The sequence below is a fragment of the Haliotis asinina genome, chromosome 14, assembly GCF_037392515.1.
Source record: "Haliotis asinina isolate JCU_RB_2024 chromosome 14, JCU_Hal_asi_v2, whole genome shotgun sequence".
NCBI lineage: Eukaryota > Metazoa > Mollusca > Gastropoda > Lepetellida > Haliotidae > Haliotis > Haliotis asinina.
The window spans coordinates 23,405,508-23,466,455 of record NC_090293.1 but is presented as its reverse complement, the minus strand read 5'-3'; the positions used below and the strand labels follow the sequence as shown (position 1 = coordinate 23,466,455).

The 60,948-nt window shown below is 40.1% G+C and overlaps 2 protein-coding genes across 3 annotated transcripts in view; both read left to right on the top strand.

Annotated features, from left to right (window-relative positions):
* The first annotated feature begins 3,028 nt into the window (after positions 1 to 3,028).
* LOC137262262 (A disintegrin and metalloproteinase with thrombospondin motifs 20-like) lies at positions 3,029 to 38,738 on the top strand. Of its 2 annotated transcripts, XM_067800068.1 has the most exons (6): positions 3,249 to 3,552; positions 10,863 to 11,012; positions 26,543 to 26,817; positions 31,054 to 31,224; positions 37,094 to 37,238; positions 38,311 to 38,375. In XM_067800068.1, the coding sequence occupies exons 1-6, from the start codon at positions 3,249 to 3,251 to the stop codon at positions 38,373 to 38,375; spliced, it is 1,110 nt and encodes a 369-aa protein (XP_067656169.1). The 2 variants fall into 2 exon arrangements, with proteins under 2 accessions (XP_067656170.1, XP_067656169.1); XM_067800069.1 differs by lacking the exon at positions 31,054 to 31,224 and having other exon boundaries at positions 3,029 to 3,552; positions 38,311 to 38,738.
* An 8,426-nt stretch (positions 38,739 to 47,164) lies between these two features.
* Positions 47,165 to 60,948, top strand: part of LOC137260610 (uncharacterized) — a 16,318-nt gene continuing 2,534 nt past the window's right edge. Inside the window, exons 1-4 of the mRNA XM_067798203.1 lie at positions 47,165 to 47,471; positions 50,816 to 50,989; positions 52,855 to 53,120; positions 53,508 to 53,678. Coding sequence (XP_067654304.1) covers positions 47,165 to 47,471; positions 50,816 to 50,989; positions 52,855 to 53,120; positions 53,508 to 53,678 — 918 coding nt within the window. The remainder of the gene's footprint in view (positions 47,472 to 50,815; positions 50,990 to 52,854; positions 53,121 to 53,507; positions 53,679 to 60,948) is intronic.

The following is a 60,948-nucleotide window of genomic DNA, read 5'->3' as shown; positions in this document are numbered from 1 at the left end:
TAATCAATAACTGTCCACCGTCCCTTTGAGTACAGATCCTTATGGCGTTGACAGTCTTGTTTGACGATGTTATGAAGGTCTACTTTTTTGTGTGTCTGTAAATGTCGAGTTTGGTCGTGGTCAACCAAGTCAGCATGCCTGGCTACCCGATCTCACTTTGCAACAACCACTTACGAAAACCATGTGTTGCTGAAGATCAATTATGACCCGCATCTTCATAGGGTATAATGATCTGTACCTAAAAGCCGAATCATAATTCAGAAGAAAAGATATCGTGACGTTACTGTTCTACGATTCGATTCAACTTTCCTTGTCAGCAATGGTAACATGTGTGCGAACTCATTTGGCTAACCATAACTACGGATAAGTATCCAAATGAAGTCGACCATAGTGATACATACAAACAAAAATATGCTGTTTTTCTGTCAACAAAGGCGTTGTTATTTACATATCGCATTTACTGTACTACCACGAAAAACATGGAAACGTACGCATGTCCAAAGGTATTTCAGTATTGTCTGTTTTCATCGATACATTACTTGATCATTTCTTTATTATGGGTATTACACTACAATTCTACCGTTGTTACGTGAAATGCTCGACCTCAGTAAAAAAAATCAGACGATATCAATTCTGGATTGAAAAACCGTGGCATTTCACGGCGTTTCATTGCGCACGTATAAACATGCCGCAGTACTTCAGACCACCGACATGACTAACATCAACAAAATAGACGTGATGGAAATGCTTAACATTTATTAAAAGTCGAAAAATACAATTACATAGTTTGCTTCATCCACAATTATTAGGGACCCCCACTATCATATTGGTGAGTGAGTTTAATTTACGCCGCACTCAGCAACATTCCAGCTATATGGTGGCGGTCTGAAAGTAATCGAGTCAGACAGTACGGTGATCAACAACATGAGCATCGATCTGTGCAATTGGGAACCGGTGACATGTGTCAACCAAGTCACCTGGCCACCCGATCCCGTTAGTCGCCTTTTATGGCAAGCATGGGTTGCTGAAGGCCTATTCTCCCCCGGTACCTTCACGGGTCCACTATCATATTACCCCCCATTGCAATTAAAAATACACAGTCCCAAACTTAAACAAAGAATATCTAACTCACAAATCATAACGCCTTGTAAGAATGCATCCCCAACTATACGAAAAGTGCAGCAAAACGTTAGTAAACATTTACCTACCTGATAAATGGTATATTTGTTCCAAGATATCGGTCAGGCGAGACACATATTTACGCTATTCATGCCACAGCATGTCCCATTGATCGAAAAGGACGTGTAAAAAACTGCACCACCAGAATTCTGCTCTCGGCCGGCTTCCCAGCACGGTTGTCACTGCTGTGTTCGAACACTTTCGACAAAATCTTGGCCCCAATCAAGTCCCAAATGATGACAACAGCTATTGCAAGCAATCTCAAGTTATTCGCGTGTTCAATGCATATCACTGTCACACTTCCGTCGCATGCTGGGGAGAGACACGTACATGAAATCATGAGCAACGCTCAATGATAAAAATCTACAGGCTTTGAGTTACAGGTCGTAAGTTGATCGGAAAAGGGTCTCCTCCTCGGTTCTGCAGGGTTCTGAGTTGACTGTCGGTAAAGAATTTTTCCACTGTCACTTCAAATTTCAACCGTTTGCAAAATGTAAACACTGGCTCGTACACCAGTTCAACCTTTTGCGTAACTTCCAAGAAAATAAGTAAGTCAAACAATGTCATATTAGTGTGGCGGGGAGGGTACAGGGACACACAAAGCAATGGGCTGGGTTCGGTCGTCTGGAGTCGGGATGATTAAAAAACGTTCTTAGGTGTTACATCATTGCTTTAAATACACAGTAGCTTGTTTCCTGTGGATTATTTTTGTGTTGAAAAATGTAATGGAAATAAACATAATGTGTTTTGAAATCAAATGAGTGTTACTATATAAATCATTAAAAACCTTACTCTACGCGTTTGGCTTCAGATGAAATTTACGACTATCAATTCGGTCTAATACTCACCTAATTTCCGCACATAGTTCGTTTATCTCCTAAGTGAAGTCATTCTTCCATAGCATCATCGGACCATTGCTACTGATATTCTTAAACAATATTTCCTTCTTATAATTAATCGCTGTGAAAACCAATCCCTTTGTTTACATATACATCGTATCGGTCTGAAGAGGGTCCTCAGTTTGATTTCATTTTTCGTATTTTGGCCAAACCAACCTACTAAAATGAGTCCAATTATGGTCAGTAAGTTTTAAGAAGCAAGTGGTTATACCGGATGGAGACATGCAGGTGGTAATATTTGTATGATAACGTTATTGCTCACTATGCTTATCGACTGCTGCTTTTACATGGCGAATAATACATAAGCCACTGAATACGAACTGACATGCTTTCATGCACATTGTTTCGATTGCCGTAATGCTACTGTGAAAGGCAACGCTTCAGTGCTAATAATACCTAAACGCGTTCGATTAAAGTGTGAAAAAGACTAAACGATTATATTGTAAACTGCAGCTGTGTTGTATTTATACTGTATTACAATTATTGTACATTCTGCCATCTTGCCTTTATGTTTTGTATGGGTTTAATAATGTTTCTCTTGTACTTGTGTTCTTGACCCGTGAAGGTCCCGGGGTAGAATAGGCCTTCAGCAACCCATGCTTGCCATAAAAGGCGACTATGCTTGTCGTAAGAGGCAACTAACAGGATCGGGTGGTCAGGCTCGCTGACTTGGTTGACACATGTCATCGGTTCCCAATTGCGCGGATCGATGCTCATGTTGTTGATCACTGGATTGTCTGGTCCAGACTCGATTATTCACAGACCGCCGCCATATAGCTGGAATACTGCTGAGTGCGGCGTAAAACTAAACTCACTCACTCACTTGTGTTCTTTTTTTGGAGTAAAACAGTTTGAGTTTGGTGCGTGTTACACTTTTGCGAAACTGACAGGAAACAAATAAGTCGAGTCGATGGACGTTCCTGCGTGTAGCATGTCGTGAACACGAGATCAATAGATGCTTGACTCTCAGTGATGTCTAGCTTTCCTCTAGCAATGCGCCATCAGTTATTAATGCCATGGGTGCACTAGCGTTTTCAAAGAATTGATTTTAACACTGTTGTTGCCGAAGAAGATTGACCACTGAAGTCACACCATTGGTATGTGGAATAACACTAAGGTGTGAATGAATGAAGTGCTAAACGTTTACGGAATACCACTGTTTGTCCAGCTATGATCTCGTTTATTCACCGTTTGATCGTGGTTATCACATTCGTCAGTGTTCACTGTGAAGGTAACGTTCGTATGTTATCGTTCACTGAAGTTGTAGAAGTTAGAGAGAAAATACAAACGGTCTCTGCATCTCAGACGGTGGGACAAGTTTCAAGAACACAGTGTTCTTCATTGTGCATTTCTAGCAACACGTGCGTGTCGTTTTTCTACGTTGGAGAAACTAAAACGTGTCATTTGCATGATGTTGTATTTCCTGTTGCCGCGGTGTCTACTTCAAGTCCGTCGACACGATATTACATACCAAGTAAGCTTATTTGTCACACAACTTTACACAGGAATGAATATCGCATATTGGTTTTCATTACTTTTTTCTAAGGTTTTTTCAGTTTTCATTTTATGCATGATGTCTGTAAGCATGATTATCTGGATCTCTGTTGAGCGTTATACAGTGTACTATTTCTCCAGATCATATAACCTTATTTCAACTTCTAAGTGTACACCATAGAATATACTTAAGGTCAGGGTAGAATGGTTATATATAATTAAAGGTACAACTAAATGTTTGTACGCTGTTCTGATGTTGTGGTAGTGATGAGTACACAAACCACACATCAGAAGAGTTGAAATCACTTATTAGATGTACATAAGAATCATATCAGAAGTGGATAAATCACAGATGAGAGTGAGTGAGTGAGTTAATAATTAACGTCACATCGGCAATATTTCAGCCATATCGTGACGAGGACATTTAACAATGAAAAGACTGTAAGTATATTGTAGAACCTATCGACGAAGGACAGTAAAACAACTAGAATATCACAATTTGAATTAAAACTATCATGCAAAGTTAAACTAATATCACTATTCGGACAATACAGTATAAAAACAGGCTATATAGATTGCCAACAACTGAAGGTAGATCACCATATTAGGGACCATGGGGACTTACAGTACCTTTGCTTCCTGCATGGACCCTAACTGGTTTTACACCATCCCTTCAGATGTTAGCAATTTACTCACATCTAGCCACAACTTAATAATACACATATACTACGATTAAAAACAGTGGGAAGTCTAAACGTACATGAAATGTTTTGGGACATACGTACCCTCTCAGCAGGACACTAATGTTACAGTGCTTCAACCCCCTTTGAGGACCAAATATGCCCCCAGATCCACACGGGAGTGTTGGCGAGCTCTTAGCGTTACCCAGCACCAACCACGAGGAGGTGGCTCGCCAGGGGTGCCTCAAAGAAGAGAACATACTCATACATTAGAACATAAATAACACATTAGAGAAACATTAGAGTACACATCAGAATATACTCTTACAAAAATAGGGGATCTTCGTTTTTCTTTATTAACCATTCAAAATATTTAGGAGATTTTATCGGAGTCAGTCAATGTTGAAATGATATTATTGAATGTTTGGAGAGTGCATCACCATTTGCACTTCCTTACGACCATAGTTATTTGGAAATGTAGTCGCTTTTATAAGATGACTGGTGTATGGCAGGTAATTTGCATGCATACAATTTTTATTTTAAAACAAACTACTAGAAGCAAACACGCTAACAGATGTATATATCATACATGATGCATGATGAGTGTCAAAATTAATGTTCTAAGTGATTCCTCGACCTTCTTGATAAAACGTCAAAACCAAGAATGGGACCCCATGCACGAGTATGGAGCTACTAAGTTGTGCACGTGCATATCGTGCGTTGTGTAAGACTCTACAGTTTGCTCAGTGTGGTAATAAGAAGTCCCAAACTAACGAACCCCAGCCCTTCCGTCGTGACTGAAGAATGTTCAGCGTACGACTGAAAACCATTGTTCGACTGGAGGTTGATGGTGTGATTGGTGAGGCATACTCACCAGACATATGTGTCATAGGTACTGCATACATACTAGACACAAGACAACAGAGGCTTAGGTTGGATATAGATTCAACTGTGAAGATACCCCAACTGTGAAATTTCCCACTTGATCATTAAGAGATTAAATGATACCTACATCACTTTAATCAGAAATGGCAGTCGGGTTTTTAATTCCGAAGCAGAGGCTATGTCAGGGATTATCATCAATGATTTAGATGGAATGTTTGATACATCAAATAAAACGTTATGAAAAAGGTGAGCGAGCTTAATTTAAAGAGATTGGAGGTCAAAGTATTTCCAAATTTGGTATCATGTTGTAGTCAATGTGTCCCAAATCTAATTATGTCATAAAAATAGCAAGTGACCACGACATTTGTTTCATAAGTGGCGCCCCTTTGTGGCACAATCAAAGAAAGTTAAATTGTCATTAAAAGTTGTCTAAAAAGTAAATTGTTTACTTTTATTATCCATAATGTGCTTTTATAAAGTGATTTCAGTATTGATATGAAATAAAACAGGAAATTCAATACAACATGCAGGATTTGACACGTAAGTTACCTCCTAAACAAATTAGAATTTTAAAAGAAATTTTGATTAATCAATGAAGAAAACCAATAATCTTTATTTTTAAGAAATGCATTTCTATTACGTACATTCACAATAGATTAATGCTGAAAAATATCTTATGGAGGGTGGGTATCAACAATAATGAAACTGCATACCAAAATTAAATTGATAAGGAGAGATAACTCTCTCCCAGGTATACCTCAGGTAGTAGTATAGACAATAGTTTTGGCAATTCATAATTTCTGTTTACTAACTTCAGCGCCGTGTATTATCGTTTTCGTGAAGAGCAGTTCACCCAAACTCACCATAATGCTCTCCATGCACGACCACTACATCGTCCTGGAGTTACATGTACTTAGATTTACACGTTACATGTATGTGCACTGTCAAACACAACGGTTAAAAACATTCTTAACATGGTGAGACAGTACTTAACTTTGGCACAGAAATGGGAGGCAATTGGCATGGTTAATGGTGAAAGCTCATTACGACAGGTTCTAACAACTTTTCACAAGTCTGTTAGCGCGATATCCATACTTTGGAATCTCTATAGAGCGACTGGTGACGTCAAAAAGAGGCGTGGTCTTGGACGGAATAAGAAAACCCTCCCACGGGATGACCGGACCCTACACCTTATTGCTCTTCGAGACAGGTTCAAATCCTCCTCCAAAGTCAATACGGAATTCAGGCGAAGAACAAACGGCTGGTCTAAAAGGCCGCCGTCCCTTGGTTGGAATCAACATGACTGAGCAACACAAGCGCTTGAGACTGCAGTGGGCACGGAACCATGGATGAAGAACCAAACGTCAATGGAGAAACACCATGTTTAGTGATGAGAGCAGGTACACACTTGACCATAATGACGGTCGAATTCGAATTTTTTGAGACGCGTTGGGGAACGTCACAGTGCCTGCATTATCAAACGGCATGGTCGTTATGGAGGGGGCTCTGTTATGGTGTGGGGCGGGTTTACCCTTAACCACAAAACAGATCTTGTTCGTGTTGATGGCAGGATAACAGGTGTACGATATCGTGACGAGATCTTGAACCCGATTGTGATCCCCTTTGCGCGTACAACAGGTCGAATGTTCGAGGTCCCCCACATCGCTCATGTTTGTCGGGGCAGACTGAGGGCTGCAGGTGTCCGGGTGTTGCAATGGCCGGCTAAAAGTCCTGACCTTAACCCCATCGAACACCTGTGGGATGTGCTTGGGCGCAATGTTTGGGACAGACCTGTTCAACCCAACAACTTGGATTAACTTTTCGTGGCTCTCCAGGAAGAATGGCGTAGAATTCCGAAATATTAAAATCATCCACAAAATATGATCCATTGATTGAATCATTTAAAACCTTGGATACACTGTTGATCTTGATATTAAATATAGCGCCAGACAAAATACTGCCTTGAGGGACATCCGGATCCAGTTTAGACGGTAGAACCCACTTGGATTTTAAATTTTAAAACTGTGATATGAAAAATGGTAAACGACCTCTGAAACCAAAATCATATAAATCCTTCAAAATTCCATGCTGTCAAGTACTATCATGTGCTTTCTCAAGATAAAGAAAATGCAGCATGTTGTTTATTTACAATAGCATTTTAACAAAGGCCTCTAAACGTACCAAATGGATCAATGGTACTACGAGTTTTCCTAAAACTGCATTGAATATTAGTTTTTAGGTGATTGGTTTCAAGATACCATACTAGTCTATTATTCACCATACATCCATGGCTTTACATACATAGGTAGTGAGAAAGATCGGTCTGCAATTTAACGGATTTGTATGATGCTTGCCAGGTTGAGGTATTGGGGGCTACAGTTTCATTACGCCATGAAGTAGGAAATTGAAAAAAAACTTCATTACAATCATTATTTTTTGAGAGATTAGGATAGAATGCAGCAGAGAGGGTTCGGGTGTTCCTGGCGCAGTCAGCTTGGTAAAGCTTATCATCAACTCAGGGCTCTCGCCCCCTTGACACGCAGCCCGGACAGAGAATGGGACTTCTTCCAGGAAGCACTGCCTAGTTGAACCAACCAAGAACTTTCCCGAGAAATGGAGGCTCCCCTACACTGCAGCCTTCTGCATTACCCACATTATCAGAAGGGCTGTGCTCCCGGTGGAGACCAAGAGATTAGGAGGTACCGAACCACGGGCAACGAGAACAATGGGGAGCCTGACGACAGTGTACTTGGATGCTAACGAGACATTTTAAAGACGAGGTCCGCATGTTTATCATTCTTTTCCTGAATCTTGCCAATCACGTTGTTGTCAAGAGGGACAGAAAAATCAATGATATAAATAATTTCATTGGCTTTATCAAAACCGACCAGGTTTGTTGGCTGGAATTCGCTTAAGGCCTATTCCAGAGAAGGTTAAAAGCATCATTTTTCCAGGACGCCCAGGACGATTGTGATAGCAAAAGTACACACTTTTACACAATTCTATCGTGAAGAGCCGCCACATTAATCAAACCCCGACCTCCAGAATTGATTGGCTTATATAAACGATTAAGAGAGGAACGAGGGTGGTGTGCCCTGTTATCAGACATGATCCTTCTGGTTAGGCGGTCATGACTCTGGATGTCTTGTTTGGTCCAATCAACTACCCCAAAGGAATAGGAAAGGACTGGCACATCATTGGTATTTTATGATTACACGATGCCATTTAGAAAGCGGTCAAATGCAACATATGTCATATTTGGGATTTCACTTTCTTAGTAAAGTACAAATTCTAGTACTTTTGTCGGTTGAGTCCCATCCGGGATTCGAACCCGTACCCTCAGAGTCAGGCACCTAATCGCCAGCACACAAAGTCAGCTGCCTAGCCCGCTCAGCCACCGCGACTTCCACGAAAATGAAAGTCGGACAACTGGTAGTCTAGACTGCGTTCTTTGTGTACCCCTCTGATGAGTGTAAATTGGCACGGCTCCCACGGCCGAAAGCTATGATTACACGATGCCATTTAGAAAGTGGTCAAATGCAACATATGTCATATTTGGGATTTCACTTTCTTAGTAAAGTACAAATTCTAGTACTTTTGTCGGTTGAGTCCCATCCGGGATTCGAACCCGCACCCTCAGAGTCAGGCACCTAATCGCCAGCACACAAAGTCAGCCGCCTAGCCCGCTCAGCCACCGCGACTTCCACGAAAATGAAAGTCGGACAACTGGTAGTCTAGACTGCGTTCTTTGTGTACCCCTCTGATGAGTGTAAATTGGTACTTTTGGTGCAAATTTTAGACTTATCAGTAACTAAATCTGTGAAATGGTGTAGGATGATTTGGAACCTTTGCCTTTAATTCTTTGCACCATGTTCCATGCCTTGGACAGTGGCGTGTGTGAATGAATTTCTCCAAGACTGTCGTTTGCGTTGAGTATTTGGAATTTAAGTTATGGACAGTTGGATGACGGAGCAAATAATGTCCTGCCTTTTTCCTCGCTTTTCTGGCATGTCTACTTTCTGCATTGAACCATGACTTTTGTACATGTTGAGTCGTAGAGAACTTTGGTATACACTGTTCAGTTATTTCATTTAAAACGTCAGCAAACATCTAAATGGAATAAGTTATATCTTTGAAACATTCAGGGCGCAGTTTTGATTTAGAAATAGTTTGAATTGTTTTCGTCACGATATGGCTGAGATATTACCGATGTGACGTAAAATATTCACTCACTCGCCTACAAATGGTTTGATATAAAGATGAGTTAGCCATCTTGTAAACGATGGAGAATCAGATGGAGTAATTTCTGAGAGGATAGTTGGGAAGTGGTCACTGCCACAAAGGTCATTATGAACAGACCGATCAAATTCATCATTCAGGAGGTTAGAATCTGCAAGAGACCGAACATTCGTAGTAAATTTGTATTAAACATTTATGAATGAAAAATATAGGTCAATATTCCAAAGGGGCCATGAAGGTCATGATCGGATAACTGACTAATGCAATTCGGTTGATGGTTTATTGCACGTGCCCAATATATGATTCTTATGTACTCTTTTATCAACATACATTCTGCCATTAATACACAGAGAAAGACAAATAATTTAATGAAATGTGATTTACATACCCTCATCAGTAGCAACTAACTGATATTTTTCACGTGCATCTATTGGGATGTCAACAGACAATTACTGTACTCAATATATATCGTTAAAATGATGTGCACCTCAACTGGAGAGAAGTCATGGTGAACAGTCAAGTATTTGTTACCTTTAGGCAAAAGGACTAGCAGAACAATTATGAGATTCCCTGAGATTTTACGATGTCAGGACGTTTCAATCACTAACAAATTAACAACTAAATTCCATCTTTGAAGTGCAAGGTAAGTTTTCAAACACGGATATATATGTCTTTTCGTTTTTTAGACATAGAAAGGAATTGTTTTGAAGGCATGGCATGTTTTTTACTTACATATTTATTTTACAAATTCTTTGTGGAAGACCGTCACAAACTGCTCATTCAGTGACAAGAGGGTGAGTTACTATTTAACGTCACATCGGCAATATCACAGCCATATCGTGACGAGAACGTTTAACATTATAAATGGAATATATGCATATTGTTAAAATCTATCAACCAAGAACAGAAAAACAATAGAATATCACTCTTTGAATTAAAAATAGTATGGAAAGTTAAAACTAATATCACTATTTAGACAATACAATATAAAACATGAGGTTCACCACACACAGGGACTTACAGTACCTTTTAGAATGACAAGCACAAGACAAGTTAGGCTACTCGGGATTAAATCGTTACATCGTTCTAGGGAATGATGAAACGTAAACCTTAGTCTTTAGTCTTTTGTCCATCGGAAACGCTAATCCTATGGAGGGTGTGACCGAAATGTTAAGAAAAAGAACATCAATAAAATCAAATGAAATGTTATGAAGTGAGTTGCATTTTGGTTTTAGATATATGATGATATATACGTCTCAACTACATCCCTTAGATACATCAAACACGTCTTCACAGTCATTTAGAATCAAGCTTCCGTTCTAATTAATTATATCATCAATGTTAACATGTCTACAGTTTTTCATTTGTTCATATTTGCCATGTAATGATGAAGGTCAAGGTCGTATTTATTTCGGTATGCGTATTTTTCTAAGATGATGGATAATGTACAAGCGTGATTAAATTGCACTGTATTTTTGTGCTCCAGGTTGTGATGAAAGTACGCCGCCGTTTTCGAACATCACCCAACTGTCTCTGAATGGAGAGGAAAATATGCGATATTTTTGTGGTCATCCAGGTGATTTGACTGAATTAGCCTGTGCTTCAAGTGGACATGTTGTGATCTACGCCTGTCGGAGTAAGTGCTGAAGTTATAAATGGCCGTGTCTTAAAGACGTGTGCTTGTGAATATCTGCGATTTAAAATAAATAAGTACTATTGATGTGTTCCCTCAAAGGGGCTTGAAGTATTGTAGAATTATTTTCATGAGAGGTCACGTAAGTCACAACACATTTAAAATATATAAATATAAGTATATAAACTTGCCTATTCTTTATTCGTGGAATATGTGTGCTGTTAATTTATGGATAGGTTTGTCTTCTGTCACTAATGTCCATCATGAAAGTTTAAGACTTTGTCTTCGAACTTCACCTGCTGACAGACTGTACGTCGAGGCTGATGAACCATCTCTTGAACCGCGTCGTATAAAATTGGCTTTACAGTATATAACAAATCTACATTCGAATGAGTCAAACCCTGCATACAACTGTGTCTTCAATCATCTCTATGAGGATTTATATAATAAGAAATCTTCTCTTGTTCCACCTCTTAGTTTAAGAATAAAACCACATATTTCTGCTGCCCGCATTGAGATGGAAAGTATAGCTCCTTCCCCCCTTCTTTCTTTTCCTCCTTGGCAATTGGTTAGGCCACATTTCGATTTAACATTAACTACATTTAAAAGAAACAGACACGAATGAATTATAATGTAAACAATAATATAATCAATTAAAACATAAATATAGCAATTACAAATCCTTATTTACAGATGGATCCTAGGATGGTGGCGCAGTGGCTTGTGCCACTGTCATTGGATCCAGAACAATATCTTCTCGATTACCGGATGACAACTCTAGTCTAACAGAAGAAGCAAACGCCATATTAGCGGCTCTTAAATATATATTCAAAGACATCCTAAACATAAACAGTATAAAATCTGTTCAGACTCTCTTTCTTACCTTCAGCCCAATAAAAATATTTCTTGCAAACATCCTGTAACAAAGTATAAGCAGACGACAACCAAAGGTTTTCGAAGAACGACTTTTATTTACTTCATAACATCAGCCGGCAGGTTGACCAGGGGCATCAGAGGCAGGGCGAGGCAGGCAGAAGCAGGAGGGGGCCCTCTCGGCGAACTGTACTGTACTTGGCGAGCGTCAGTTCATGTCTGCTGGAGTGTGGGGTCTGGCCCCCCTTTTTATCCAGCTCATCCCCTGCTTTGATTGACACAAGGGGAAGGGGCAACTGGCATATGGTTCCACTCAGCTGGCAGGTTGATCCAGGTAGCTGGCAGGTCGATCCACCCAGCTGGCAGGTTGATCCAGGTGGGTGGCAGGTTGGTCCGTGTGACCCCACCACACCAATCTTGTCCCCCATTAGTGTCGGGTTAGACGTTGGTCTCTAATCCCCGATAGGGCAAGTCACGGTCAGCCGGATCGCAAGGCAGCATTCATGTTGCGCCTGGCCTACCCCCCATTGTGTTACATTCGCCCCTTTGTATTCCGAAATTTTTGGGCAGAAAAATTTCATTTCGTTTACATGGTTATATAGTCTTTGCGTTGTGTTTTCGGCCGGATACGTATGCTACAGTCCGTTATCACTGATTACAGTTCACACAAATTCTCATGCATTCCCACACTATAAACACATTTGGGAATAAACCGAACGCTGGTTGTCCATGAGTCCTTCCTTGGACCCCAGTTGGGACACAGCACAGTCTGATTCATGTCACTGTCGTCGTTAGTTGTGGTTAGCCAGTCACATCCAGACTTGGGTAGAGCTACGGTGGCTGTTCCCGTCCTGTCCGTCCTCCCGGGCACGAGTGGTGCAGAGGCTATCCGCTCCCTGTCGGTGGTAACCGCACCTTCCGTTTCAACAGGTACCAACTCAAACTCGGAAGTAGCATGGGTGTGTTTTCCCCTCCTAATTCTTTTGGCTAGCCAGGGTTTGATAATTTTGGAATAGACAGTAACTGACACCATTATCAGTGCAAGTGACAATGCTACCATGACAAAAGACCATAAATAATTCCCCGTCCCCATTTCCTCAACGGTATCCATTGACTCTAATTGCTCAACCAAGTGTCCCATTTGAATCTTATCGAGGTGTCTTAATTTCTTTGGTAATTTAACCCTTGTAAGATCAAACGTCCTTCCTCGTAGGGGTTCCAGCAAAAGCATTTCCGTTATATTCAATGTATTGACCATGTTCAGGAATTTGTCCTCAACATTATATCTGCTCTCATTTTGATAATAGGGCAATAGACTCATATAGTCATTTGATGCAGAACAGGACTTTTTTAACCTTATCACATCCAAGGGAGGTTGCGCCGTTAGGGCATGGGGTCGTCTGACGTCACTTTCGCAAACTATGGTGAAGTCCAACTTAGTACGCGTTGCTATGACCCACTGTCCCGTAGCCAGGTATTCAGCTAGAGGTAGAATAGCCTGAGGCATCACTTCTGTCCTGCAGAATCTCTTTATCTTTTGCTCATTTTTCATAAAGAGGGCAACTATACATAACTGACTGAAGTTTATGGGGTATGCAGGACTTTGAATTTGACAGTAACCAACCATACTGGCAGTACACTCATGCTTTTCTGTTTCTTTCAATAGCTTGTACTTAGTACGCTTAGCGTTCACTGCTATTAGTTCCGCCTCCAACTTGCATTTAGCTATTGAATTTTGGAAACCATTTTCAGTGCTGTGAATTTCATTGGCCAGGATAGGAATAGGTAGGTTATGGGCTCGATATATCTCTACATAATCATCTAGATCTAAGAGAGGTAGAGAGACAACTATAACTATCTTATTGTCAGAAAGCACTGTAGTACACTTAAGGGTCCTATAGAAATTCCATAACTCACTTTCGGGATCACCGGCTAACTTGAACCTTGGGGGGAGATGAATTTTTACCTCTTGTAAGATAGTTAGCAACTGCGTGGGCGTTATTTTTATGCTAGGCGACATATGGCCCAGGGATAGCATGTTTAGTTGTAAATGAAGGTGTTCCAAATAAGTGGCAAAGTTTCCTATCGTTTGTCTTAGTTCCTCTATTACCAATTCTATTTGTAGATAAGTCTTAACAGCCCACTCAAGGCTGTCTATGCGTACTCGGAAATGGTTGGTGACATTCCGGATTGAGCTGTCAACTTGTTGTAAGCTATCTTCTATATTATTTATGGCATGACGATTTTCCCCAATTTGGACTCTGGATACGTTCAGGATGGTTAATCCTTCCTGCACTACATGCGCTAAACGAGCTTGGTTAGTGGCTAACTTATGTACATTCCTTTTGATACTACCCAGGTCCTCATCTGACACTGTTCCGAAAAGGAAACTCAATGCTTTCCCGACAAAGGGTAAAAGCAACCTTTTACGCCTCAACATGTGATATTCCAAAAAGTTTTCCTGAAGATTACTCAATGTGATATTCAAACTATTTATTTCTTGATCCAGTTTTATGAACATGCCTTCTGTTCCAGCTTAAACCATGACTGTTTTGTTTCAGTTCGTAGTCTAACCAACCCAGATAGTAGTTAGACTACGACCGGGACTACTTTTTAAATGTCTGCTTTCATGTTGGAATCTGACAGCTTTACGTCACATCGACGTTTGCCACTTATAGTCATCCAACCAAAAGTAGGCGCAGATTGTTGCAATTGAAAATGTCTTATGAAACAATAGGAAAAAACAGCAGTGCATAATTGTTCCATAAGACATCTTTTTCAACAATCTGCGCCTACTTTTGGTTGGATGGTTGTAACTGGCAAACGCCGATGTAAAGTACAGATGTCAGATTCCAACATGAGAGCAAACATTTAAAACGTAGTACCAGTAGTAGTCTAATATCTGTGCTGAAACAAGACAGTCATGGGTTAATGGAAGTTGAAGCAATGCATACTGCAGAATGTATTTTATTCACCGAACATACACAAACTTTCATGCAGAATCAAACTAAGTTGATGCCCTGATGTATCTCCATTTAGTATCCTTCCATTCCTCGAAATTCGCCAAGATTCAAACAGACGACATGCCCATTCTATAGACTTCTGTGTTTTCTTTGGCACAGTCTTCTTGCTCATTTCCATAACTTCCCGATCAGATAAAGGTTCACTGAAATGTTTATTTGTAAATTTCCTCACATATTGCCTTTCCATCTCTTGTGAAAGTGCATATATCATATCATCATCGCTCGAAGACATGAAAAGAGATTCACTTGTCTGTGTCTTAAACAACTCACTCTCAATCTGTTGGGAAGCTACATACATGGCATCATCCTCACTTGACGGCATGTCACGATGTTTATCAGCAGTCTGCAAATTCTCACCAACGTTGTCGTCGTTGTCGCTAATATCACTGTACAGAGTAGCATAATTTGTCGCAGAAACTGCATAAACACTTGAGCTCAAATACCTTTGTGAGCACGGAAAATCTTCTTCTTCAGACATTCTTAACACATTTGTGGCTGACACTGGCAATGGCGGTGAATGTGAAAGCATGTATCTTGATGAATGTTTACGCATGCGGGAAAATTATTCACGAATACCTCCCGTTCGGGGCAAACAAAAATTCAACCATTCGCCACTAACCCAGAATAACATATCAATTGCTACAATTACTCTGCGCATTCCGGGCCACATTACGTTGTCAAACAGCCCCTATCGTGTTCAGATATATCAGATGGCACGTGCTGTAAGTGACATGTGAAAGCACGTGCAACGCGAAATTTTCAAGGACCTGATGGGTAAGAATAAAACGTGAGAGCGCAGCCAAACATAGTGCATTGAATTTATCATTGTTTTGATAACGTTTAATGTACATGTACACATTTAATTATGTGTCATGGTTTAAGTCGGTTAGACTACTCGGACCTTGGCGTCTAATCGTTGAAGTTGTTAGTTAGATCACTCAGCGCTACGCGTCTCGTGATCTAACAACTTCAACAATTAGACGCCAGGTCCTCGTGATCTAACCTATACATAAGCAGCACTATAGTTCTTGTTGATCACCTTATGAATAACTAATGCCACGTCTGCAATATCCATTTGACATTTGAATAGATACATTTGGTAAGGTTTTAGGTCTATAACAAAGGTGATTAGCCACTTAGATCTGGTGGTTGTCACGTCATTCAACTTTTGAAATATGATATTTTCGAACATCATGGTACCACTGGCTAGACCAATACATACAAAAAGAATTAGGACACCCATAACCATTCTCTGAAAACACAGAGGATAACAGATTGGTCTCGCGAAATACATGAGTTATAATTAACAGCCAGAACGATTCCTTTATATATGTATGTATATATATATACATATTGTAGCTATATATATATATATATATATACATATGGAAATTAATTAAGCAACACCAAATTCAAAGACACATAAAAACTTAACAAAGTCTAACGAAGTAATTTTGATGATTGATTATTCAATTTTGATGTATTGACATACAGCATGAGCTTTTCATGGGTTGATATGACGCGCGTGAAGCTTGCACAGCGCACGTGCATTGCTTTAACCTCAACTTTCGAAAAATGCACTTTTTCCCTGGGGTGTTTACAAGCGCAGGTTGTCGATTGCATTCGGTTTTTCATTCATTTCAATGTCATGGCACGTAGGAAATTATCAGAGGCCACTCGTTGGCAAATAATCGGCATGAGGAATGCTGGTATGTCTCTAAGACAAATCGGGACTCAAATCGGACGACATCATTCCATAATTTCAAAACTTTTGAAAAAAAACCGGGCCACTAATGAAGTTAAAGACCTGCCTAGACCAGGAAGACCCAGGAAGACCACAGTCCGGGAGGACAGAGCTTTACTGAGACTTGTACGGCGCAGGTCCTTCGACTCGAGCTCTCGGTTGAGACAGGAGTGGCTTCCAGGGAGACCCATCTCGAACAGGACTGTTCGGAATCGTCTGAAAGCTGCAGGATACCGGGCAAGGAGGCCAATCAAGCGACCCAGACTGTCTCCAGCCCATAAGGCAGCCCGACTGGCCTGGTGTAATGACCGTTTGCACTGGAACATTGCCTCTTGGAGGAAGGTCCATTTCTCAGATGAGAGCCGGTTCTTGCTGCACATGGTGGACGGTCGTACTCGGGTCTGGAGGCAGAGGAACACAGCAATGGCTCCACGGAACATCCAGGAGACTGTGGCCTTTGGGGGAGGTTCCGTTATGGTATGGGGGTGCATTTCCATGAACTGCAAGTTGGATATCATTACCATCCGTGGCAACCTTAACGGTGTTCGTTACCAACAGGAGGTTCTTGACAGGGCTGTGGTACCTCATTTTGAGAACCATCCTCTGGCAACGAGACCCATATTTATGGACGACAATGCTAGACCTCACAGGGCGCATGCTGTAAATGATTTTTTGCGGCAAAATGCAATTGACAGAATTCCATGGCCTGCCATGAGCCCTGACCTCAACCCCATTGAACAATTGTGGGACTTTATTGGCCGTCGTGTGAGGCAGAGAGACCCACCAGTCCATAATCTCAACGAATTGACGGCTGCCCTGCATGAGGAGTGGAACAGGATCCCCCAGAATCAGATCCGGAGACTCATCCAAGGAATGAGGAGGCGTCTGGAATCGGTGGTGCGTGCGCAGGGAGGACACACTAGATATTGATGAAAGTCGGTGTGCAGACTCTCAGATGACTGTTCTTTCTTTCCATGTGACATTTGTGTTAATACACCTGACAACAACGTCTGTGGATGAATAGTAAATTGTGTCCATTTTTTCATGAATTTAAGACAGTTTTAAGAATTTGGATTTCGTTGCAATAAAGCAAAGTCTTGATACTTTTTCCCTTTAAGTTGTTTGTCAGAGATCGTCTGTTGAATACAAAAGTGTCAAACTATATCAACCCGGCATATTTTGATTGTCAGAACACTTCAAAGTTGCTCCAATAGAAAAAATTGGGGTGTTGCTTGATTAATTTCCAGGTGTATATATATATATATATATATATGCATATGCAGCTTTTGGTCAGTTGTCATAAGAAATCGTCCAGTGAATAAACATATCTATATGGGCATGTATATGTAGCATTACTAATATGCACATTGCAGTCGTAGCTAACCATCTATCGTGAAGCCTTACAATAGTTGGGCTACAGCTTCTAGTAACTTCTTAACGTGGTTACCAGGCTTAGGTTTCTTATCCATTTCACCTTTCATGGTGACAGGGTTGCTATTGACGACGTTCACCACATCTTCCTGATGTGTTTGTGAGCTATCAGTATACTGGTCAGAGTCATAACCCTTGGTTATTTCTAGTTCCCGCTTCTTGCTCCTTAGCCGCTTCACGACTTCAGCTAGGGGGATGTCATCCTCATCATCAGAATCGGATCTCACCTGGCGATATCGTGGCGCGATTCTAGCTAAAGGATCCCCTGTCTTGGCGTCTGAACTTTCTGAACTTGATTCAGAGGAGGGAGGGACAACATAGGCAGTCTTCCTCTTAGGTCGACCACAGGTATCCTTCAGGATATCCCATTCGTGTATATCAGCTATCCTCAGATGCTCTGCATGGGCTTTTGTCGCTGAGTCACCAAGCTGACATCGGATGATATAGGTGACAGGAGTGGTTTGATCTATGACCCTGTAAAATGGCTTCCATTTGTTTTGCAGTTTGCTCTTCCGCCGATGGAGCCTGTAGAAGTCTGGGTCTCCTATCTTTATTTTGTTCGGCTTCCTGTTCCTGTCAGCATACTGTTTCTGTCTGCATTTAGCCTTTTTCATATTTCTATGAACCAGTAAGAAGGATTTGTGTTGTTGTTGTAACCCGATCTTGTGTTCATCCTCTCCAGTGTACTTTCGCCTCGGCTTCAGTAGATTATCAATGGGTAACACAACATCCCGATTATACATCAAGAAAAAGGGCGAGAATTTGGACGACTCACAGATGTTGAACCTTATGGCGGCCAATGTCTGGTTGAGGTACAAATCCCAACTGGTCAGGTTGTCATCCAGCTTCTTAGCGAGTACATCGTGCAAAGTCCGATGGAACCGCTCAACTCGACTGTTGGCCTGTGGGTGATAGTATGTGGTCTTCACATGATTTATCCCCAGCGCCTCCAGAGTTTCCTTAACTATTCGGTTTACATTCTCCATGCCATTGTCTGTGACGATCTGAAGCAGGGCGCCAAAACGTGGAAAATTTTCCTCGATCAGTAAGTGGGCCACGGTTTCTGCTGTTTTGTCTGGGACGGGAAACGCCTCGGGCCAACCACTAAAATGATCCACAAAGCTTATGATGTACTTGTTCCCAGACAATGAAGTAGGGTATGGTCCAGAAAGGTCCATGCTAACCTTGGCAAATGGGTAGGGTGGCATATCAGTGTCTTGTAGCGGCGGCTTCTGTACTTTCATCATACGGACTTGACAAGTGGTGCACCTAGTGATGTAGCTATACAGTTTTTTGTATAGGTTCGGCCAATAATATTTGGTTTTTATTGACTCAAATGTCTTGTCAATTCCCATATGTCCATTCTCGTCATGATACTGTGTCACTACATCTTGCTGCAGCTGTTCAGGCACATATAACCGTGGTACTGGCTCATCGTCTGCATCACTCATAAAATAGAGTAACCCATCTATGATTAGAAATCTTCTCAGTGGTGATTCATCTCCACTACCCTTTTCCAGCTTGGTCTTGATATCCTGAATGTTCTTGTCCTTCAGCTGTTCGGATCTCATGTCAAGACCCTGTTTACAGGTTTTGAGAATCTCATGGGCCTTACTTTGTTTAGGCTCACAGCTAGCAAACTCTTTTGTAGAAAATTTGCCAGAGTCGAAGACATTAATCTCTAGGGCATTGTCAGGACCATCTAGTACTATTTCATCCTCAGGATTGGTATCGACTTCTGGGTGGGTAGGTACTCTTGACAGGAGGTCAGCACAGGTATTGGTCACTCCTGCAATGTACTCAATTTCGCAGTTGTAGCCTGCAATCCCCAGTGCCCAAAGCTGCACTTTCTTATTCTGCATCGGTGACTCCAGAAGGTACTTCAGAGGTTTATGGTCTGTTCGGATGATGAATTTGGCATTATGCAGATAGTGGTCAAGGTTTTCTAAGGCATAATGGATAGCGTACGCTTCTTTTTCAATGGTTGACCACCGCGTCTGGGTATCTGTCAATTTGTGTGAGAGGAAATGGATCGGCTTCTCAACCCCTGCGGATGTACTGTCATCATAATGTACTTGTGCTAGGCAGGCACCCACACAGCTGTCGCTGGTGTCTGTATAGAGCACATATGGCTTTCTAGGGTCTGGATATGTCAGCAAGGGTACCACCGTGAGACTCTTCTTCAAGAACTGAAAGCCCTGTTGACATTCTTTTGTCCAAGTGAATCGAGCATACTTCTTGGTTAGTTTCACAATTGGTTCTGCTATCTTCGAGAAGTTTGGTATAAATCTCCTATAGTAACTGCACATACCAACAAAACTGTGGACTTCTCGAACTGAGGCCAGGGCCTCCATGGATCGGATTGCCTCGACCTTTTTCCCATCGGGTTTGATCCCATCCTGATTGATGACGAACCCCAAATAGTTAGTTTCTTTTTGCATGAATGAACATTTTGACAGCTTTAGTTTCAGTGAATGCTGCCGGATTCTGTCAAAGACCAATTGAATATGTTTCAGGTGTTCTTCCTTGGTTTTAGAAAAGATAAGGACATCGTCAAGATAGGCAATAGCAAAAGCCTCAAGATCCTCTAAAACGATATTCATTAGTTCTGTAAAGATTGACGGGGCATTACATAAGTCAAATGGCATTACGGAAAACTCAAAAAGTCCTCGGTGACAGGCAAATGCAGTTTTCTCATTGTCCTCTTCATCCATCGACACCTGCCAATATCCGGACTTTATATCCAGGGTTGTAAAGTATCTAGAATCTCCTAATTGGGTGAGGATGTCATCGATCAGAGGTAAAGGCGTTGAAATCGGGCGACTAATACGGTTCAGCGATCGGAAGTCGACGCAAAACATTTTGCTGCCATCCTTCTTGTCAACCACTACTATTGGGAAACTCCACGGTGACCTTAATCGTTGTATGATTCTAGCTTCAAGCATTTCATTAATTGCCTTATCAACTACCTGGCGCTTGTTCAACGGTGTTCTATAGGGCTTCATTTTAATTGGGGGATGGTCACCAGTGTCTATTTTCATCGTCACCGTGTCTGTATGTCCTAAGTCCATGTCATTTTTTGCAAAGAGGTCATGGTTACGTTTAACTATGTCACAGACATTATCCCTGTGTTCTGGTGGTACGTTAATGTCAGTGTCCTTGTCATCTAGTATGTCATTGTCTGGCAGGTCTGACATCTTGACCAAGTTCTCCGAAGGAATGCTTTCTAACTTCCCCATAACACACCCTCGTTTAAGCCTATTGGACTTGTTTGCGTTATTGACTAACATGACGGGGATATTCCTGTGTTTATCTACCCTGACAATGGAGTTAGTAACTAGGACACCAGGTTCACTTGCCAAATAACCAGTATCAATAGCGGTCAGTTGATACACATCATCAATCTGCATGCCATCCCTATTCTTCACTTTAGTTCTCAAGACATTTTTACTTTGAGGTTTTATTGTTACATCGGCTGCTAGCCTCGCCACAGAGGAAATGTGAATATCTTCCTCTAAGGGAACGTAAGTCTTGCCAATCCTTAAGCTACCAAGATCAAACTAAAGTCGAACACCAGCCTGGGTCAACCAGTCATGGCCAAGTATCATATTCCAATTCATGTTACCGACAACATAGAACGTATGACTGAGAGTGAAAGTGAGATTGACACTGCCATCTACTTCCACAGCATTTCCATTGACCAGCTGTAGCAAAATCTTTTTCTTATCAAGTTTGCAAAATCCTTTAATTAGCTCAAAGATTCTCCTATGTATTATTGAAACTTCTGCTCCTGAATCTATTAAACACCTAACCTTTCTTTTACCTATCTTTATGCTGCATGAGTTTGGTCTTCCTGCTAGATTAATTGAGTACCTCCTTTCACTCTCTTCCCCAGTGGCTTCCTTGTGGGGAAGAGGTTCTAGTTTAAAGCTCTATCATTGGTGGGGGCAAAGGTCACCCTGCGTCTATTCAGGCATTCCCTCTTAACATGTCCCGGTTGACTGCATAACCAAAACACTATGGGTTTTGGTGAGGGTGGACGCCCTGTCCCTACTACTGCATGAATTCCTCTTCTCGACTGTAACCCACTCTGACTAGCTGGGATCCTACAATCCCTAGCCCTATGCCCTGTTTGGTGGCACTTGAAGCATTTCCTGTGCTTTAAGTGGTCTATGTCCATCGCTTCTTCCCTTCGTTCATTTAGGAACATTCCTTCCCTACTATTTCCCGGGGTCCTGCCTTTATTACCGGTTCTTCCTAACCTCAGTTCAAAACGAGCCCTAATGTTCTGCTCATGGGTAGCTGAGGTGACAGCCATCGCCAGATCTCCTGGTTAGCCATCATGAATGTTGGAGAGTACTAACAAAAACCCTGTCTACTCACTCGTTTCTCGTTGGGCCAGTCTCCACGTAACAACACTGTGTCTTTTCTTGTCGGCAGTCCTTTACTTTGATGAGGATCCGGGTCACGGCACCAGTTGAAGAACCCACTGCATAGCCTATACTTATAACAAAGTATAAGCAGACGACAACCAGAGGTTTTCGAGGAACGACTTTTATTTACTTCATAACATCAGCCGGCAGGTTGACCAGGGGCATCAGAGGCAGGGCGAGGCAGGCAGAAGCAGGAGGGGGCCCTCTCGGCGAACTGTACTGTACTTGGCGAGCGTCAGTTCATGTCTGCTGGAGTGTGGGGTCTGGCCCCCCTTTTTATCCAGCTCATCCCCTGCTTTGATTGACACAAGGGGAAGGGGCAACTGGCATATGGTTCCACTCAGCTGGCAGGTTGATCCAGGTAGCTGGCAGGTCGATCCACCCAGCTGGCAGGTTGATCCAGGTGGGTGGCAGGTTGGTCCGTGTGACCCCACCACACCAATCTTGTCCCCCATTAGTGTCGGGTTAGACGTTGGTCTCTAATCCCCGATAGGGCAAGTCACGGTCAGCCGGATCGCAAGGCAGCATTCATGTCGCGCCTGGCCTACACCCCATTGTGTTACAATCCACTTTTAATTGAAACTACTGAATTGCATAATGATCTTGCTACTGGCTAATACGACATCGTCTTCTGTTGGTTACCAAGCCACGTAGGCATTTCTGGGAACATACTGGCCGATCTTGCTGTCAAGGCAGCACTCTACAAATCTGTGACACCACTTGATATTCCATACACTGATTATAAAGCAACCATTAGATCTTATATCCGTGATCTGATGCAGAAGACGTGGGACACGGAAGTAGGTTTAAATACAATAGATAAAATAAAACCGTATATTGGTTACACTTGGTTGTCAGTCCAGATTTGAAGAGGTTATTTTATGACGATGTCGTATTGGCCACACAAGATACACACATAAATATTTGCTTAAAGGTGAGTAGCCTCCGTTTTGTATCCCTTGTGATGGCCGCCATATTGCTGGAATATTGCTGAGCGCAGCGTAAAACTAAACTTACTCACTCACCTTATGATGAAAGTATCACGGTCAAGCATATCCTGTTTGACTGTGTTGGGTATTCCATCACAAGGGATCAATATTTTAATTCACGAACTATGAAGGATCTTTTTAAATGTTTTATTTTCTAAATAATTAAATATTTTATTATTGGTAGTCTAGCTTAACAACTGAGATTGTTAGTGGCTGTGCCCTCGAGGAGGGTTGAAGTATTGTAAAATTATTGTCCTCCTGTGAGGACTGGTAAGTCCAAAACATTCTATGTAAATTTAGTACGACCAAAATTTTAATCGTAGTATATTTGTTGTTTTTAATAATGGCGAAATTTCAGTATAATCGTCAGTGGCTGAGGGGATGGTGTAAATCCATCTGGGGTCCATGCAGGTAGCAAAGGTACTGTAAGTCCCCATGGTCCCTAATATGGTGATCTACCTTTGGTTGTTGGTGATTAATAGCCAGTTGTTATTTGGTACTGTCTATAGTGATTTCATTTTACGATAGCGTACTAGTTTTAAATTTATATCACTGTGATACTTTAGTATGTTTACTATCCGTCGATGACAGGTTCTTACGTTCTAACTTTATTGATTTTCATATAGATATAAACTAGATTGTTCTCGTCACGATATGGCTGAAATATTGCCGATGTGACGCTAAATAATAAGTCACTCACTCTTGATGTGTTACGTTTCCTTGTAAAGTATTACATGCTTGTCGTAAGAGGCGACTAACGGGATCGGGTGGTCAGGCTCGCTGACTTGGTTAACACATATTATAGATTCCTAATTGTGCAGATCGATGCTCATTGTCTGGCCCATCCTCGATCATTTACAGACCGCCGCCATATAGCTGGAATATTGCTTATTGCCGCGTAAAACTAAACTCACTCACTCGTAAAGTATACTGAGTGAAAAAAGAAACTTCCTATTCTTTCTTCATGGCACTATAAAAGAACAAGAGATGGTTAAATTGTTATTATTTCATTGCTGAGACCTGTGTGATGTACTCGATACACTGATAATGCCACAATCAGTTCCATTAGGCTATGCCTGCCGTCCGCGAATCTGAGGGTAAACCTGGATTCATTGCTAAAGACGACTCGATTCCAGTTTCTCTGGGTCCATCGGAGGTGACGTTAGGCCAACAATAGACGTTGACGTTGATGAAACGGCGGAGTCGAAAGATACGGGTCCCATTTCGGATACATAGATGTATCATCAGAGAAAAAATATTCATTATTTTTAAGAATTACATTTTGTGAAGTTTCTTTTTTGACTCAGTATATACTGTATGATGGCATCTGATTAGGGCATTTTATTAAATAAACACGTAGAGCAAACCTCTCCTAATAATCTGAATATTAGCTTTTACTTTTTAAATGGATATCGTCGGCAATTGTACAAGCCAGAATCCGTGTACTAAATCAAGGCAGTGTTCGAATTTACCCTTTGAACGGTCATAATGTTCATATTTTGTAGCTATTTCATTTTTACCTCCGGCAACTGTTTGTAGAGTATAACTAGAATAAGCAGTATGACTGCACCTCTGTGATATATTCTGTTATCTGTTTATGTAAATATTCTGTGCTTGGGGTATGTACCTCTTTCCGTCGGGACACCTGTGAAAATCTGGGCTAGAATTGGTCTTCAGCAACCCATGCTAGTCGTACGAAGTCGTACAAACCGGATCAGGTTTCCAAGAAAACGAAACGGCTACCTTATGGGTATGCCTTCATTTAGTCGTTTTCGCAAGGAAACATAACTGGATGACCTCCCCTGAGATGTATGATGCGTCTTCCAACTGAACCTCCTTGTCCTACAACCAGACAACACTGCTACCCGTATAGAACTCATTGATCGGACAATGAGTAAGTGTGCAACTGTCAGTGAATTACAGTGAGTGAGTGAGTGAGTTTAGTTTTACGTCGCACTTAGCAATATTCCAGCTATATGGCGACGGTCTGTAAATAATCGAGTCTGGACCAGACAATCCAGTGATCAACAACATGAGCATCGATCTGCGCAATGGGGAACCGATGACATGTGTCAACCAAGTCAGCTAGTCTGACCACTCGATCCCGTTAGTCGCCTCTTACGACAAGCATAGTCACCTTTTATGGCAAGCATGGGTTGCTGAAGGTCTATTCTACCCCGGGACCTTCACGGGTCTAGTGAATTACATGAATTCCTTGATCATTATTTCAGCTAGAAAATTGCAGGATAAGGAGGTTCAGTTGCTAGATGTGTCATACATCTTAGGGAAGGTAATCCTGTTATGTTTCCTTGAGAAAACGTCTAAATGAATTCTGAGTTGGCCAATGATGCTACCCATAAAGCAGGCGTTTCGTCCTCTTGCATACCAAAACGCTGACTCCTGGTCTGTTTCTGGTTTATTACCATCACAGTGCTCGCGTTCACGCATGCCTAGTAGTGGTCTGGAAGCTATCATATTGTACCTGTACAGTCCAGTGATTGTTAGAATTCCTAATATCTGTCAGCTCTTCGCTTCGCTTTGTATTTATTATGAAGATTTTTAACATACGTTCAAGGAGGTGGTATATTACAGACAATGACAGTCGATCAAGTTGATGCATAAATGATTTTCAATGATATCTCGAGCTGCGTATTTCCAAAGATAATTCTTGTTCACGGTCCTTTTCATTTGAATTATATGAATTATATTTCAGATATTTCGTGTTCAGGTGAATGGGACATGTTCATAACCATCCTATTACCACCCTTTTTGAAATTCTGTGAGAAGACTTTAATTTGTTTTTGCTCACCTTCAACACTCCTTCCCATGATTATGATAATAACAGTACATTTAGTACAACTGCTCTACAAAGGTCGAGACTAAGAGTGAGAGGAAACCGGAAATGAGCTTCACACATTGTGCGCATCTGGTGAACCAAGCCCAAGTCTTCTCCTTAGGCTATCCCTCCTCCTCTGAGACTGCTGAATATCATTTGCATTATTCGAAAGTGCAAGTTTATTTCATTTCAATCTGTATACAGAACCGACATCGTGTGCTGATATAAGGAACTTTACATCCAAACCTGTGGACGGTCACTACTGGTTATACCCCCCGGGACTAGGGGGACAGGACCAAGCCCGCATCTACTGCCACAACATGGGAACTACCCCTGAAGAATTCGTCAGTCTACCTGTCCCGAATAGTGGCGTATACCCGGAAGAAGAGTTGGTACCATGTTCTGGCCCTAAGAGGTACAGTGTCATTGGTAACCAGTGGGGATCATGGACGTATAACAAGATCAAGATCGACTTAAAGGTAGAGTATCCATATGCAAAGGTCTTAATTGATGAACATAAAAGTATGTCTGTGTCAAGACCATGTTTATGACTTGACCATGACTGTACTGTTCACTGGATGTATCCAGTACATTGGTCGAGATCTTAAAATCAGTTATTGGCTGTCTATTGCACCTTTTTATATTGTATAGTCGTCTATCGTTAAATTGATTTAGAATTAATTACTAGTTTTAAATATCAGTCTGTGATAATCTAGCTGTTTTACTGTCCTTCGTTGACAGATTTTTTGCCATTCTCTGTTATGTGTAATGATTATTGGTGCTCGTCACGATGTGGCTGCAATATTGTCAATGTGACGTTAAATATTAACTCACTGATTGGACGAGATCTTCATAACACAGTATTAACCACCAGGCCAAAGAGAAAGGAAAATTGTCTTTGACGTCATCAGATCTATGATTCTGTTATCTTAGAGCGATAAAATGATCTTAACTTCCATTTTGACACATTATCCTACAACAGTAGGAGCGCAAGTTCTGCTCTTAAGTGCTATATTCAAAGATATCTTAGCAGTATAACTGCAACAAATTCACCATAATATGTGACCTCTGCCTGTAACTGTCGTTGTGTAGGCCTAAGGACATTTATACCCAAGAATCCTCGAGGGGACTAGCTATTTATTTGGGACTGATATACAGTCCATACTCTCGATGACTGCCATTATCAGGTAAAATATATCTGCCTCAGTCAGCATCATATCTTAGACATATCATGTCAACACTGTTGGGATGTATTTAACTAGTTCATTATAGCAGGATCTACAGTTATTCAAATTAGGTATTTATGAGTCTTTGAATATCACATTCATTGCACCTCTTCACTATCAGATCAATAATGATGGTACATATATTTGTGTATACGTGTGTCATCATGAGATCAATGATCTCTGCTTGAATCAAGATATTTAAGGGTCGGAATGAATTTCGGCTTAAATGAACCAGACCAGAATGGAAATTCTAACGTAGTTATGAAAGGGGGTTCTGATTTCAGAGCAGTAAACTGCTTTCGAGTAACAAGCACTGTGTAATAAGCACTGTGATCTTCTCCAGCAATTAGTTTTCAAAACATTGAATCATACGAAGAACGTGATGCAAGGGGTGGTGTGAATGGTTTGACTCTCTATATTTTTGTACTTTTGTACTTCTGTACTTATCTTTGGATATGCTCATATGACACAATGAGAAATTCATGAATTGAATATGTTTTATATAACTCTTTATGTTTCTACTTTGGTGCAAAACTGACAATGTACAATTGATGCATTACATAAAAAGCATTCAAAAGGAGAAATATAGACACTGACAGATATTATATCTATATTGCATTAAATGAAATTAAACATTATTCCATTGACACATTTTGTAGGAATACCCCGCGCAAGTGTCCAACACAATCAATGTAGGCCGATTAATCCAGTACTTGGTGTCGTTCTTTGACTTGCTGGATATTTACTGTTAACTGTGTAAGAAAACATGTATCTAATCCAGTACTAGCCGACCACTTGAGCATGATTCGACGGATCGGCACTGCTGAATGTTCAAATTAAAGGCTGTAATTATAAATTGCGTTAATAATTTCCAACATTTCAAATGAACGGCGAACATATATACTCGTGCATATACTGGAAGTATCTTCTTCGTGATAGAAAGTAGCTGAGAAGTCCTGTCTGAGACCTACTTCACTTTCGTCGTCAAGTGAGCCAAACTAACGTTTGTACTAACCTGCCTCAGTGTCTGGAGGAAGGTCAGTACAACGTTTGTATAAATCTGCTTCAGTGTTTGCAGGAAGGTCAGTACAACGTGTGTATAAACCTGCTTCAGTCAGTGGAGGAAGGTCAGTACAACGTTTCTGTAGACCTGCTTCAGTGTCTGGAAGAAGGTTAGTATAACTGTATAACCCTGCTTCAGTGTCTGGAGGAAGGTCAGTACAACGTTTGTATAAACCTGCTTCAGTGTCTGGAGGAAGGTCAGTACAATGTTTGTATAGACTTTCTTCAGTCAGTAAAGGAAGGTTAGAACGACGTTTCTATAGATCTGCTTCTGGAGGAAGGTCAGTGCAGGTGAACTGATGATGGGGCTAGAACATGACCTGAAGCTTGAGCTGATGATGGGGCTAGAACAGGCCCCGAAACGTGAACGGATGATGGGTCTGGAACAAACTCCGAAAAGTGAACTGATGATGGAGTAGAGCAAACTCCAAAACTTCGTGAGAAATTAATTACAGAAGTTTTTATTCATAAGATTTATCCTGTATATCTTTACCTTCATCCACACAATCGGTCGCAAATGACATTTTCCAATCGACGACTTGAAGAACGAATATAAGCGCTACAACCAAAATAGGATTCAATGCGATTTCCTTCTAAAGGAAGAATGTGTATCACCTCTGAACGATGCGATTTGTACGATCGGAAATAGACAGAATGCACGAAATGATGTTTAGGCTGCCTATGAAGGTTTCTAGAACTGTATGTATGCTGAGGTTGGAGTTGCTGTTGCACCCAGTAACAAACCGAATGTGTAGTGGGTGTAATGTCAATCGAAATATAAACCTTATTGGTGTGATAGTTTACAGGATAAGTTGAACAGTGTCCATACGGATAAGCGTGAATGGCAAAAATGTAAGTCTCCATTTAGGAATAATAATCTGAAAAGGATTACATTTGCTTATCGTTTGATAAAATCCTAAGGTCGAGGAAACGATCTTAATAGAGACAACATACATTACTTGATAGGTATAAAGACAATGATTCGAGGCGATGCAGGTAAACATTTTCACAACAGTCAACAGTAGACAGTGTCTCTAACAACTCAGGTTTTACCGAAAGTGATGCAGATTCACGTATACTGGATGTTCCTAAAACACGTAGCGAGGTTGTATCGGCAATTAATGAAGCCAAATGTGGCAAAGCAGCAAGCCCAGACTTTTTCGCAGTGAGAAAGTGAAGAACCCACACTGCATTGATATTTTATTATCTCGCTGTTGTCTATTCCTTACTGGCGGAGGAACAAAACGGTTTTCGCAGTAACCGTAGTAAGACTGACCACATTTACACGGTTTTCTCGAATATGAAACACAGAAAGTCTTCAAATCCCTCGACGGTAAATTGTTTTCGGCAGTAAAATCCCTCTATGAAAACAACAGATCTCGTGTATTTGTTACCGGTAAATGCCGGCGTAAAACAGGATTGCGTCTTGTCGCCAACACCATTCTCCCCATTTGTGAATGATCTAGCTTACGAAATAAACGATCTGAATTTTCGTATAAGGATAGATACTAATATGACCACTCCTCTGTATGCAGATGACATTGGATTGGTAGCATTGATGTAGGAAATATCGTAATAAGTCGATGGTACAATCATGTTACAATTTTACATGTGGATTAGTACGTATTGAAGTATCTAATTCTTGTATATATTTGGGTTTTTGGTTATTGGAACACTTAGACTTGAAGTATACTGCTAAACAATCCTAAATCAGTCAGCAGGGATCTGGAAGTTATCATCAGTAATTTGAAATCAGTGGGTGGCACGGATAATGAGATATTTGCAACTCTATATGACAATTTCGTTCAACCCATCCTATTTTACGGGGCCGCTATCTGGGGTAGGTGGAAGTTCAGTTGCATAAATGCTATTCACATTCAAGCATAGTCGCCGTTTATGGCAAGGATGGGTTGCTGAAGGCCTTTTCTAACCCCTACCCTCACGGGTCTATTTTAGGTGTAGGCAGTGAGACCCAAACTTTGGCGGTGAGAGGAAATATCGGGTGGATATGTAGCACAACACCGCATCGAAATTGCCTATTGTTACAAGAAAATATGAAAAAAATCAAAATATATACTGAAGGCTTGACAGTAAGGGACAATAAGAACTGTCTTTTATATAATAAGAATGTATGCTACGGGAAACAGTGAGTGAGTGGGTTAAGATTTAAAGTCACATCGGCAATATTTTAAGGTAACATCATATTAGGGTCCATGGGGATTTACATTACTTTTGCTGCCTGCATGAACCCTAGCTAGATTTACACACCCACGCACTGGACTTTATACAGAGACTTAGAAATACATTAAAATGACAAAAATACTATGATTAAAACACTAGAACACTTAATTTGCATCAGGAAGACTATGAGAAACAACAGACACAAGGCATGTGAACATATAGTAAGTAACCGGTGCCATATTACAGACAATGGCTGTGGATCAAGGTGATCGCGCCTTTGCAACGTGGATTGGAACAGCACAAGACTATGGCGTCGCACAGGACTGCTATCACAACCATGGGGCAACCCGAGGATGTGGCCCAGTTGGAACCTTCACTATTGACACCACTGGAACCGGCTTCCGTGTCAACCCTTCCGTATGTAGTCACTCGTGTCCATGAGAGAGTGAGTTAAAATTTAACGTCACATCGGCAATATTGTAGCCATATAGTGACGAGACCTCTTTTTGTAGATACACAATAAATACAAGTAGTTAAAGAACAAGTCTTCGACAGACTGTAAAATAACTAGAGCAACACACAAAAAAGAGTTCACCCTAGCTGGCATGTATTTTCAAAAACAGAAAACTATGTTACACAATACCATGTGAAAATGGGCTATTGACCACCAACAGCTGAAGGTAGGTCACCATACGAGAGGCCATGGGGACTTAGAGTGCCCTTGCTACGTGCATGGACCCTAGCTGGATTTACACCATCCCCTCAGCTGCTGGCGATTGTATGCAAGTTTAGCAACAACTGAAAATGACAATAATACTAAAAAATGACTTGCGTATGCTTTGAGGAGTACAGTAATGGTACGGTACTTCAACCTCCCTTGAAGATACCGCCATTAGCAATCTGAATTATTAATTTAAACTTGCTATCATAAAATATTTCACTATTTACAAATCGGGCTACAAATATGATTATGTTTTTAAATGCATTAATCAATGAGGACTTACATTACTAAAATTATTCTTCATAGTTTGTGATATAATATACTTATCACTTGTGATGGAATATTCAACAGTCAAGCAATACATAAGAAGGGATGCAGAACCTAGGATCCTCACCTTTCAATAGGTATTCATGAGTGTATTTTGTGTGGCCAAAACGACAACGACATCGTCGCATGATAACCTCTCCAAATCAGGACTGACAACCAAAGTAGGTATAACCTATGCAAGGTTTTATTAGATGTAACCCATTTGGGTGTCACATTTCTTCTGCATTAGGTCTAATGCATATGATCGCTTTAAAATCAGTGTATGGCTGGGTAACCAACAGAAGACTATCTCGTATTAGCCAGTAGCAAGATCATTATGCAATTCAATAATTTCTATTCAAAGTTGATGTTTATATTATAGGTTTTCAATCACATGAACGCAAGAAAAGGAGTCTGAATAGACTATATATAGTTTATATTTATGTTGTCTTTGAACATATTTAAGAGCTGTTAAAATGGCATGAGCTGTTATCTCGTAAACGAGAAAACATTGTTCTGGACAGTGGCACAAACCATCGCGTCACTGTCCTTGGACATATCTGTAAATAAGGATGTATATGCATTATACTTACATTTCAATTGATTATTGTTTTACTTATATTGTAATTCATTAGTTTATGATTAATGTTAGGACAACGTGCGGCCAAACCAAATGCCAAGAAGTTAGACGTCGGGAAGAAGTGACATGTTCTAGGTCAATACGGGCAGCAGAGAGAAATGTATATATTCTGTGCCCTCCAGGCGGAATAATTCCTCATTCCATGGTTTTACAGACAAAGTTCCCAGATGTTCATATTAAGTCAAATATATTATTATCTAAAAGGGTGATCAGACATAGTTCAGGCAAGTGTTTAAGTAGCTGATTATGTATATTATCATCGCCCGCTGCGGTGTCATTAGCTTCCTCGAGAGTTATATGTAGCTAATGTAATGAAAATACTTCACTGTAATTTTCACCGTTATCTTATTCAAATACAATGCCCGGAGACATGGTTCGTCGTTGTTCCTTGTCTTTTATAGACCTTCGCATTTACTATTTTAAATTTATTTAAGTTTTGGACGGTCGGATCATGTGGTAAATAATTTTGTGCTCTTTACCTCGCTTTTGTAGCCTGTTTACACTCTGCATTAAACCACGCGTACGGCTTCAGTACATGTTGTTTTGTAGAGGATTGTGCTGTGCATAATCTCATTTTAAATATCGGAAAAAGCTGCATTTTATCAGATTGATTTTTTCCAATACTTCAACCCCCTTTGAGGGTGACCATGGGGACTTACAGTATCTTTGCTACATGCATGTACCCTATTTCGATTTACACCATTTCTTCAGCTGCCAGCCACAATTAAAATACAGGAAAACTACGTCTAGTGGCAGTACAAGAAATTTACGCGAGGTGACGCGAAAATTCAGAACACTGGTTTTAGACATAAAACACGAACCCATCCATACAGGTTACACCAGTGTCACCCTTCACGTCAAGCAATGACCGAAGCTTTGGGTCTGGGATCCATGCGATAGAGGAAATGCGCCAACATAGCCATCTCCAACCTCGGGCAGACGCGTGGATTGAACGATCCAAACGTTGACGGCGAGCTCTACTCCTTGCAACTGAAAAACATCATTTACAGATGCGTTAAAGTGCCAGCCAGTGGCAGCGGTGGTAACGGCGGCAACACCAAACTAAGCCTTATACTACCTGACGAAAATCACGAACAAAGGAATGCTGCTTGTGGCTTACATGCCATCACATAAACGCATCATAATCATTGTCTCGATGGCGCGAAAAACAGTCCACATGACATTGAACAAACCCTAGACGCAAAATGAGGAGTTGCAAGTGGTGGCGGAATTTGACGGTGTGGACGTCATCCTGGGAGACGTGCCGGCGAATTCCATACTAGTTATCCAAGTCTTCCTCAGCGAACCATCACCGGATGGTGAAAGGGAACAAACTCCAGTGGTCTCAGCAACAACAAGACTGCATTTGCTCTGATACTTGCAGGTGGACGCCTACACTAGTCAGCAGGGAGCTACCATGAACGTGAACGGCACGACATTGATAGCTATGATTTTCTTACCTGACAACATACATTTCATGAGCTTGAAGTGGCGTTTGCTCTCACTGTGAAAATAGAGCTGCTATCTGCTAGTGGAGAAGATGTTGTTCTGGATCCAATGACCGTGGCACAAGGTACTGCGCCACCGTCTGTGGACCCGTCTGTAAATAATGATTTGTAATTGCTATATTTATTTTTAATTGACCAGTGATCGATATAGGTGTAAGAATTGGAAACAACCTTCAACAAATCTAGTACCTTCAGGCATTTAGCTTTCAGGTATTTAATGTGGGGTAATGTTAAATGACGTCACGATATGGTTGAGATATTGCCGATGTGACGTAAAATATTAACTCACTCACTCACTAATGTTAAATGTGAATCGAAAATTAAACCCAAGAACTTGGTCCCCTTCGCCACTTTGATGGGTGTTCCATTTAAAGATAGTTCAGGGTCAGGGTCCTTATGCGGCTTATATTTCCAACAAATATGTATACAATTTGTTTTAGGTATAGAAAATTTAAAGCCGTTTTCAAGACACCATTGTTTGATTTTATTTAAACACCACTGTAATTGCTGTTCAGTAGTACGCGTATTTTTACCACGACAAGAAATATTAAAATCATCCACAAAAAGTGTTCCTTTGATTGAATAAAAAACCTTGGAGAAACTGCTGATCTTGTTACTAAATAAAGTGACGGACAAAATACTACCTTCTTTGAAATTGCCTGTCTTTTAAAAACTGTGATATAAAAAGAGGCAAACGGCCTCTCAAACCAAAATAATGTAAATACTTTAAAATACCATGCTTCCAGGTCGTATCATAAGCTTTCTCAAGATCAAAGAAAATTGATACAGCATGTTGTTTATTTACTGTAGCATTTTAAACAAACGATTCTCAACGTACCAAATGATCAATGGTACTACCATTTTTCCTGAAACCACACTGAATATTTGTGATAAGGTTATTGGTTTCAAGATACCAAGTTAATCTATTATTCACCATACGTTCCATGGTTTTACAGACACAGCAAGTGAGCGATATTGGTCTGTATTTTGATGGATCTGCCATGTTTTGGGATTGGAACTAACATGGCATTACACCATGAAGGAGGAAATTCTCCAGACGTCAATATTTGATCAAATATACCTAAAAGTATCATCAGACATGGTTCAGGCAAATGTTTCAGAGGCTGGTAATGTACATTATCATCACCAACTGCAGTGTCACGAGCTTGCTCAAGAGCAGTATGTAGCTCATGTACCTTAGGGTGTTTACTGTAATTAACTAGTAAAGTAAAGTATCTAGTAATGTATTACTTATGTCATGGTATTGTTATTACACAAGGCGTATTATGCTATTTTCTGCAATAGGCATTATACAACGGCATTATGAAATATTAGAACATAAGATGGCCTATTGTTTGTCTCTCAAGTGAATGATGTCAAATTTGGAATACGCAACACACTAAACATCACGAAATTATGCCTTAGAGGCGTTTATTAGACAAGGTTCAAACCATTTCCATCGAAACCAAGAAATATATAAATGACACAAATCTTGAAATAGCAAACGGCACCACGTTTAATGTATGTGCCAATTTTTGATGGACAATATTGAACTGCTTTGGACGGACAGACAGACAAGGCGTCGACTATAACACCCCCCACCCCCAACCCGTATTACATGCCGTGAGGATAACACCCAACCTCATCTGCATGTGCACCAAGTCTTCCTGAACTGATAAAGAGGACAAAAGACATTTGGAATTGTAGAAATGGTTCAGTGATGGTTTCCGTAGACTTCAAGTTGGATGTCATCATAATACCTTGGAAACGGTCACAGTTATTAAGTTCTGGACTTTGTCTCCGTACAATTTGATAACCATCCCGTTGCCAGTCAGCTCACCCTTAGCAATCTCGAGCAGAAATTTCCTATATAACGAAACATTACCATGGCCATCAAGCAACCCGATATGAACCCTATCGAACATATTTGTTTGAAAAAATAAATTGCAATTTAGATTGCACCCAATTTAATGTCCCCGAAACACACTGTAATGTATGATTATCATTTAATGATTTCAGAAGTCCAAGGTATCTTTAACTACGTTACAATTTACAAATTGTACCCCTGCTGAAACATTAAAACCATTCCTTATTGTAACCAATGTGCGTTTTCTAGCCAGAAGATCGCATTTATGAGACAAAGGCAAACACACCCAACAAACCACCCACACATCAATTGTTACGATAGCTGAGTCTGGTACATTTGCTAACCAAACATGGTGACACACACAACCATAGCCGAGCCCGTACACTGAAGTTTGTTTGTGCGAATGTCTCTAAATAATATACTGTAAACAAGACAATTCATTCAAAGTCCACCCTGTATATCCCAACATTTGTACTCAGATCAACCAAACAGCTAACAAGTACCCGTAGTATACATTGGCAATGTCTCCGCATCAAGCATGGCACTACATACCACGAGCTACACTACATACCACATACCTTGAGCATGCACCAGTGCGTGGACATGTGCGCTATATTAATATCCTATATCATATCTTAAGACGTGTACTGGAAACTGACTGTAGGTACAAGGCCGTGTTTTGTTGTTGTTTAGCTTGTTTAGCTCCAGCAACGTGATGCCTCTGGTGATGTGTAAACATATCCAGTTTGGACCATATTTTCTGGACGGTATTTTCATCATGGTCTTTGTCAATACATGTGTTTATTTACTGTTTAACGTTGCACTCAGCAATATTAATATCTATATGGAGGCGGTCCTTAAACCTCGAGTTTGGACCAATCAACCCAGTAAAAAAACCACAACCCTGATCATACGCAAATTGGATAAGACGACATGCATGAAACAAGGCAGCAGGATTAAATCCTCTTGTACCTTTTCAAGATTTACGTTGGTAGATGAGAAGACCACTTGCCATTCGCATCGTAACAGGTTTGTCAGAACACGGAAAGAAAATAAGTCCATCGTTATCACGTACGATGTACAGCGAACGTGGTATCCTTTACACCTTCGTTCAGATTCTGAAGTATTTTGGAACATATGAATATCAAACACATATTTGCTGTACTACAGAAGAACAGTTGTGTGATGTCTGATCATATGGTGCCTTCTTGTATAACCCCTTACATTTCCTTCCACATTTTCAGCTCTCTTGGAAGTCAATCGGTTGGATGCCGTGGACGATCTTCTCCCGAGAGAACAATGGTTTGGTGGTGAACTTGAATTGTGGAGGATACTGCGGAGGATGTAGTCCCGACGGGGTGCTCACGCTTCAGTCGTATAAACCAGATGGTAGGAGAAGCTCTATATCGGATTACACTATAAGAGGCAGGCACCTAATCGCCAGCACACAACGCGGTTGAGTGAGTGAGGTCGCTGACTTTTATGTGCTGCTGTTAAGGTGCCTGACTTGGTGATTTTGGGTTCTGATGTCAGGTGGGACCAACCTAACAAAAGTAATAGAATCTGTACTTTACTGAGAAAGTATTAATAATAATATAATATGGACTACATCTGACCACCTTCTGACAGGCATTGTATATTCCAGATGGTAAGAAAAGGGTTTCATGCAGCATTAACCTCATAAACTGTACAGCTGAAATGACCAACGTACATGTAGTATTATAGCCATGGGTGTGACTTTACGCTGCTGTGAACAAATTTCCATTTTCGTCCGCAAAACAATGTCGGATTCTGAATTTGTTGTTTGAATGGTATTTAAAGCCACACGCATCAATATTCCAGCTACATGGTCTCGATCTGAAAATAGTCGAGTCTCGAATCCTGTGATCATATCAAACATAAGTCTACCCTCTAATTATGTTCAGCTCTTCAGTGTACACTTTGAAACCCTTCTTGTGACTTGATACTGGAACGGGCAACCCAATGACTAATCATGGTGACCACGTCATTATGGTAGGGTTAGAAGCAACGCTGTGGTAAAACTACAATTATAGACGCTTGTGGTAGCATCAGCATACTGTGGAAATAGTTTATAGCATATAGCAATAACTTACAAGGTGGCCATTGCAGCATCATCTTGGAACCTCTTACAGTCCCATAGTAAGCACCCAAATGCTGTTTTTGTTTATTACTCAACGCAGGTGTCAGTGCTTTTCATTATCATATAGTAAGATTGATTTGGTGAACCATGCGTTCTTGACCATGCGTTCAATCCCATTCGCCTTTCACGCCGAAGACTCCAGACATAGGAATGATGAGCTCATTTCTGGTGTCCAAAGCCGTGACCTTGCTGGAATACTGCTAAAAGCAGCGTAAAACTAAACTCACTCTTCCATCACTAGCTTCACCCAGATGGAATGTTACTGTAATGCCGTATACATGTTTTGTTTCTCTGCTCTAGAGCCAAGTGTGTCCGCGGCAACGCTACTTCCAATAGTCTATGAGGTGGTTCAAAAGGTACCGTAGTTCGGAGATCAAAGCTAGTCACGGGAAACACAAAGAAACAGACCTTGTGGGATCAATACCATGCAAACATGTTTCGTGATGGTAAGAAGGTGCAGAATATTATTTTCAACACCTTCTTGTGATACCTTGTTACCTTGGACGAAACATCTGCTGTGTCTCAAAGTGAAATAGACATTTGTTCCAAACCAACCGCGTGTTTATGCATATGTTTCAATACTGAATTACGTGTAAATATGATCTAGAGTTTTACGTTGATTTGGTAAACTGGTGATATTCCTGAAAGTACAGGACCAAGGATTATACTGGCAAACATTGAGATCATACCATGAAGACTTCGTGGGAATAAAGATTTTCAGGAACTGACAATGTTATTGTAATGCATTGCCTGGGCACTGAACCTAGTTTATGTTAGGAACCAAAAGCGATTCCAAAGCATAAGTTTATGTCAGCTGTTATGTAATATGATTTTGACTTTAGTGTTTCGATTTGGCCGAAGTCCATGGACCTGGAAGAGAGGTCTATAACATCAATATAAAGTAAGAAGTCGCGTGTAAGAACTGCAGTTGTGATGATATGTTGAAATGTCTGTCCAGGACAAAGTAGTGGCATTTGTATCTACGGGGTCAAAACTTATCCTCCATACTGTAATCCAGCTGGCTCCCCCATGAACGCATGGGACGTGTAGTCGACCGTTGGCACAAAATCACAGGAACCCGATATCGCACTGTAGGTTAAACATAGACCATATAGATATACACTCACGTCATATATATTAATAGAGTAAAGGAGCAGCAGCTGCCATATTGGATTGTCGTGCTGACATCGACTCATTCCGATTTCAAGCTGAAATGTACGCTGAGAATTCGGTGACATTCAAAACTATGCACACGTACCTCTCAATTATACATGTCCCACACATCCTGCATGATTTCCACGACATAACACCCGTTTTATTAACTTTAATACGTCCTCAAACTCGAAAATCAAACCAAAACACCTCTGAGATGAACGTTATCCTGCACTCGCAGCCACTCGCTTGATCGCTGAACCGAAGTATTTACAGTATCGGGAAACAAGACAGCATGGTTTGAGAGCGAAAAGGTTTGGATGAGCTATGAATTTGACACCCGATCAGGTTTCAACGAAAAAACAAACCAAAAACGATTTTTAAATTTCGCGCTAATGTAATGAATTTGTTCTGGAAAAATTACTTACGTTCAGCGGACCAATAAGATTGCTCGAAAGGCTGCGAGTGTGGGATAACGATCCCGTATCAGATACCTAAGAAATAAATGCCTGAAGGCCCCTGATTTGCAGAAGGTTGTTTCCAATACGATGTGGGAAGGGGATCAGAAAACCCTCCTCCACCTGTTCCGAGCGCTTATACGATCCCAACTTGATTAAGGCTCCATTGTATATGGTGGAGCCTGTAAAAGGAACCTAAAATTGTTGGATTCTGTCCACCACCAAGGCCTAAGACTTTGTCCTGGGTCATTTCGCATTTTCCCTATTGACAGTCTCTATGTCGAGGCCGATGAGCATTCTCTTACCCAACGGCTTATAAAAATATCCTTACAGTGTCTCACAAAACTATATTCTCATGCGTCTAACCCTGCACTTACATGTGTTCTCAATGCTCTTTATGAAGATCTGTTACACACAGTACAATAAAAAGTGTTCTCGTGCTCCGCCTCTTGGGATAAGGCTTAGACCATTCATTTCCGCTGCTGGCATTGAGCTGGAAAATAATCTCCTTCCCGCTTGCTTTCTTCTCCTTGGCAGCTGGTGAGGCCACGAGTGGACCAAACACTAACACACTTTAAGAAGTCAGAAACAAATGAAGTACAATATAGACAAGAACATAATGAACTACAAAGTAACTGTAGTACTTATAGACCCTTATTTACAGATGGATCCAAGGATGGTGACACAGTTGTTTGTGCCACTGTCATTGGATTCAGAACAATATCGTCTCTATTGCCCTATAACAACTCTATTTTAACAGCAGAAGCTAACGCCATATTAACGTCTATAAATATATCTTAAATATATCAATAAATATCGTAAAATCGTATATATAAACAATTCATAATCTTCCCAGATTCTCTTTCATGACTTCAGGCCATTAAAAATCTTTCTTGTAAAAATCCACTTTTAATAGAGATTATCGAACTGTAAAATTATTTTGCTACTGGTCAATGTGACATCGTCCTTTGATGGTTACCCAGCCATGTTGGTATTTCTGGGAACTCAATGGCTGATTTTGCTGCGAAGACAGCGCTCAACAAATGTGTGACACCACATAGATATTTCCGTGTTAAAACCGATAAGGATCTTTTTAATACTGTTAATTATCATTTAATTCTTGGATTTTTAAAAGAAATTGATTTCATTAATGAAATTTCATAAATATGCTCTGTTAGTAGATGACTGGTAGTTTTGATTAGTAACTTTGATTGTGTTTGACCGTACCTTCAAACGGGGTCAAAGTACCGTAAAATTATTGCTCCCCTGAGAGGGTATGTAAGACCCAAACCTTTCAAAGAAAAAATTAAACACACCAACTGTAGCATTTGTGTTGTTTTAATTTTCGGCTAGTTTTTCCTACAGTCGCCAGTGGCTGAGGTGATTATGTAAATCCAACTAGGGTCCATGCAGGTAGCAAAGGCACTGTAAGTCCCCGTGGTCCCTGGTATGGTGATCTATCCTCAGCCGTTGGCAACCTATAGCATTGTTTTATCTAAAATGATGTTTTACATTTTAAGATATCTGCTAGCTAGTTTCAACTCAGTTTGTGATAATCTAGTGTTTTACTGTCTTTCTTCGACAGGATTTTATATATTATATGTCTATCGTATGAATTCAGAACTAAATTGTGACCGACGTGACTGTAAATCTTAACTCACTCACTCACCCATATATCCGGAAACCATGGTTCAGCGATGAATGCTAACAAGCTAGGAAGGCAATGAAAAAAGCAGAACATTATTTGGTGCATAATTAGTATGGTGCATAATTTAAATAAATTTCAAATGCAAAAGCGCGGCGTACCTTTAAACAGAACAAACGCCAATCTTGGCAAAAGTATGTAGCCAAAATATATTCTGGGACACCCGTGTCCAAGGTCTGGAACATGGTCCAGAAAATTAAAGGTAAAGGTACTAAATCTAGTGTCCATCATCTTAAACATGGAGATCAGTTACTTACGGATAAATCAGATATTGCGAATAAACTGGGTGGTAAACACTCTTCCTCTTGTACCTAAATTCCGGCAGTATCAAAAACAACAAGAAAAGAAAACTATTAATTTCAATTCTGATAATGGGGAAGATTATAATAAAACATTTCCTATTCATGAACTCCATACCACTCCTGATCAAGATCATGACACTGCTACAGGTGCTGATAACATACATTATCAACTCCTAAAGCATTTACCAGATCCTGTTTAGAGACGCTCTTGTATATATTTGATGATATTTGGACTTCCGGGAAATTTCCTTCTTCATGGCGTGATGCTATAGTAGTACCAATACCTAAACCTGGACTAGATCACACGGATCCATCCAATTATCGTCTCATTTCAGCTGTGATCTGGCTGTGTCTGCAAGGCCATGGAACGCATGATAAATAATCGACTTGTTTGGTACTTGGAAACAAATAACCTCATAACAGATATACAGTGCTGTGTCCGAAAAAAACCCAGACGTTTTCGTGCGTTTCGAATTACTTGTTAAAAACGCACTAATTAATAAACATCTTTTTATATCTTGAAACAGCATATGACACAACCTGGAAATATGGCATTCTGAGAGATTTACATGACTTTGGCTTGCGATGTCGTTTGCCTGAATTTGTTTCCAACTTTTTAAATGACAGACAATTCCAGGTCCGAGTGGGTTCTACCCTGTCTGATCATTACAATCAGGATCAGGGTGTTCCACAAGGCAGTATTTTGTCCGTCACTCTTTTAGCGTCAAGATCAACAGTTTATCAAAAGTTTTAAACGATTCAATTGATGGATCGTTATTTGTGGATGATTTTAATATTTCTTGTCGTGGTAAAAATATGCATACCATTGAGCGGCAATTGCAGTTGTGTTTAAACAAGATTAATAAATGGTGTCTTGAAAACGGCTTTAAATTTTCCAAATCGAAAACTAACTGCATACATTTTTGTCGTAAATACCAACCACATAAAGACCCTGAACTGTCTCTAGATGGCATGCCGATTAAAGTTGTGAAGGAAGCCAAGTTCTTGGGTCTAATCTTTGATTCACACTTAACGTTTTTACCGCATATTAATCACTTAAAACTAAATGCCTGAAGGCACTTGACCTATTGAAAGTGGTGTCAAATTCTGAATGGGGAGGGGATCAAGCTACCCTTCTCCATCTCTATCGATCACTCGTACGTTCTAAACTTGATTACGGTTCCATCGTATATGGTGAAGCCTGCAAAAGCAACCTTAAACTTCTTAATTCTGTCCATCACCAATGCCTAAGACTTTGTCTTGGGTCTTTCAGAACTTCACCTATTGACAGTCTTTACGTTGAGGCCGATGAACCATCTCTTGCACAACGCCGTATCAAATTATCTTTACAATAAATCACAAAACTATACTCTAACGAATCTAACCCTGCATATAACTGTGTCTTCATGAGGATTTGTATAGCAAAAAGCCTTCTCTTGTTCCACCTCTTGGGCTCAGAATAAAGCCGTTTATTGCTGCTGCTGGTATTAAGCTGGACAATATAGTTCCTTTCCGTCTTCTTTCCTCTCCCCCTTGGCAGTTGGTTAGGCCACAAGTTGACCTAACATTAACTAAATTTAAAAAATCAGAAACGAATGAATTACAGTATAAACAAGAATATCATCAATTGAAACATAAATGTAACAAATCCTTATTTACAGATGGGTCCAAGGATGGTGGCGCAGTTGCTTATGCCACTGTCATTGGATCCAGAACAATATCTTCTAGATTACCAGACAATAGTTCTATTTTTACAGCAGAAGCTAACGCCATATTAACAGCTCTTAAATATATTCAAAGACACCCTAAACGTAAACAGTATATAATATATTCCGACTCTCTTTCTTCCCTTCAGGCTATTATTAAATATTTCTTGTAAACATCCACTTTTAATTGAAATTATTGAACTGTATAATACTCTGTCTACTGGCCAATACGACATCGTCCTTTGTTGGTTACCCAGTCACGTAGGTATTTCTTGGAATGTGATGGCCGATCTTGCTGCCAAGGCAGCACTCAACAAATCTGTGACGCCACTTCTTCTTCCATATTCAGATTACAAAGTTAGCATTAGAACGTATATCCGTGATCTGATGCAGAAGAAGTGGGACACTCAAGTAGGTATCAATAAATTACATGAAATAAAACCGTATATTGGCTACACCTACTTGGGTTGTCAGTCCAGATTTGAGGAGGTCATCATGCGACGATGTCGTATTGGCCACACAAGATATACACATAAATATTTGCTTAAAGGTGAGGATCCTCCGTTTTGTATCCCTTGTGATGGAAGAATCACAGTCAATCATATCCTGCTTGACTGTGTTAAGTATTCCATTACAAGGGATCAGTATTTTAATTCACGAACTATGAAGGATCTTTTTAATAACACAAGCTCTCATTTAATCATTGCATTTTTAAAAGAAATAGATTTATTGACAGAATTGTAAATAGATAAATATTTTATTATTGGAAGTTTAAATTCATAACTGTGCTGGTTAGTGGCTGTATCCTCAAAGGGGGTTGAAGTACTGTGAAACTATTGTCCTCCTGAGAGGGTACGTAAGTCCACAAACATTCAAAGTAAATTCTAAATTTCCACCTTTTTAATTGTAGTATAAGTGTTTTTTTTATTGTATGGCTAGATTTCCCAAATTGCTGACGGCTGAGGGGATGATGTAAATCCAGCTAGGGTCCATGCAGGTAGCAAAGGTACTGTAAGTCCCCATGGTCCCTAGTATGGTGATCTACCTTCAGTTGTTAGCAATCTATAGCCCAGTTTTATATTGTATTGTCTTCTACAGATAAATTGTTTTAGGCATAGCTACTAGTTTTACATTCTTTTCTGTGATGTTCTAGTTGTTTTACTGTCCTTCGTCGACAGGTTTTTATACTACTCATATATTCCATTTTAATGTTACGTTCCCGTCACGATATGGCTGAAATATTGCCGATGTGACGTAAACTCACTTAACTCACTCACAACCTGGAAATATTGCATTTTAAGAGATTTACATGGCTTCGGCTTGCCTGAAGTTATAGCCAACTTTTTGTAGGTTCTGCCCTGTCTGATCATAACAATCAGGGTCAGGGTGATCCAGAAGGCAGTATTTTGTCTGTCGCACTTTTTAGCATACAGATCAACAGTTTATCCAAGGTTTTAAGCGTTTTAATAGATACATAATGTATGCGTTGTCCATATAGTGATATCAAGGTTAACTTTCCGCGCTAGTTTTAATGCCAATTGTGATATTCTAGATGTTTTACTCACCTTCGTTTACAGGTTTTATAATATACATATTGTACTTTTCATTGTTAAATGTTCTCGTTACTATATAGCTGAGATATTGCCGATGTGACGTTAATTATTAACCCACTCACTCACTCGTTGTTCCAACATCCAAGATGGGTGAACGAATTAATCTAATCGGCAATATTGCAGCCATATCGTGACGGGAACAATTCAATTAAAAAGATGAAAACTCTGGAAGAGTTAAACCTGTCGACAATGGATTGTCAAATACTTGACTATCACAGATGTGAACATAAAACTAGCATGTAAAACTAAAACACCGTTACTAAGAATTTATAATTCCATTTATAAAGCAACATTTATCCATATATAGAACATATTGTTTAAAAATATCCAACAATTTCTTTTTTAAAAAAACCCAATTAAATGATGATTTAAGATAAAAAAAAAAGATCCTCAATTGTTTACACACTGAAATATTTATCCCTTGTGAAGGCAAAGTCAAGCTACACACGCTTGACCGTGATTCTCTCATCATAAGGGATACATATCCATGATACATATGGCATCGCATAAAAACGATTGGCATTACCAACGATGAGGTTATGAAGTTTCAAAATCTCTTGACTGTATATTATTACGTGCTGATTCTTAGACGGACACTAAACACTACCTTTGAACAGTGGATAATAACACCAGCTGGAATATTGCCTATGGTAGTGTTCTACGGTTGTTTGCAATCAATAGCCTGTTTTTTTTATATTGTGTTGTCTTCGTAAATATATTGAATCGTGAACGTCCGGGGTAGAATGGGTCTTCAAGAACCCATGCTTGCCGCAAAGGCGATGTCATCGGTTCCAGACTCGATTAATTACAGACCGTCGCAACACAGCTGGAATATTCTTGAGTGCGGCGTAAAACTAAACTCATTCACTCATCTACAGACACTAAAATAATGAGTCTGCGTATGAGTCTGGTTGTAAAAGTAAACTCGCTCGTAAATGAAATATTTTTTAAATGACCCTGCTAGTTTTATATACCATCTGGAATACTTTACTTATTTTACATTCCCCTCGAGGTCTGATTACTTAACAACACATATTTGTGTATGCAAATTATTAAATTGAATATAGAAACTGTTCTCATCACTATGTTGCTGAGGTGACGTTAAATTTCAACTCACACAACGGAATAATGCAGATAACAGTGATAGACGAGAATAATGTCTTGGGATTGTTTAAGGAATAATGAACAAAACCTTATTCCAGTTTTGCCACAGTCCCATCATAAAATCGCATGAAGTCAAACTAGTACGACTCACGTTTGACTCAGGATTCAGCATCATCTGCACCGTCACCGCTTGAGTAATGACGGTATCACAAATAGATTTCCGGGTCGGAATAATGGGAGGCAAGTCACACCACTTTTTTACGAGATGAACGCCTAGTTACGGGTATTTGTTGTAGTCATAACAGTAATGAAACGTATTTCTTCCACACGTAATTACTCATTATGTTCCTCCTGTTTGTAGATGCGCAACACGAACTGACTATACTTAACTACTGTCTCGCTTTTGCTATGGACAATGTATGAGCGATCCGTTACTGAATGTTGAATGTAAGCATTGATGTACTCAAGCACCTGAACGCAAATATCAATAGGTAGGTGAGTGAAGGTACTACTGTCATGCCATTTCAGCCATATCGTGAGCATGCCTCTTTTTATCAGGATTCCAACGAACGTTGTACCACTCTGGCTAAGAATGTTGATGAAGGACATAACATTTAAGGCTTCAATAAAGTTTTTAAAAAAATAAAGGGTAGACGTGGAGGAAATTTCTAAATTTGATGAAGCCGTCACAAAAATGATGTCTAATGCAACTGCCTATTCTGACGCATTCCATACGCTCCCGAATTATTTCAAGAGAACAGGAGACTATACTTAGCCACCGACAAGCCACCGTTGCGGAGGGTAGGTTCACATTATCAGACAGTATTATGTTCAGACAACAATTTACTCAAAACACATGCAAGATAACAATGGCCTACAGCATGAACTGACACTGAACAAAGACTAACTAGCTGGTATAGCGAAGTGAGTGAGATCTCAATTGTTGTAATTCCTTAAGGCCAGCAAACGTTCATGTCAATATTCCCTACAGTGATTATGTCGTCATGGTTCGCGACCATGTTTCTCAGCGATAAGTGGAAGGACATTCAGCGAGTGCTGTCTCTATGCAAGGTAACGAGCCCTCTTCGTTCCTAGGCAGCACCTTTGTCCGATTATGATTCTGAGGATCGCTTTAGTACTGGTTCTAAAGTTGAAGTTTTCTTTGGCAACACTATGTTCAGAAAGTAATTTTTCGTGGATATACATGGCAACGTACGATGGAATAATTAACTATGAGAACATTCTCAAAGCATTCAGCGGGGTTCCTCGTGCAGAGTGCGCTGCCAACTGTGGATCACACCCAGGCTGTTGGTCTTTCTACTACAACCAAGGAAGTTCGTTTTGTCAGATTCATTCTATGATATTTCTGGAACCGACAGGGAACGTCAGTGACGGTACTACCTACTTCAGAAAACCCACAGGTAAACTTTGTGACAGAGATAAAATCTCATCTTAAATTGTATTATGAATACATGTTCTAGAGTGTTGGCGATTAACAGTTCTTCAATAGTCATCTAGCGATCTCGACTGACGCGTGTATTCTGCTTTCATTGTTGACTGTTGTGTATATGTTGCTTAAGGTCGAACCATCAATTTTGCAGGTAGAAAAATAAGTATTTTTCTAAGAAATAGATATGCAATAAAAGTGACCTAGACCATTAAAACGTCAGTCTGTGTTACGGCGACTAGTAGAAACATGCATTCAGAACTTCAAATGTATATCTTAAGTCATATACTTTGATTTATTTCAAATGCGCCATAATTAGAAACGGTATTGAAAAGTTTAGAAATAGTGGGACTAGTAAAGAATCGTTGCGAAATGAGCGAAAAATTCATACATTCCAACATAAAGTGTTTGACAGTCAAAGGACTCTGACAAGGAATACACTGAGAGGGGATCCTCTCCCTTGAAAAAAATAACATAAATGAAGAACCATCAGGGCGGTGGGGTAGCCTAGTGGTTTAAGCATTGGGCCGTCATGTCGAAGAACCGGGTTCGAATCCCCACATGGGTACTATGTGTGAAGTCCGTATCTGATGACCCTTGCCTTGATATTGCTAGAATATTAGTACACGCGGCGTAAAACCATACTCAAAAACTTGAGTGATAATAATGAGCGTGTTCAATGTAACACCTTCGGATAACCACTTCATGTCGATTTAGACTAATTACGGCATGATGCGCTATCAAATCTTGTACGGTTGCAATCTTGTTGGTGGAGGGAAATAAAGGATAGCATTTTAGTTGACAAGATATTTTTGTTCGACACTGACAATGCCGTAGATAATGCATCAAAGAGAATTCTTCAAAGAGAGTTCTAGTTTGTTTCAAGTCTTTGAAGGGCATTTAGAAGTGAAATACATAAGAATGAAGATTTTTATGGATATCAGCTTCTTTATTAAGAGTACACAACGTTTCGGAGTTAATGCTTACTCCTTCATCGTTTTGGAGTTAATGCTTACTCCTTCATCAGGTGGATGAAGGAGTAAGCATTAACTCCGAAACGTTGTGTACTCATAATAAAGAAGTTGATATCCATAAAAATCTTCATTCTTCTAGTTTGTTTTATGCTGACTAATCGATGTTAGAGTAAGAGAGCTTTTTTTCTACAAAGCTTTTAGCAATATCACAGCAATAGCACGGCGGAGGATACCAGAGATGGGCTTCACACATTGTGCCTGTTTGGAATAGAACCCTGGTCTTCTACAAAACGAGCGAACGCTTAATCTTCGAGACTACCACACCGTCCAATGGATGTCAGAACGGTCATAGCGTTATTAATACTAAAATGAAGCTTCACATTGGGAGCAATGAGTTACATTTAACACGAGTAAAAGCCATTATGGACAGATATGACCTGAGACATCCGCCCACTTCAGCATTGGTGAACCACGAGGGTGCATGCTTCATGCTCTTTTCCGAAAACACGACTCGGGTCACGCGATCATAATTTCATATGCTTGACCACCACCTTTTGCGCATGATTTGCTGGTGGCTAGTAATAATCTTTGAGACAAGACGTACAATTTACGGAGTGAGTGAGTGAGTTTAGTTTTACGCCGCACTCAGCAATATTCCAGCTATATGACGGCGGTCTGTGAATAATCGAGTCTGGACCAGACAATCCAGTGATCAACAACATTAGCGTCGATCTGCGCAGGAGGGAACCGATGACATGTGTCGACCAAGTCAGCAAGCCTGAACACCCGATCCCGTTAGTCGCCTCTTACGACAAGCATAGGTTGCTGAAGACCTATAATTCTACCCCGATTATTCACGGGTCGATTTTCAAAATGAAACTCTAATAATCCAGCGAGAGAGTGGGTTACGATTTCAAGTCACATAGGCAATATTACAATATCTATACAGGCTAAATATTGCCAACAACTCAAGAGAGATCACCATGCCAGGGACCATGCAGGCATATATTACCATGACTTCCTTCATGGACCCTAGCTGGATATGCATCATCCCATAATCTGTCAGCCATACATTAAAATAACACATATTCTACTGCTAGCTAGAATGGTATGTTAATAGTCGCTTTGAATGTTTTGGGGCTTACGAACCCCCACAGGAGGACAATAATTTTACAGTGGTTCAACCCCTCCATGAGGTTTCAGGTACTCACAATCTCAGATGCTGAATTACACTACCGATTTTAAAATCAAATATCAAAATTTATGTAATAGTTCAATTTCGTTTTAAAATGCAATGATTAAATGACAGTTGAGGTTAAAAAGGTCATTTACTGTTTTGACCTTATTCCTTATGATGGAAAAACGTAGTCAAGCACGACATGTTTGACCGTCCCCAACATCCATAAAAACAGAAAATAATTAGAGTGAGTGGGTTTTAATTTAACGTCACATCAGCAATATTTCAGCCATATCGTGACGAGAACAAACATGATTATACAAAATATGTATATAGTATGAAACCCGTCATCAAAGTACGGTAGAATAACTAGAGCATCACAATTCGAATTTAAAACTAGCAACGAAGCTAAATCTAGCAGCACAAGTTGCACAATACATAATATAAAAAGAGGCTATAGATAACCAACAAATGAAGGTAGATCACCATACTAAGGACCAAGCGGACTTACATTGCCTTTGCTACCTGCACGGAAAATAATTTGAAAACACACAAGATACAAGGTGAATGTGAAAAGGAAACACAGTTTGCGTTTTTACAATCTCGCTGGCCACACAATTAACGATATGTGGACAATCAGCAGCCAGTAACACGCAACAGATCCTGGAATGAATAAAATGCTCTCACGAAAGTTTAGATCTTTGTTGAAGCGAAGTTAAATTGAAATCGTACATTATGCAATCAGTATGCAAGAAACGCGACATGAAACAACGTATTTCACAGTCAAAAATGACATCATAGTTTTCTTTCATTCCCAGTGAGATTCTTGAAAGCGAATTGCAGATTCGAACATACGAACAGAAATGTCAAACAGAATAAACATGATGACGTGTGTCGTGATAGCCAGATGGCATATTCGTTGTTCAGCTTTTTCAGCAGGGATTGTCTGAGCGAGAGTAGTCACAACTCAGGTTATACATGTTTAACGTTAAATATACGTTATACACACCAGATGAGATTCCGTCTAAACATACGTTGAACAATTCCCCAATAAAACGTTCAGAAAGGTGTTAACAAAAATCAGCAAGAGTTTCAGGAACAAATAGCACAAATTTTGCATCGGAGTTATTCATAATATGTTTCCACCATAAGTCTTCGTCTTTTCAGAATGTTCTGTAGGTCCTACTATTGAACACAGCGTCAAGTTGTTCGACGCCACGAAGAAACCTTATAGTGTCGGTGAGGTTGTTACCTATGACTGCAACGAGGGTCGGATACCAGACACTGAAAACGATGTCACCTGCCTCATCAGTGGAAACTGGTCAACAATGACTTGCAAACGTGAGTGTACGGTTACACTAGCTAAGGGCAGGAGAAACATTTCCACTATTGTACTGATTAATCTAAAGAAGCGAGATTGTTTCAAGAGAACGGAATTGTCGGACAGCGATTCAGGAAATAGTAACAATGTTGACAGTGCAATCAGGATGTAATCATCTTCAGTATAAATCTTCAATAACATCTAGCATTTTGAACAAAAACAGAGGACAAGTTTGTTTACAACTTTAACATAAAAAACATTAAAAAGTGTGAAAAAGGAAGTTCGACAAAAATCTGAATTGTTCATGAATCCCCACACTGGGTGTCATATAATTTATCAAACATTCTTGTCTGGTATATGTAGTATTAGCTGTAGACATTCTTTTTTCATTCCCTGTCATCTGTTTTTGTATCATGAAAGAGTTTTGTTTGTTTGGTGTTTATTACCGATATATTAAGCTATATGATAGTGGTCAGTAAATGGTCAGTTATTGGCATCAAGAGCATAAGTTTGAAAAATTAGGTGCCTGATTAGGTGCCTGACTCTGAGGGTGCGGGTTCGAATCCCGGATGGGACTTAACCGAAAAAAGTACTACAATTTGTACTTTACTAAGAAAGTGAAATCCCAAATATGACATATGTTGCATTGCCATATTGTCTGAAAGCTAACCATTTCAAATAGTTAAATAATCTAACACAAACATTACACATCACATTTAATACAATTAAAATGCTGGTGTGCGTGCTGTATAAGGCACCAAACATGTCAACCAGCTTGGTTGAGGTGTCGGGATCGAGCCCATCTGTGACCGGGTACAACACCTAGGAGTGAACTTTGTGTGGAGACTATTTTCTTGTTGGCAAAACCCCTAGTGAACAGTACACAACCCTGTGGTCTTAAGAAGAACCCATGAATGCGTTAGTGTGTGACCAGATGGTGGGCACATGAATAACACCATGTTGTAGGTGCAGTAAACTTGGGGAAAGTATGTTGACTACATGTTCCAGGCCACTCAGCTATGAATTCTTAATGATGGGAAGGTCAGTGACTTGTTGAGCCTAGTGGCTGCACAAGTTGTATGATACCCAGGGGAGTGGAGATTGAAAAGACACTTTGAACATTTCATGAATTGTTTACATATATTAGATTAATTAAGAACATTTAAAATGGGATTTGCCTCGGCAGTAATAGTGTAAGTGTTCAGAGGTAATCTTGTAGCGGGACAAATTGTTCAGGATCCAACTACAGTGGCATTACCAATATCCTTGGATTCATCTGTGAAGACAGATTTGTGAATACAAAGAGTGTGTTTTAGTAAAGATCAATGACAGAGAACTAGATCATGAACTGACACATTTCAAGTAGTGGTATATATGTATATATCTGAAATTGTGAATAGCTAGTTCAACTACACTGACAGATGGTGGCGTTTGTTCTAAGTTACATTCTCGCCATGGTGGGCAAGACTACGCACGGCTTTGACGGTTCGGTGAATGTTATTTTAAATACTAACCTGGTGCAATCTGAAGAAAGTATGGTTCTTGTAGTGTTAAATACAAATAAAGGCATTCTTAAAAGTTAACATGGATCCAGTTAACATAGATTTCCTTTGTAATTTGTACCGATGTAACAAGACTTGGTGAGTGTGGGTGACGGATACTTGGCTGATAGTCAATGTCCGCTCTAGAATAATCTTTACCCAGGTATTTGCTGACTGGTGAGCTTTGGTATCAACGTGACATCCAGGCAATGACACCTTACTTCAGGCAAAATACCGGAAACGTTGTATCGCGATACGTATCATATCGGTATCATAATTTTGAGATGCATATACGTATTATCTATATGTGCTTGTTCACAGATAATACATGTGCTTGTTCATAGGTCCATCCACATGTGCCGAAGTGAAACGTTGTGAGAGTGGTCGGGGAGACGGGGAGTATTGGCTCTACCCGCCAACATTTAATGGTCAAAAAGCCAGGATTTACTGTCATGGGATGTCTAGTAACTCCCCGTCAGAGTACGTGACACTCGGGAATCCCAACAGTGGACACTATCCAAACCTTAAGAGAGCTAACTGCGGGTCAACAGGAACGTGGGCACAACACGGCGGTGATACAACGTTTACCAAAATAAAGGTCAACACGGAAGTGAGTGTTGTGGTTTTACACCATATTCAGCACTATTTAGTTGGACCAGGTAATCCAGTGATCAACACCATGGGCATCGATCGTTTGTCTTAAGAGGCGGGGAACGGGATTAGGTGAACAGGCTCTCTGATTTGGGTGGCCCTTGCCATCGGAAAAAAACTGTTCAGCTGGCTGAGGTCCCTTGTCGGGGGCGCACGAATATATGTTTATATCTCTTCTTTTTTCGCTTTACACAGTACTTATTTCTGGCACCACAAGCAGCACCTCCATTCTTTTTGTATTGTTGCTGGTAGTACCTAATTAACTGAAGAACCAATAGCATAGGGCATTTGGACATCACAAAAAACAATTTACTAACTTTGCCAAAGAGTGTTACTTATTTTACAGACAATGGAGATTGTGCGCGGTGATCATCAGTTCGCAACATCAACGAAGAATCTGTACCCGTATGGGGAAGGACATGACTGTTATACAAACCATGGGTCCAACAACAACTGTGGACCTCTTGGGACCTTCACTATCGATACCACAGGCACGGGGATGAGAGTTGATCTTGCGGTGAGCTCTATGGAATCTCCATTAAATTAATCATCGTGTTAGAAACAATTTGCTATTGTTTATGTTGTATATAATGCAGGTTGCTTGCTTTTACAGTATAAGCTGCGTATTGTTGACCTCTGTCGACTGTAAGGACGGCAGTGCAGGTTTTGTTTGCGTGTTACTAAACATGTCACGTTGCCACATGGACTGTGCGAATGCGGTATTGTGGTCAGTATTCATTGTGAATGTTAGGTACACGGAGATATATCCTTGTTCTCAATTATAAATGTTCATTATGTTCTCGTCACGATATGGCTAATGTGTCGTTAATATTCACTCGCTCAGTTGTGTTTCATGAGACTCGCTCAGTCGTGTTTCATGAGACCGACATTTTCGGTTCACTAAGTCACTGTGCAAGTGTCTGCATCGAATCGGATTCAGAGTGAGTGAGTTAATATTTAACGTCACATCAGCAATATTTCAGCAATATCGTGAGGAGGACAGACCTGAAATTGAAATGGGATATGTGTGTATTATAGAAACATCAAAGGACAGTAAAACAACTAGAATATCACAGCTGCGGTTAAAACTAGTGCGGAACGGTAAAACTGATAGCAATATTTCGACAAAACAAGATAAAACACGAGTTGTATACATCACCAACATTTGAAGGTAGATCACCATGAGAGGGTCAGTGGAGGATTCAGAGTGCTTTGCGGCCTGCACAAGAACATATTCACAGTGTCTAAGGTGATGCTGTAAAGAGCATCCCAGCATGGCGACAGTTTGTTCACTAGGCGATTATTTCCCTCTAATTAGCAGTCTTCCACATATATACAATAAAAATTATTAATCACACTGATAAACCGTTAGAGTGCAAATACATAACTGGACCGAATTTGCATATTTGCATATTCATTTGCATATTATTCTGTTGAAGAATATTAGTAGATATAATAAACTGATCCTATGGTTGTGCCTTTTGCTATTTACGGACTTTTGGCATATATATATACATATTGTTTTGTTTACTATGGAAACGTTTTAGTCTTAGTCTTATGGGAGGGATAAGCATGTTTCCGCAGGACAGCTCGAAAACGTCTTGCTATGTTTTGGCAAACCTTGACAGATATGTGAGGCAAACCTCAAAGTAGTGCCTTTGGCTATTTACAAGGTTTTGATTCAGGTGATCTATCATTTCCTCGGTTCCATGGAAACGTTTCGGACTTTGGATGTGTTTTGTTTCCGGAGCTTAAGTCACAAAGCGTTCAATATTTTTTTCTGCAAAGTTTGGTAGATATATCAATCAGAACCTACAGTGGTCCCTTTGGGGGTTTACGGGTTTTTGAGATTTTGAGATGCTCTCGATTTCCATGGAAACGTTTCGGAGGGGTGTGTTTCGTTTCCGGAGCACAACTCGAAAACGTCTTAATATCTTTCAGCAATACTTGACAGATGTGTGAGGCAGATCTTAAAGTGATGCCTTTTGCTATTTGCAGATTTTTGTCATTTTTATGTTACCGGTTTCCATGGAAACGATTCGGACTTAGTTTCAAAAAGGACGGGTGTCTTTCGTTTCCGGAGTACAACTCAAAAACTTCTTGATATCTTAGTTTCATTACGTCTTGGCAGATATATGAGACAGATGTTGAAGTGGTGCCTTTTGCTATTTACAGACTTTGATGATTTATAATTTTCTGGGATTGCACGAAAACGATTCGGACTTCGTTTCCGGAGCACAACCTGAAGAAAGTCTTAATATCTTTCTGCAAAGCTTGGCGGATATGTGAGGTAGACCCCAAAGAGTTGCTTTTTCCTATGTACAAAATGTTGGCATTTCTATTTTCCCGGTTTTGGTGGAAACGATTCGGACTTTGATTCAAAAGGGAGGGATGGGCTTCGTTTCCGGAGCACAACTCGAAAACCATTTGATATCTTTCAACAGGTCTTGACAGATGTATGAGACAGATCATATAGTGTGCATTTTGCTGTTTAGAGATATATGACATTTACATTTTTCATGATTTCCATGGAAACGATTCGATTTTAGTCTAAAGAATAACATCAAGTAACTCGTAGATGATTTATCCTTTCAAATATGTGGGGGGATGGGGGATATGTCATCTTCTGATGACACTTGTTTCAAATCGCGCGGGGATGTCGGTAGCTGAACTCCACTCGAGTCTTGCTTCGAGACGTTTGACCAGCAACATGAAGAAACGTGCTCGTGAAGAACAAACCTGTGCTCCTAAGACCTATGAGGAGCGAATAAAAATGATGGTGGCCATGAAGAACCGTGTTTCTTTAATGTGCTTGTGTCTCTCACGGTAAGGTATCATTGACCGATTAAGTTGACCCATTTAATTAGCCTACTCAAGTCTAATTAGTGAGTGAGTGAATTTAGTTTTACGCCACACTCAGCAATACTCTAGCTATAGAGCGGCGGTCTGTAAATAATCGAGTCTGGACCAGACAATCCAGTGATCATCAACAGGAGCATCGATCCGCGCAATTGGGAACCGATGACATGTGTCAACCAAGCCAGCGAGCCTGACCACCCGATCCCGTTAGTCGCCTCTTACGACAAGCATAGTCGCCTTTTATGGCACGCATGGATTGTTGAAGGCCTATTCTACCCGGGACCTTAACTGGGTTAACTGGTCCAGACTCGATTATTTACAGACCGCCGCCATATAGCTGTAATATTGCTGAGTGCGGCGTAAAACTAAACTCACTCACTAATGACATTGTAAAATCCTATCAACGAAGGACCGTGAAATTAACACAGAGAAGAATGTAAAACTAGTGATTAGATCTGAAACAGTTTAACTATAGAGGAGAATACAATATAGAAATGGGCTACAGATCACCAACAACTGAAGGTAAATCACCACACTACGGACCATGGGGACTTACATTACTTTTGCTACCTGCATGGACCCTAGCTGGATTTACACCATCCCCTCAGCCATTGGCTCTTATGCAGAGAATTAGCCATAAATTAAAATGACAAATATACTACGATTAAAAACCTGGAAAACTTAAATTTACATTAAATCTTTTGGGACTAACGTACCAGAAATGGGACTAAATCTATATTAGGGACTGTGGATACACGCAGACTGACTCACTTATTGACGCACACTTCAGTGATACTCTAGGAAGTACGACACTTGTCAGTGTTCAGGACTGACATTTTGATTATTCTGTTGTTTCACTGTTGTTTCTCAGTTGGGACGGTTCATGTATATATTTACGTGACAGCCTTGGTATTGTAGCACCTTTTGTTGAAAACAACCGTACTATATTATTTACCGGATGGCGTTTATGACCAGGTGGCTTTATAATTTTCAAATTGAAGAAATGCTTGCAGTTTATAGAAATATGAAATCAATTTCTACGTTCATTACTCTTTGTACACGTTATTGGTTCCCGTTGTGTTCTATCCTTCCACAAGTTTAAATAAATGTCGCCTGGGATGACTTTCTTTATTTATTTAAAGTTTATAGTTATTTGCAAAGTTAAAAATGTCATAACCACAATTTACTTTACATCGCCTATGCAAACATAATTAAGGGCTTTTTTCCCTTAATTCCTGATTCCAGTGCGTCATATATTGATCGTGTAATCGCTGTTTTAACAAAGACATGAAAACTGTTACATGTGTGTCATTAGACAACGGCCATGCAGAATAAATACCATTTACTTTTATAATGTCCTGTGTAGTGCGATAACAATACAAGTTTCATCCGGTGCATTTCCTTTACAATACATGTTCCTGACCTGACTTGTTTCAACCAGTATTTGATCATAAGATTGGGAACCTACTAAATCCACTCTCAACAAATATGTTACTTGCGCTACCTTTCTACATATAAAATATATTGACATCTCTTAGTGGAATATTCTCGATGTAACCAATTTGGTGTTATCATTGTTAACAGTAAGTCTACAAACAGTAAGCAGTACCGTATTCTAAAAAAAAACAATCTGGCTGGGATTGCAGGGCAGTAAGTGATTCACTCACAAGGGCCGTGTCGTCCGTTAGGAAGTAAAACTAACATTAAAAGACACTCAAAACACCTTTTCTTTAAAGGTCACATGCAACCAAAAAATCAAACATAATTAAAACACATTTATCACTTATTCATGACATATGATATACATTGCTGCTTTTAAAAAACAAATAAACAAAATTATAAGCGTACAATCGCGATTCAAAAGTGAAATATTTTGTACTTGGGCTTACTTCCCCAGAAACGAAACCCTCGGGAGACCGAACCCAGTCATAGCGGGTGGATATGCACTCAAGTGTAACGACGGCTTCCGACTGGCTGTTCCATTTGCTGACATGTTGAGGGTTCATTGTGTGTACACATAGATGATCTGTTTGATGGGCATTTTAGAAGTATAGCCAGTCACAAGAAAGTAAGATTCTTGATGGATAACAACTTCTTTTTGTGTACTTGATGCGTCGTTTCAGTATGGATTCATATACTGTTGTCAAGCAAAATCATATACACGAAAAGAAGTCGTTATCCATGAAGAATGTATATAGAGATGTTGGGTTTAGAAAATACATGTTCTCTGAATTTGCGCTCGATCCAATAAAAAATCATGTCAGTAGAGATGGTAAACTACTGCGTGGCTGGAATCTGTCATTCGTCCAAGTACAAAGCAGGACTTGAATCTGACAAGTGTTTGCACAAGTGTCCGTCAGATCCAGTCATCCGAAAAAAATGAATGTAGTTTGTTTGCAACCCACAGACATAAAAACATGTCATGTGTATCACACGTGCCTAATTACATAATGTGGCAGACACGGGACTCGGGTGCACGAGTCATAAATCAACTTATTTTCTTTTTGCGGTATAGTCAGATAGGTGTTAAGTTCAAATTGCACGTGGTCAATGATTGAAGCTGTGTATTGCATGTTGTCTTTAGCAGACAGGCAGACAGACATATAGGTGTCAATAAACCATTGAGCTTGAGCTTTGAGCTTGAGCTTTCTCTGTGACAGAGACTGCTTACGTTGTTTTACGTAACGAGTAGATTATGTACTTGTTTGTGTACACAACCAAGACTAGACTACTGCTCACGACCTCAGACGCTGGGCATGCATACTGTTTCAAGCTCCGCGAACCTATTCACTGCGCATGCGTTATGGACGCAGCGCAGCACAGCTGTTGAAACCAGTTTCCCCCAGCGCTGGGGGGAATTTAGTGAAACGTTTGAACTCCGATTTCGCGGGCTTTTTTTTCATCGCGTTTTTTTCAACTTTATAGGTTGAATTGGCATTTTTTATGATTTGTTTCGGTAAGTGCACACCGAAAGGTACCAGAATCCGCAAAGTTGTATTTTACGTTGCATGTGACCTTTAAGTACATGTCCTATCGATGTGTCCAAAGTGAATATTTTGTCACGTCCTTCTGTAAAACCACTTTGGGCATCTGGTATAAAATCAAATCTCTCTTCAAGCTTGCTAAATCTTATATTTGAAATCTTTGCTACTAACGTGCCAACAATTCAAAACAATGATTCTTCCTTAAATATTCAGATCATGTCCAGTAGCCCATTTCTGATGCACCCCGCTATGACATCGCTGAAAGTGGCGTAAAACAAACCACACCCAGGTATCGTCAGAGACCGAGACCGATTGTTTGATGATCTGTCGGAACTTGATATAGCATCTGAAATGAAGGATCAAGGTGCACTCTACGTCAAGCGCTTTTCAACTCGGAGAAACAAAGAAACCATCCTTCTTCATGGCGCGATGCCATAGTAGTACCACTACCTAAACCTGAACGTGATCATACGGATCCATCCAATTATCGTCCGATTTCATTAACTAGTTGTGTTTGTAAGACCATGGAACGCATGATAAATAATCGACTAGTTTGGTACTTGGAAACAAATAACCTCATAATAGATATACAATGTGGTTTCCGTAAAAACACAAGCACAGTCGATCACTTAGTGCGTTTGGAATCATTTGTGAAAAACGCGCTGATTAATAACCAACATGCTGTGTCTATCTTTTTTGATCTTGAGAAAGTATATGACACAACCTGGAAATATGGCATTTTGAGAGATTTACATGATTTCGGTTTGCCAGGTCGTTTGCCTGAATTCATAGCCAAATTTTTAAATAACAGGCAATTGCAAGTCAGCGTGGGTTCTACCCTGTCTGATCATTACAATCAGGATCAGGGTGTTCCACAAGGCACTATTTTGTCAGTCACACTTTTTAGTATAAAGATAAATAGTTTAACGAACGTTTCAAACAATTCAATTGATGGATCGTTATTTGTGGATGATTTTAATATTTCTTGTCGTGGGAAAAATATGCATACTATTGAACGGCAACTGCATCTGTGTTTAGACAAAATAGATAAATGGTGTCTTGAAAACGGCTTCAAATTTTCTAAATCAAAAACCAGTTGTATACACTTCTGCGGTAAATATAAACCTCATAAAGACCCAGAACTATACTGAACGCTACTGACGCTTTGACTATCGCGCCCATGGGCAAGCACTTAAACTGCCAGACAAACCTTCGATCCTAACATCGCAAAGTCACTTTAAAGTTCACGAAACCTCGGTTCGCAGGTCTCATGAATATTTACGGAACAAGAACGTCAGTGTTCGTCAGTACGTTGAATTAAAAAAGATTCATGTCTTATCAATGACGGGAACTAGTGTTCTGTCAACGTGAGCCATTCCTTAGAGATATGTTCAGTGATCGGGTATTCATAGTATATTACGTACATCATTTGTCGGGCGTCACTTAAGCGCGCTGCTGGGACCACACTGTCATTAAAGAAACATGAAGGTGTTATTGGTGACGTGTTAAACCTGTTTATTTCATAGATAAGGGACATCACATACAGCGTATCAAATGCGTAGACGAAAAATGTATGCGTTTATAGAGCTACAGACATAAACTTACAAGTGACCAATTATTTTCTAACAATGAATGTTAGAATGATCGTCCGACATGTTGGTCTTACGACCAGGGACCACCAGAAAATACAACGGTTTAAGGGTTCTGCAGTTCAGCAGAGGAATTTTGTTCAAAATGAAGTAGGTGAGCACTTGTTTCTCCAACCCGAGTGTTTGGACTATATAGAGTGTGAAAATGGGCTATAGACCGCCAACAACAGAGGATAGACCACCATACTACTATCCATGAGTGCTTACAGTGCCTTTGCTACCTCCACGGATCCTTGACGGATTTACAGTCACCATCTCCTCAGCCACTGGCGATTGCAGGAAGTCCCAAAACTAA

Bases quoted from the DNA above. Each gene is read 5' to 3' on its own strand.
- LOC137262262 (XM_067800068.1), top strand. From the start codon at position 3,249: ATGATCTCGTTTATTCACCGTTTGATCGTGGTTATCACATTCGTCAGT. The intron at 3,553-10,862 runs GTAAGCTTATTT...TTTGTGCTCCAG, and splicing joins GACACGATATTACATACCAA to GTTGTGATGAAAGTACGCCG. The intron at 37,239-38,310 runs GTAGGAGAAGCT...TCTCTGCTCTAG, and splicing joins TCAGTCGTATAAACCAGATG to AGCCAAGTGTGTCCGCGGCA.